This window comes from Juglans microcarpa x Juglans regia, chromosome 3S (genome assembly GCF_004785595.1).
Source record: "Juglans microcarpa x Juglans regia isolate MS1-56 chromosome 3S, Jm3101_v1.0, whole genome shotgun sequence".
Classification (NCBI taxonomy): domain Eukaryota; kingdom Viridiplantae; phylum Streptophyta; class Magnoliopsida; order Fagales; family Juglandaceae; genus Juglans; species Juglans microcarpa x Juglans regia.
In genome coordinates, this window is record NC_054599.1 from 13,190,909 (window position 1) to 13,262,997 (window position 72,089).

General features: G+C 37.1%; 1 protein-coding gene across 1 annotated transcript; it reads right to left on the minus strand.

Moving 5' to 3' along the window:
• Positions 1 to 22,069: 22,069 nt before the first annotated feature.
• LOC121257567 lies at positions 22,070 to 55,013 on the minus strand. The gene is made up of 24 exons (XM_041158619.1): positions 54,710 to 55,013; positions 53,241 to 53,847; positions 53,007 to 53,131; positions 52,825 to 52,919; positions 52,507 to 52,746; positions 51,897 to 51,987; positions 45,095 to 45,146; positions 42,098 to 42,249; positions 40,730 to 40,800; positions 40,402 to 40,596; positions 40,272 to 40,310; positions 39,283 to 39,390; positions 37,119 to 37,208; positions 36,860 to 36,935; positions 36,063 to 36,159; positions 35,913 to 35,982; positions 35,647 to 35,823; positions 35,427 to 35,549; positions 31,831 to 31,914; positions 26,650 to 26,834; positions 26,192 to 26,330; positions 26,055 to 26,114; positions 23,997 to 24,068; positions 22,070 to 22,479 (listed from the first exon to the last, which is right to left on the minus strand). The coding sequence occupies exons 2-24, from the start codon at positions 53,822 to 53,824 to the stop codon at positions 22,366 to 22,368; spliced, it is 3,039 nt and encodes a 1,012-aa protein (XP_041014553.1). The 5' UTR covers positions 53,825 to 53,847; positions 54,710 to 55,013; the 3' UTR covers positions 22,070 to 22,365.
• Positions 55,014 to 72,089: the final 17,076 nt, after the last annotated feature.

Here is a 72,089-nt window from a genome sequence, read left to right on the forward strand (position 1 = left end):
AGTAACAGGAGAATATGTATCAAAATAATCGATATCCTCTCTTTGTGTAAAACCCTTTGCAACTAGCATATCTTTAAATTTATCAATAGTACCATCAAGTCTCAATTTCTTTTTAAAAATCTACTTACATCCAATGGTTTTACATCCAGGAGGAAGATCACATAAGTTTCAAGTGCCATTAGTCTTAAGAGATTCCATTTCATTATTTACTGCTTCTTTCCAAAAAGTAGAATCAATGGAAAGTATGGTATCCTTAAAAGTCAACGGGTCTTCCTCTATAGAATAAGTATAAAAATATGTCCAAAATCCTTTTCCTTCCTAACTCTTTTTCCTCTTCCAACTTCATTTCTAATCCAAATGCACTATCAGGATTAGATATAATGGTAGGTTGACTACTGGTGGAAGGAAAACTTACTATAGGTAAAGATCTTTTTAACATATTTTTTAAAAGAAATAGATCTTCAAAGAATGTTGCATCCCTAGACTCCATGATGGTGTTGGGATCAATACCTTGGACTTCTGAGTTGATAATCAAAAACCTATATGCAGAACTATGTCTAGCATACCCAATGAATGCTACATCTACTATGTTGGGACATAATTTCCTTTTCTTAATTTTTGGAACATTAACCTTTTCAAGACAACCCCAAACTCTGAAAAAATTAATATTGAGTATTCTACCCTTCCAGAGTTCATATAGTGTCTTATCAGATCCCTTAAATAGTACTCTATTCAAGATAAAATAAGATGCAAGTATTGCTTCCCCCCACCATTACTCAGGTAGGCCGGAACTAGAGAGCATGCATTTGACCATATCTACCAAAGTTCTATTTTTCCTTTCAGAAACACCATTGGATTGAGAAGAATATAGAGCGGTTTTCTCATATATAATATCATTCTCCTCACAGTATTGAACTAATTGATTAGAGGAGTATTCACATTCTCTATCAGACCTGATAATTTTAATCTTTTTCTCCAATTGGTTTTCAACTTCCGTTATATAGATGACAAATTTACTAAATGATTCATCTTTTGTTTTCATCAAGTAAACATAAAAAAATTTGGACATATTATCTATAAAAGTAATGAACTATTTATTACCACCTTTAGAGGAGACACCATTTAAATAATAACCATCACTATGAATTAATTCAAGTAGCAATGAGTTTCTTATAACAAATTCAAATGGCTTTCTAGACTATTTTGATTGAACATAAATTAAACATTTTTCATCCAAATCATCAGAAACTTTAGGAATAATCTCTAAATCCATCATTCTTTTAACATTATGATAATTAACATGGTCTAATCTAGCATGCCATATTGAATAGGAACATGTAGAAAATGCAAATTTATTATTAGAATCAAATTTGTCTTCTACATTATTTTTAATATTTATTACAAGCAAACCACCACTCACATAATATTTTCCCCACGAATGACCCATATTTATTTACAATAACTTTATTGGATTGAAATAATAATGTGTAACTTGCCTCACTAAGTAAAAGATCCACTGATTAGGTTTCTCCTCGCCTCTGGTACGTAAAATACTTCTTCTAAAGGAAGAGTATTTCTAGACGTTAATTTGAGTTTAATTTTTCCTACTCCAAATACTTGTGCAGAGGTGGAGTTACCAATCGTCACTTTCATGCCGCTTGTGTCCTAATATGTTGAAAAAATATTGCGGTTAGAAGTAACATGTACATTGGCTCTTATGTCTACTATCCAATCAATAGCACTATAAGCAAGATAAACTTGGAGACTTATGGTTACATACCATTCATCGGCTCCAACAAAGTCGGTCCCAGAAAGCACCATATGAGCCTATGGGTTAGGCGATCTTGGTTGTTCATTACCTTGATATTTCCTCTTCTTATAGCGACAAATTTTGGCCAAGTGACCTGGTTTGTTACAGTTAAAACAAATGGGTCTTTTATCATCTTTGTTAATATAGGACTTTAGTTTCAAATTATTCCTATAATTATTTTTACCCTTATTGAAATTGGATTTATGATGTATTGGGTTCTTATGTGTTTTATGGCCTTCTACAATATTTGCTTTAAGCTGAAAATCAAAAACCAATGGTGGGATGGGATCATTTTCCAAGTGTTGTTCTTGGATCCTAATGGCAGAGATCAAGATTTTCATAGGCATATCTTTAATCTTATGTTTAAGAGATAAGCCAAAATTCTTCCATGAAGGAGACAACTTGTCTATTGTACAAGCAACTTGGAGAGACTCGGTAATACCCACTCCCCTTTAGCCCAATTCATGGTAAAGGATAGTTAACTCTTGGGCTTGCTCTACCACAAATTTGGAATCATCCATCTTGAAACCAAGAAATTGGCTTGTAGTTTACTTATTCATTTTGGATCTTTGGTAGATTTAATGTGTAGATAAAGATCAAAAAAGTGTATCACTTAAATGATTTAAAATCCTGCATCTACACAAATTATCTTTTTCTGCATATGTTTGCAATCCAATAGTACATGCAGGCTCATGTAAATCATCAGAAGGAGGATCATTTTCAATAACAAAATATAATCCAAGTATTGTAAGAAAGATTTTCATATTTTCTTGCCTACGCTTAAAATTGACTCCTCCAAATTTCTTAGGTGCAATTGGTTCGTTTGAAGTCATGATGGCAACCAAACAATTAAAACACACATCTAGTTTAACAAAGATGATCTATTCTAAGATTGTTGGAAAATATTTTGAAACGTTTTGTAAACTAGAGAATATGTAAAATAACAAGAACAAGTTAGAAAGAGAAAACCCAGTGTTGAGGCACGTTGTGATAGACCCTTTTCTTAGAGTAGATTTTGCTACCTCTAAATTTAAACATGCACTAGGCTTCTTGACAGTCTACTCTCAAGATACAACAACGTCGGTTCCCGTTAGTCTCCTCGTCAGTGCACACAAAAGGAGATCTTCGAACCCGATATAAAATAGCCAAAGCCCAAAGAAAGAAAGACAAAAAACAGAGGAAGTGTTTCTCTAATTTTTGTAGAGAATTTGGAGATATTGAATTTGTGGGTGGGGTTCCCTATTTATAGAGAATGAAATGGCACTTGTGAAAAGTCATAATTAGAATGAAATGACACTTGTGAAAAGTCACAACTTATTTAAATGAAATGGTACTTATGAAAAGTCATATCATATAAATGAAATGATACATGTGAAAAATCAAATTACATAAATGAAATGGTCATTGTAAAAAGTTACAACTTATATAAATGAAATGGTATTTGTGGAAAGCCACAACTAAAATGAATGAACACTTTTGAGAAGTCATATTAGAGAATACATTGAAAAGGTTTCTAATTCACCAAAGGACATAACCCTTTGTTTGGTTGGAAAGTGGTTAAGGCTCATATCTCTAAGAGGCATACATTGGTTCAAGTATCAAGACACATTTTTATTTAAATCTAGACAACCGAACTGATACATTGAACAAAGGTAATGGTTCACGTTATTTTTACTCTATATCAAATATTTAAATCATTTATAAGTTTAAAAATCAACATGGGCTGCCATATTAGTCTCTCGATATGCATGCGAAACTGACCAAGTAGCATATGATTCAAGCATGAGTATCTTCTATAAGACTGCCACCCAAACGAGTGAGTTACTTTTGGAGTTTCAAATATAAGATAATGATGGGTAGGTAGGAAACGTGTGAAGGACTACATAGACTTTTCAAAACAAGGACATCGACAACCAACGGGCAAGCTTTTGAACCCAAAGGGACTCTTCAACGTGTGCTGGGAAACTTTTCAAATAATATATTAGAGTTTTGAAGGGAGGACGGAGAGGGCAGTTTTTATTTCTGGGTTTTCGTTTTGCTTGGGAGTTTTTGTTGTTTTCGTTCAAATGGACAGCTAAATCCTTAAGCAAGGCTAGGGATGAGTTTGTACAATTGAGAATATTTTCAGTTTATTTTTTATTCATGTGATTGTTTTTTACTGATGCAAACTCTTGTTTATCATTATTTAGTTATCAATGGTATTTTCTCATCTCTGAATTATCTTGGAATTGATTCCCTTCATAAATTCAGTCATACTTTTTCTATGGACCATGATTATGTTTGATTTATTGTCTTCACTAATTTAATTCTCTGCTGCAATATTACTCATTGGGTATATTGTCGTCTTTGGATTTTTTTAATAAGGATGATAATTCATAGGATTTAAAAGTAGTGAATGATTTTTTAAAGAGTTATCTCTAGGTTAGTGTGATTTTTAGTTTCTATATCTTCCAACTGAGGACTTTGGAATTGAATTCCCAGTTGTGTAATTCAATGAATCAAGAATGAACAAAAATATCTAATTTGAGCAAGGAATTCTTGGTGCTTTGCTGTTAGTAAATTTGAGTAATCTTCTTCTTCTTCTTCTTCTTCTTTTTTATCATTGTAGTTTTAGTTGTTAAATTGCATTTAAAACTAGTTCTTTCTTATTGATTTTTTTTTTTCCAAGAGATAGGGTCACATGTCGAGAGTGACCCTCTACCACATTTATTTAAAAGCTCTCACTTATGGCGAAAGAATACTGTGGTTACAAAGGAGGACCCAATAAAGAGATCAACAAAGACAAACCTTGTTATCAAAGAATGACATCAATACAGAACCAGAAAAATACCACTAAAACCTGAACTTAGATGCACATACCAGAAAAATACCAGGAGAATACCAGAAAATACCATGCAAAGGGACCATACCCAGTTCCAAATCATTACAGCACAAGAATTCAAAACTACAACCCTTACCTTAGAGGCACATAAGGAAAAGAACCTTTATCAAGGCACAACATACCTTTAAGTCGACGAGGAAGAAAGCTATGAGCCCACAGATCCATGCACAGGTTATGAGCACCTTCTTTAGCTAAATAATCAGCCACCATATTACATTCTCTAAAAACATGGCAAATACGAGCATTAACACTTCAAAGAAGATCAAGAACCTCTTTCCAAAAGTCTCATAAATACCAATGAGTACATTCCCCATGTTGAATCCATGAAGCTACCATCAAAGAATCTGTCTCAACTATAATCCCTAACAAACCCAATTCCTTACAAAGTCTGAGACCATCCCTTAAAGCCCAAAACTCAACAACAACATTAGTCTGACGCTGATAGTGATTTGAAAAACCTGTATATAAATCACCTCGATGATCACGAATCACACCACCCCCTCCAGACAAGCCAGGATTTCCCAATGAACAACAATCTATATTCAGCTTCCAATAACCATGAATTGGGCATTGCCAAGCAAAATCTCTAGCTTTAATATATCTCGCCGAAATGATAGGACATTTAATACTCCGCAGCATGTCATGGGCTCTTGAAGAACCAGCCCTGATCTTCATCAGCACCAAGAAAAAATTTTTGAATTAAAATAGCCGGCACAATAGTCTCCCAAGAGACTTTTCGATTTTCCATAGAAATCTTACAACGAAACACCCATAAGCCCCAAATAATCAGTCACGGAATAATGCCATGCACTATCCCCATCTAAGTTGAAATGCTGGCTTTCGACCACCATAGAAAAGCACGATCAGAAATACTTTGCCCACTTCTATATCTAACCTCTAACCTTTTAGAGAAAAATCCCCAAAGTTTTTCCGTCAAAAAACCATAACCAAATAAATGCTCTTCTATTTCAATAGCACCTCTATTCACACAGCAATAACAATGAGATGCTAGGGAAATACCAAGTCTGTTAATAAATGCTCTTTCTTATTGACATTAAATATTTTCCTTTAGTTTTCTTGTTCTTTCTGTGCTTCTTTAATCTGTTTGCCTAAGGAATCAACACACCAAAGTTGTGCTGCAACTATCGCATTATTCTTTGGATGTAATCAGATATAATTTAAGTTTAGTCTTTAGCTTCACTTATATTGGATGTGTGAGCACAAAAGTGATTTTTAAATTCATGATTCTGTTCGAGTTAGACTATGTTTATAATTGAATTGTATTGAGATGCTTGAGGTGAATATATGAAGTTTGGATGGATTGTTTAAGTGTTGGGATGAGATGATAAAATTGTAGTGGAGTTGAAAAGCATGGTAATGATGTTGGTCTAGTTGGATAGACTCGTCGTATATTAAATGTATTGAGTATGGATGAAATTTGTAAGAACAAGTGAATGCTTAAATGGATTATATATTGATCTTAAGTGATAATGGGGTATGACACATGTATATGTTTGCTAGATTGTATATGTATTTTGGATCGTGTTATATATTTGTAGGTGGAGGAAGTGAATGACTTGAGTTGATGTTGGATTGGATTCTACATGTATGAAGGATGGGTATTTTAATTGTAGTTTGCACCCAATGGTAAAGTGGGACTAATTTGTAAAGCTTGTGGAGTGATGCTTTGGAGATTAATGTAAAGCATAGGAGCACACTTTATTAGCTAAAAATGAAGTTGGGTTTTTAGGTTTATAGTTTAGGCTTAACATTTATGAAGATGGTTCTGTTTCAAGGATTAAATGGTGACTTGTACAAGTGAAATGAAAGGAAAGTATGGAGGATGGACTTGGATAATAGAATATGTCTAAGTGATGGGAGTTTAGTAAATGGCAGTTTTATGCAAGTTCTAAATTTAAGTTTCATGTGTAAATGAAAAGAAAATGATGTAAAATTATGTATGCATGTGGGTTGTCATCTAACGCATACACGAATGGATTGCATGAAATGTAAAATAGTTTCTATAGAAAAGGAATGAAATGCTTTTATGAACATTCTTTTATGCAATGAAAGAAAAAGGAAATGTTTTCTTAAAAAGAAATGATGCTTCATGAATCTATGTTATTACATTAATGTTTATGGTATATTTACATACTAGCGGTCCTCTTTGGCAGCCCTTTTTTATGCATCCAAAGAATAGTTATATTCATGTGAATGAATGTATATATATTATGTATTGTATGTATGTTCCATGAAATAAAATGATGAAATTTATGTCTTATGTTATAAATGATGTTTTATAAAATGAAATGGACTGATGAATGGAAGGAATGAGTGAAAGGAAAGGAAAGGAAATGACTAAAAAAAATGAATGTTTTAATGTATGAAACTACATAAGGTCATAACTAAATGAATGAGTGATGGCACCAATGGACTGGACAGATTGCAATGCTGAGTAAGTACCATTGGTAGTGCACACAGTGCTACCCCCTCACTAAGGGATTTCCAACCTATGGCCACGGGCGAAATCAGATCTAAAAGATTGCTAACCCTAATATAAGTGGCGTAATAGTATGTACCGGCCAGAGACAAAGTGATAAGAATAATAGTATACAGGAAATGTTTTGATTTTTATGAAGGAATGTACAGGATAAGAAATGTTTGAAGAATGAAATTTTTTTTTTAAAAAAAAATCACACATTGTAATGTTTTCAAATAAAAGAAAATATCTTATGAGTGTGTATGAATGAGAAATACATGAATGAAACTATGATAGTATATTTTTACCATATGAAGTGATACTTACTAAATATTCGACTCATTTTATTTTTATGTATGCCCACCCAGGAATAAAATGAGGATGAAGCGTCAAGACAAACACAGCCTAAAGAAAAGGTGACAAAAGCCTAGGCATTTTAAGTATCGTATAACTCATATTTTGTAAAAAGAATTGTATTTCAATTAAATGAATTCAGCGTTGTGACCAACCGTTTTCTCTCGATTGGTCACAAGTCTCGTTTTGCATGTTAAATCTTGAAGTCGTATTTTTAAAGTTAACACATGATTTTTAAAATAAGCAGAGTGTTTTAAAGTCCTCGAAATATTTTAAATGTTCGAAATTATTTTAAATGGGGTATTTATGTGTTATTGAACCAAGCATAATTTTTAAGTCTCTTTATATTTTTAGAAGCCTAAAAAATAATATACTGGTAGAAAATCATTTTATTTAAACGATTTTATTTGTTTAAGAATATTATGCAATATGCATTATTTTAATTTATGTTAAAAACTCTATTTATTAGATGTTATTTCTATTAAAAATATATAGCAAACTTCATCATTTTATTTAATGATGAAAGATTATTATTTTTATAGTTTAAAGTTGATTTTAAATTAATGGTATTGTATTTCTATTTTATTTTCCTATTTTAGTTAGTTTATTTATGTGTATAAATTTCATACCGTTGGATCAGTTTTGGAGACCACGAGATGAAGAGTTGGGACTAAAAGCCCAAAACTCTAATGTTTCTCCCCATTTCCTTTTTCCTCTCTCTCTCTCTCTCTCTCTCTCTCTCTCTCTCCCACCAACCACACCAACAGCATCCTTCCCCTTCCCTCTCTTCTCCCTCTTGGCCTCCCAGCGCTGCTGCAGCCACCTGCCGTCGCCGAGCACCACCACCGAGCCCCCACCTCCGATCACCTCGCCCACGCCTCTCTCTCCCTCCCTCCTTCTCACCGAATCACCTCACCCTGAGCCCATTTGTAATGCCCCATACCTGGGTGGGTTGGAGAATTACTACCTATCATTTATAAACATGTCTCCCAACACATCTAAAAAAAAATCTCCAAAATTTTCATAAGCAAAATCAATCTCATGCCTTCTAAATAAACACCTTAAAAACTCCGCAAAGTCATTATTGCACTAATAATAAACCAAGGGGTCCACAATCTCCCGATAGTCATAACATGCCAAACTAATAATTCCATAAGTCCTACTAAACCAAAACATAATTAAATCTAAATGACATCACATCTAAAACACATCAGAATTCCTTCTTTTATCATCCTCTCCACAGCTTAATCATGCTCAGCATTCCTTATCCATGTCTCTGATACCAAATGTAATGCCCCATACCCGGGTGGGTTGGAGAATTACTACCTGTAACTTATAAACATGTCTCCCAACACATCTAAAAAAAATCTCCAAAATCTTCATAAGCAAAATCAATCTCAAGTCTTCTAAATAAACATCTTAAAAACTCCGTAAAGTCATTATTGCAATAATAATAAACCAAAGGGTCCACAATCTCCCAGTAATCATAACATGTCAAACTGATAATTCCATAAGTCCTACTAAATCAAAACAAAATTAAATCTAAAAGACATCAAATCTAAAAGGCATCAGAATTCCTTCTTTTAACATTCTTTCCTCAGCTTAATCATCATGCTCACCAATCCTAATCCAGGTCCTCAGTTGGACTCTCCACATTATCTTAAAATATTATAAAGATAAGGGGTGAGTCATCAACAACTCAGTAAGAAGAAGATATATGCTAGCGTACAAACATGAGCATTTACAGAGTACAATATGCAGAACCAAAACATTTTTCAGAGTTATCATTTAGAACAAAACTTGTTTTCAAAAGTAACAGAGCTATGGTTCTAAGACAAGTAAAACCCATAGTACTTTGGCATAACATAAACTGAGTATCATCATCACATCAAAACACAACATCTTACAAAGCAGAGACCATGTTTCACCCCCGTGGTAGGGTTGTGCTAACCCCGGTGGCCAAACCAGGCAGAGACAGAGGTGAAATCTTTCCTTTATTCTTCTCGGAGCCCCGAGTGTGCACACAAGAAAGACCACAATAAAACTACTTTGTTTCCAAAGTAGGTGCACTCAGAGATAGAGAAGTTGGTACCAACCCAAATAGAGCAGAGCAGAGCAAAACAGAGACAGGTTCAGATACAAAATCAGTACACCATGCCAAAGGTTTTCAGATGCCATATTAAAATAAAACAAACTACCAAAATATAATCAGATCATTCTCATATACTGAAAACAAAAGTCGGAGCATCTTTCTAAATCAATGCACAATTTTTGTTTTCAAATTCTCAATATCGCTCTATTTCAAATTTCAGAGCCAATATGACAAAATTCAGCTCATGTCTACATAATGCATGTCAGAAAGTATTTTCCTTTTTTCATACAAATTTCATGAGTAGTGCAAATAAGCGACCGAGGTTAGTTTTTCCCAAGTTCTTATTTCATAACAAAATATGCAAAGTTTTTAGAAAGTCAACCTCAGTCTTAATAACTTGTATAAAACCTACCATAGGAACCTCGCTTACCTGACTCCTGCAGCGTATTATCTATGCCTTGAATTCGACCTCTATTAATCTCGTCACCTATTGATAGAAAACAAATTTACACTAAGTTTTAAAAGGCCATTGACACAACTTCGATCCAAGATAATTAAAACTCATGATTCCAACCCTTATTTCAGCAAAATAACCCAACTCAAATAGCCAAATAATAATCTGGACAGCCCACACTTCAACCCAAAATACCATATACCAACTTCAATATTGACCAATACATCCACCGAACCAAAGTCAAACACACCTCGTCACATGCAACCAGCCATAAAAACAGTCTTGACTGCCAATATCAACTCAGAACGCAACTTATAACCCACAAGGAAATCACCTCAATTCAATAGCCTATATTAAAAACTCAAAATAGCCATCAACAACCCCGATCGGTTACAAAACTCCTCCCACACAGCCACATCAAACTCAACAGCCACCCTTTATAATTCTTCTTCAAAAACAACTCACCAACAGTTTACATAACCCTAAAGTTCAGTTATAAAACAGTAGAAATTTTGCAACGATCACAACAATATAAGCCACTAATTTACACCATGTAAAATGTAAACGGACACTCGAGTTACCTTACCTTCATTCGACAGGGCTCGGAGTCAACACCTCGGCACTAAGGTTAACCACTTTGCAGATGGGAGAGAACAAGAAAGAAACGAGAGTGGGTGAGCGTCTAAAGGGGAGATCAGTGAGGGAAAAATCACAGTGGCACCACCTGAAATCTCAAAGCAGAAACGCAGAAGACAGAGGAAGTAAGAGAAAGGGCGTCGACTTGAGAGAGAAACCGGTTGTAAGGGAAAAGAAAATAGAGAAACAGTCGAGCATGAAACGCGGACTCACCAAAATAGAAAACAAACGAAGGGAAGAGAAGAATCGGGGGAGGATGGGTACTGGGTGAGAGAGAGACGGCTGGAAGAGAAACAACATAAAACGAAAAAGAGAAAGAGGGGGAGAAACAATCGGGAAGGTAACTGATGTAAAAGAGATGCTCACCAAAACAGCACCGCATCTAGTTCTATAAGAAAGGCTGGGCCTTGTTCACAGTACTGGGCCTCACATCACTGGGTCTTGCACCATCGCTACCGTCTAAGCCACCTATGACCTCCTCCTCCTCTCCTCTCCTCCGTCGACTGCTCTTTTCCCTTAGCCCAAAGCCCCTCAGCCTCTCCCTCCCTCACACGATCTCTCTTTCTCTCGGGATCCTAGATCCGCCATCGTAGGACCATCGGGACACCACCTCGCCACCTCCATGACACCACCAGCCCCACCGAAGCCTCCCCTACTCCTCCACACCTAGCCTAGCAACCCAGCCCCTTCCCATGCCCCTCTCTCTCTCAACTATTTTCCTCTCTGCCATGGCCTCTCCTGCCACCATGCATCGCCTCTAGTAGTCACCACGAGACCATCGTATGCCACCCCAAAGTCCCCAACAACCCAGCCTCGAAACCACCTTAGATCATGCCTCCCAACCCTTCCAGCCACCATATATGACCCACATGGTCGTAGCCACCATCACAACCACCCTCAGCCACCCATGGCACCCCTTCCACACCTCGAACAACCACAACAACCCTCCTTAACCACCAAATCCTAGATCCGATACCTCCAAATTAGTCTCGTTTCAAGGTTATGGTAGTGACCACGAAGGAGCGGTCACTACCCAAGCTAGTGGCTTCTAACGCATGGGACCACGCTAGACAACAAGTGACATGATGCCTCAATTCCAGTGCATGGCTAATCTCTCTCCCTTCTCTCGATAGTTAATTTATTATGAAGTTGATTATGGTTAAGGACTGTGATGTTGGTATTTGTGAAGTTCGCTATATTGTGATATGTGAACAAAGTAGTTTGTGGCAATGCTGTAATTGAAGTGATGGGAGTGCATGTGAAGTGTGTGGAAGTTGTGTAGTGTGAAGTGATGGGTTGCAACGTAGTGTGGAGCATGATGTAAGTGTTGGGAATTGTGAACAGAATCATGGAATACTGGTGATGTGATTGTGCAATTGGAAGTGATGGGCATCACTGTGTAATGGTTTTGTGGCTGTGAGTAGTGTGATGTAGTGGTGGAGTTGTGTAATAGTGACTTGGTGGAGATATGATGGGATGTTACGAAGTGACGGGATTAAGTGTGGAGCTATGTGCAGGAAGAGGGAGGTGATGGTGCCGTAGTGAAGTGGCGGGATGCCATGTGACGTGATGGGATCACAATGTAGCTTGGAAGTGATCGTGAGCTACGCGATATGACAGGACGTGTAGTTGTGAACGAGGTTATGTCGGGTAAATGTTGGGCTAAGCTGCGTAGTTATGGACGGGTTGCATGAAGGGTCATGCTAGTTAGGTTTATGTTGAAGGTTGGTATCAGAGTACGAAGCTTCTTTACTCAAGCGGGCAGTCAATGGATTATATGTTGATTTTAGGTAATAAAAAGGGGTAAGGTGCATGTGTAATCGGGTTGGACACATGCTAGACGGATTTACCATATGTAATGGATAATCTATCTTAAGTATGGGTACATGATGTTTAAGCCTCAAAATTGGCTTAAAGTTGTGTAGTATGTTGGGAATGACGATGAAGTGTTGGGTAGTGTGTGTGAATGAAGGAATGGATGTGTGTATTGATTAAGGTTGAGATGCATGACGTGGTCGATTCAAGTTATGCATCGGGATGGAATGATTTGGTAGGAAGAGTAAGATGAAAGTGTTAGCGTGTCTTAACTTTAAAGTGGATCATGGAGGTTCACATTAAAGGATAAGCACTTGGAGTAGCATGATGTGTTTGGAAAGGTGACCTCAAGTGGGTCCCAAACTAAGAGTATGAGAAAGAAGAAAGGTGATAAAGGAAAACATAAAAGATGGAGTAAGAAGATAGAGTGTGTCTTAAGTGAAAGAAGTCCAAGTGAAGTGTAGTTTGCATCTTCTATGTTTAGTTACTTATGCACTAGAGATGAATGACATTAAGGTTATGTGTGCATATAGGTTGACATCTGACACACACGTGAATGGATTACATGAAATGAGTATGGCATATAGTCCAAGTAAGTATTATGTTCACACTCTTATGAGCTTTCTAAATGATATGAAATGAAATGAAAATGAAATGTTTATTTTTATGATGTTTTATGAATGAAATGAATTTTATAAAAGTATGCTATGTATGAATATTCAAAGGTATAATAACTTTCCTTGGCAACCCCTATTTATGCACCCCAAGTAATAGTTGCATGCATGTGAATGGATGTTATATGTAGTATGTATTGCATGTATGTATCGTGACAATTTATTTTCATGTTATGCTCAAAATTTATTTCATGACACGTGCTTTTGCAATATGCTTCATGTAAAAATGACATTTTTATGTTATATCCTAAAATGGTGAAAACCTCACATGTTATATAAGCAAGTAATCAAATACTCAATAATGTATCATATGATATTATATGCTCAAAATGACATTTATAATATAAATGTGGTGTTTATACAAGAATTATAAAAAAAAAATTATCTAAGAGTAAGTTAGAAGCTCACTTACAAACTTTTTGGATTATTAGGAAATGGTGTGGTTGAAATAAGAGATATTCTAAGTTAGTAATCATATAACTAAAGGAGATTTTCAGATTCAAAAGGGTTCAAAACAATATTTACAAACTACCTCTATATGTTTCAAAATTTTCACTTAGGTCCTAAACTTTCCCTATTTGCATTTTGACCCCAAATTTCACCAAATTCCACAAACCTCATATTTTCCATATTCTAAATCCATATATGATCTTAGAATTGTAAGATTCAAGCAGCAACTATGCTAACTCCATCCAACTTGTGGCATGCATTGAGATCATATGTGATTTTAAGTCTATAACTTCTATGAATGCATGTGTGACTGAATTGCATCATATAGTAAACAATAAATCTGGTCCAAAGGACAAGTTAATAACTTAAATTCAGGTCACATGAGTTTACATCTCATTCATGCATTGAATAACACCAAAACACTACAAACTAAATATATTAACAAGATGAAAATAGGTTTCTAAAGGTTTATAAGACAAACATTAGAAAAATAAATCATGACATCAAAAGAAAGCCTTCATGCAAGTGAAATAGAATATGCTAGATAATCAATCCAAGATATTAAATTATAAACTTATCATGACATGTTGTTATCCTCAAATATAAACCTTCAATCAATTAATCAAGATGTTAGCTAAGCTTAGGATATCATATCAAGACATATAATGGCTAATATTTAATACCAAAACAATTTACACATGCAAGACTCCAAATCTAAACAATATGTGCATTCCCATGTTCATCCTTATAATAACACATTCAAAATCTTCCTTTTCATACCATAAATCAAATCTTAACATGTTAATCTATCGCCTAACAAAAAGATAAGATAGGATCACTCACCAAACCGTGGCTTATAGTGCTCCCATGATTAACTCACTCCAAGGACTTCACTCTCACTACTCGGTTTCACTTCTTTCTCATGCTGAGTGTTTTGCTCTCAAGAATACTAAAGAGAAACTTGAAGAGGGTGTGTGAGTAAGTGAGGGGTGAAGGTGGGTTTTTGAGTAGTTCATCATCATCATCATTATTATCATCGATGAACTTCTCAAAATAGGGTTTTTCTTCCTTTCATTAGTTCAATATCCAAAAAAAGAAAGCATTGGAATCAATAACATTTTTCACGAAATTAACTTTTAAACAACCACTTTATAAACATATTTTATAAAGTAATAGTACTAATATAAAATTTGAGCTCTTGGTAGCCACTTGACTTCTCATACTTCTCATGTGCGGCATAAAATTAGAAAACATCCTCCCAGTTAAAACTAAAAACTAAAGTTAAATCTAAAAAGAAAGTAATTTCAATGAATTAAGAAAAAAAATCAACTGCCCAATGCGTATGGGGCCAGGAGAGTTTGGTTGGCAGGACAAGTTTGTTTGACTTGTTGCCCAACCCTACAAAAGAACAACATAGATGCTACTCATCATTGAATTCATAAATAGTCTCTAATCATTTAATATTATATTATGGGATGATTGTAAAAGGGATGATGAGTAACATTACTCTTTATCCTATAAAGAAGACAATCTCTTTATCATCATCACTTCAACATTCTTTTATGTGATATTCAATTATAGGCCAACAAATAAAACATAAGAAATAGTTTCCAATCATTTTAATATCATATCATGGGATGATGTAAGAATGGTGGTAAAATAGATGATTAATAGCATTAAAAGCCTTATTGAGGCTCCTTTAACCGTTTAATTGCCCTAGGTGGTGGAGGTCAATTTTCTTCACTCTGGTGGGGAAACTGTGAGAGTTTCTGTTTACTAAGGTACCCAGAGGGTGGAGTTATGGACGGGTTGGAGGACATTTGGGAGAAGTTGAAGCTGGTCGATGAGGAGTATGAGCCCATAGAAATTTCTTTGAGTGATAATGAAGAACAAAAGAATTTGGGGGAGAAGAGCCTGCTGGGAAAGGTCTTTGCAAAACGTAAAATAGGAAAAGAGGTCATCAGAAACACCATGGAGAAGATATGGAAGGTATGTACACCTTCGACCTTTCGAGAGCTGGGCAACAATTGTTTTGTTATTAGCTTTGCAAATCGGAGAGATAAGTCGAAGGTGTTGAGGGGGTGTCCGTGGCTGTTTAACAACCATCTGTTTGTGTTAATGCCATATCAAAGGAAATCTCAAATCCTTTCGATGGATTTCTTTAAAAAGAGTTTCAGGATTCAAATGTTCAACCTACTGTTGGATTGTATGAATCGTATAATGGGTGAGAAGTTGGGGGAGTCCATGGGGAGAGTAACAGAGGTGGAAGTTCAAGAGGGGGATGTAGCATGGGGGAACTATCTGAGATGAAGGTAGTATTGGATATCAAAAGGAGTTTAGGAAGAGGGAGAACAATTAATCTACAGGAGAAGAAGATGTGGATCCCTTTTCAATATGAAAAGTTACCGAGGATCTGTCTGAAATGTGGATGTATTGTGCATGGGACAAAGGGGTGTTTGAACGATAAAGGGGGTCAGGTCAATATGGACCTTGGTTAAGAGCAAAAATGATGGGGAGGGGTCGAATAGAGAAGGTGAGAGGAGAGGTGGAGGAGGAGAAAGAGGAGAGTTTGATTCCTGAAAATAGTGAGGAGAGTGAGGGGGCACAAGCTGTTGGGCTTGAGAAAATTCAAAGTGAGATGGAGATGGTGTTAGATGAGGGTAGAGAGTGGAGTCATAACTTGGGGAGGGAGGAAAGAATAAGGGGAACTAGGGGAATTGATTCACATGATGTTGTTTATACCCCAATAGCTAGAGACAACCTACTAAGCTATGAGGGATCTACTGAGGAAATTTTGTTGGTACAAGAAACAAAAGGAAATGAAGGAGGGCATGTGGTAAGGGGGAAAGGAAGGAGAAGGAGTTGGAAAAGGAGAGCTAGAGGGGATGGGGCTAGAGGTGTCCATAGACCAATCCTCTAAAAAAGAATGTATGAAGGAAGAGAGGGTAGTGACCTCAATAAGGGGAGTAAAAAAAGATGAAGAGGGTAGAAAGTATGGAATTGGTTCACATTGAAATTATGGCAGAGGCTGCTAGTCAGTCCCGCCAATTATTAAGAATTGCCTAAGTTGGAACTGTCGAGGGTTGGGCAACCCTCGGACAGTTCATGATCTTTGCAGTCTTGTAAAGGTAAATAAGCCCAGTATTGTGTTTCTGATGGAGTAATGATTAAGGCAGGGAGGGTGGAGGTTTTAAAAAGAAGGTTGGAGATGGAGGGATGTCTAGTAGTGGAGTCTGTTGGGAAAAGAGGTGGATTAGCATTATTTTGGGGCAGAGGCATTAATCTGGAAATAGTACACTATTCTTAATGGCATATAAGCAGTATAATTAGGGGTGAATGAGGTAAAAATAACTGGAACTTCACTGGTTTCTATGGGCATTCTGACGCCTCGAAGACGAAGATGTCATGAGAGTTATTAGCTTCTTTGGAGCCTAAGAAAGATGAGGCATGGTGTATTGGAGGGACCTTTAATGAGATATTAAATACAAGAGGAGAAAAGAGGGGGTAAACTGAGAGATGAAAAAGGAATGTGACAATTCAAAGAGGTGTTAAAAAAAAAAAAAAACTCACTGATTTAGGGTATGTAGGCTGCCCTTTTACATGGAGTAATAAGCATGGGGACCACACCTTCACTAAGGAAAGATTAGATAGATTTGTAGCCAATCATGAATGGAGGGATATGTTTAAAAGGGTGAAGGTGAAGAACTTAACTGCTATCTGCTCTGATTACAAACCCATTTGCTTGAGGTAAGGGAAACACCTTTTGTGGCTGGAAGGAGGGAGAGAAGATTATTTTTTGAAGCTTCATGGGTGATGAGGAGTGTGAGGAGGTGGTGAGGAGGGGATGGATTACACAGGGTTCTAATTGTGATCCCATGAGTAAGGTGCAAGGCCTTCTAACAAAATGCACTGAGAAATTAAAAGAGTGGGCCAGAGACAAGGAAAATGATAGAGGGAAGGAAATAGAAAGATTATCTGAGGAAATAAAGCTTTTGCAAGGTAAGGAGGGGCCAGGCAATGTTGAGATGATTAAGGGCTCCAAAAACAGATGGGGACTTTATTAGCTCAAGAGGATTTGAAATGGAGACAAATGGCCAAAAAAAAAATTGGTATAAACTTGGTGATAAAAAAACCAAGTTTTTTCATGCTTGTGCCTTTCAGAGAAGGAAGAGAAATCAGATCAAACAGGTGGTGGATACTAATAATGGTAGGCTATGGGAGGAGCAGGAGGAAATTGAAGGGGCCTTTTATAATCACTATCAACAAGTATACCAATCAACATCTCCATCGAGTGAGGCCATTGAATCTTGTTTGTGTGCAATGAAGAGTTGTATTGCAGCTGAGATGAATGAAGGTTTGCAAAGAGAATTTACTAGAGAATAAGTGGAAGTAGTTGTGCAGCAAATTGGGCCCTTGAAATCCCCGGTCCAGAAGGATTTGGGGCTTCATTTTATCAAACCTATTGGAAGGTAGTAAGGGAGGAGGTGATAGAGATTGTGTTCGGTTTTTTTAAAGGGGATGGAAACCAGCTGTCATTGAACCATACTCATGGTTTTGATTCCTAATATAAAGGAGCTAAGAAATATGTTAGGGACTTCAAGCCTATTAGTCTTTGCAATATTTTGTATAAAATCATTGCAAAGGCACTAGCCAATAGACTCAAGGGAGTGCTTAATCATGTGATATCTTTGAATCAGAGTGCATTTATACCTGGGAGGCTGCTTACAGATAACATAATTGCAGCTTATGAGATCCTCCACTCCATGAAGTTGAAGAAAAGGGGAGATAAGGGGAGTATGGCCTTAAAACTCGATACTTCAAAAGCATATGATAAAGTTGAGTGGGGATTCTTAAGGGCAGTAATGGTTAAAATGAGATTTGGTGAGAGATGGGTGGGTCTTATCATGCATTGTGTACAATTAGTTTCCTATGCCATAGTGGTGAATGGAAAACGTAGCAATCCCTTTGTTCCAACTCGAAGGTTAAGGCAAGGAGACCCCTTATCTCCCTACCTTTTCTTTTGTGTGCGGAGGGATTGAGTACCCATATAAACCAAGTTGAAAGCAAGGGGGAATTAAGAGGAGTTTCAGTAGCCAGAGGTGGGATACAGGTAACAAATCTGCTCTTTGTAGATGACTATTTGGTGTTTGGGCAAGCCTCTTGGCAGGAATGGTTGAAGATAAAAGAGTTGCTTGAGATCTATAAGAAAGCTTCTGGACAATGTTTAAGTAGGCAGAAAACATCTTTATTTTTCAGCTCAAATATTAAGGATGATATAAGGAGACGGATTACGCTTGATGTGGGAGTAGGGATCCAAAATAGTTGTGAGAAATATTTGGGTTAGCCTTTGATGGTGGAAAATCTCAATATAATACATTCAGAGGTATAAAGGATAGGGTGTGGAGCAAACTAAGCAATTGGAAAAACCATTTCCTTTCACCTTCTGGAAAAGAAGTATTTCTGAAGGTAGTGGTGCAATCCGTCCCAACTTATCACATGAATGTTTTTAAACTCCCTATGAAATTGTGTAAAGGAATAGCTGCTCTAATGGCTAAATTTTGGTAGGGCTTCTAGCAAAATGAAGGAAGAATCCAATGGAAGAGCTAGGCTAAGATGGGGATTACAAAATCAGTGGGGGATTGGGTTTTAGAGAGCTTCAAAGCTTTAATACTGCCCTACTTGTAAAGCAATGCTGGAGAGTATTGAGTATGCCATACTCAATTGCTGCTAGGGTACGAAAAGATAAGTATTTTAGACATACTGACCTGCTGAAAGCTAAATTAGGGTGTGGGCCTTCAAAAATATGGAGGAGTCTATGGGGATCTCTTGGTTTACTGAAGGAGGGATTGGTTTGGAGGGTGGGGAATGGAGAGCAGGTGAAGATATAGGAGGATAAGTGGATACCAAGACCCACTCAATTTTCTATTCAATTACCTTGAAAGAACTTGGGTGCAGAGGCAAAAGTAAAAGATCTCTTACTTAATGGAAGGTGGAATTCCAGGCTGGTACACGACACTCTCTTACAAGAGGAAGCTGATATTGTTTGTGGTATACCTGTGTGTCAAGCTAATGCACCTGACAAGAGAATTTGGGCCATTACAAAGGATGGTTTATATAGTGTAAAAAGTGGTTACCACTTAGAAAGGTCCAGAAGAGGCAGAAAGAAAGGGAGCTCTTTAGAATCTAAATTGGAGAAAGAGGTTTGGAATAAAATTTGGAAGCTTAACACTCCTGAAGTAGTGAAAATGTTCATATGGAAAGCATTTGTGAATAGCTTACCTACCAGGTTGAATCTAAACAGGCGAAAAGTAATGGAGAACCCTTTATGTCCTATGTGTGGAAGGGACTATGAGTCTGTGTGCCATTGTGGAGTTGTATTGCAGCAGCTGATGTTTGGGCAGACAAAAAGAGCCTAGTTCAAAAATGGCATCGAATGGAGAGAAATTTTATGGACCTGTGGTTGTTGCTAATAAAAAAATTAACAAGGCAAGAACTAGACTTAGTGGCAACTGTGATGAGGAATATGTGGTGGAGGAGAAATGCTTTTGTCTTTGAAGCTAAATTTAAGGGGCCTTCTGAGTTATTCCTACAAGCTCAAGAAACTCTAAAAGTGTTTGCGAATGCAAGAGAAGAGCCAGATGGGGGTATAAGAGGAGAGGAAATGTAGAAGAAAGATGTAAAGTGGAGGAAACCAGAGGGGGGTTTTGTGAAGGCGAATTGGGATGCTAGCTTGGATTCTGAGAAGAAAAGAAGGGGTTAGGGATTGTGGTGAGGGATGAAGATGGGGAGGTATTGTTGTCTCTTTGCAGTTCTGATGCAGGTTTGTACACTCCAGCTGTTGCATAGTTACAAGCTCTATGGAGAGCCTTAAAGCTATGCGCTGAGTTGGATTTGGACTAAGGTCATCTTCGAAGGTGATGCTATGGGAATTATTCTTGCTGTAAATGGGAAGAGTTGCTGCTAGGAGTGGCATGGACAGCTAACTGAAGACATAAAGCTGATTTTATACAATAGAGTGAATTGGTCAATCCAGTATACGAATAGAGATAGCAATAGAGTTGCTCATACTTTAGCAAAAATGGGTTTAAATGTAGTAGATGAGGTTGTTTGGATGGAAGGGGGGCCTTCAGGCATTTACTCCTTTGTATTGCATGATAAGATCTGTAAGGTTCCAATTATGAGGTAAAACAGAATGAGTTTCTGTTTCAAAAAAAAAAAAAAAAGATGATTAATAGCATTACTTGCATTTCATTTTATTGTGAGTTCGACTCCTCAAAAGTTTTGGAGGTCATTCTTCTCCATATATGCATGTGTATTTCTTTATTTATCATAACTTCTTCGCATCCTCTACCTTTGCGGGACTAGATTTATTTAGATCCCCCAACTCCAGACTCATAACTTTTCACATTTCCTACTAAAAGTAGAAACATTCTTTTCTAGACGACGGTCATAATCCTTTGCCATTGGATTCAACTTTGAATTTGAACTTCGAACTTGATTCCAAGAATGGCCTAGCTCCTACTCCATTCCATGTCCTTCGAATTGGAGTAGGTATTCGCAGTCCACTAATGAGTTTGTTTTGTTGGGTTTGGGTTCGAAATTGCATCTACTTTTGTAGCCGGCAATCTTACTTTTTTTCTTCAATTTCGTTTATTTTTTGTTAATATCTTTTAACAATTTTCATAATTCCTTTTTATTGTTTATGTGTATTCTAGAAAACTAAGTTGTTACTTAAAATTTAGTTTTAAATTTTTTGTTAACCTTATGTTTTTTAATGTTAAATGTTTACTAATTTTTGTCTTTTTCTCTACTTGTTTTGTTGATTTTCTAAAACTTATAAGAAACTTATTTTAATCTCAAGTGTTAAAAGTTGTTTTCAATGTTTTCTAAGTTTTTTAAGTAGATGTTTGGGAAATGAGATAAAAAAAAATCTATTAATAATAACCAATTAGCTTGTAAATAGTAATGAAATAATTTATGAATGGTAGTAAAATAGTTCAAGTTAAAATGTTTATCTAGGTTTAAAGAAATAAGATAGAAAAAATTGAATAAAAAAAATCATAAAATTAAAATATTATTTTCTAATATTATTTTTATTTTAAAATTTGAAAATATAGAATGGTTTTGTTTGTTAGTATAGGAAAATAGTAATGATTATATGAAAATGTTGCAAAATTTGAAATTGAAATGTATTTTTGTTTCGGTGACGTTTGAAAAGGAAACTTCGAGAAATTTTCAAATAAAATGAGTATATATTCCCACACAAGCCTTAAGTGTTTTTATTTTTAAGTCCTAATAGAGGGACTAATTTAAAATTTGAACATTAACCATGGATGTTTGTTCGAAACTTTTAAAATCAACTTTTATCTCTAAATCAACTCTTATCTCTGAATCCAAACCAAACCGGTAATTACACCAAACAAATACGGGGTAAACTTCAAAATTGTTAATTAGCTTTTTGTAAAATAACTGAAAAAAAAAATGCCCAAGGTTTGCAATATTTTACAGGGCACAACTGGAACCGAAATATTTCGGGAAAGAAAAAAAAAAAATCAATATGGCAGCTTTACTACATTACATTACATTACAAGGCAAAGCCTTCTCCCTCGTCTACTCAAAAAGACGAAAACGTGAGATTTCCTCTTAGGCATACATTTACACCACAATTAGGTGCCCTTTTCCAAATTTCCCAAGAATAAATTAATGGTAAATCTCTAAAATTACTCTCCGAAACCAAATGGTGATTTCCGCCTACTTCCGCCTTCCCCATACTGCTCATTCCATTTCCTCAGCTCATTCATGCTTGCAGCATCATAGGCAACCGATGGCCCAACCTATATACAGCACAATGAGACATCCCGTTATGTTAATGCCTTCTACAGAAAACATATTCATGCTGAAATAAATCATACAGATGAACTCAAATAAAAATGAGGAAAAGAAATTGGTGGGATATTCCATCTGAAAGGCTCGGTTAGTTTTTGGAATATTCATGGCCAAAAAGAAACAAGAAAAAACAAACAATAACACTTCTTAATCCTAAACACAGCAAACAGAAAGTAAAGTTCCCAAACAAAGAGAATTTACTTGCAGTGCCGATCTAACTACAAGAAAATATCCACTCAAAAAGAGCATACAAAGAAGGGTGTTTGATTGAGTAATATAAGCAATATGAGCCCAAGAAAAAAAAAATAGACACAATAAGACAGCTTTTGCCTCAACAGCCACCATATACATTTTTGACACAATGTGATCCACACTTTTGGAATGTTCGTAGGATAAAGTGACTGCCTTCAGAGCTTAAAAAAAGTCCTTCAGAACCCACAAGCAAGATGGCAGAATCATAATGAGATCATGGTAGAGGCAGTCCTAATGTCCGAGAATATGTTATTTTTCTCAGATTTCTTCATAAAAGCATAGAACTTTTCATCCATACACTACCAACTAGCTTAAACTATTCTCAATCCTGTTCACAATCAGCAGAAATTTCAAACTATAACAGGACCATAGAACAAAAGCAATGAAAAGATGGCCTGCACTTTTTTAGTTGACTTGCACATAACAGTGGTTGGGACTCATCTTCCATCACATAACCCAGAGATCAGCTTCCTTTTGGAAGGAGCCAGGTAACAGTTTGATCAATTGTGATAATTAGAGAACCCTCAAGTAGGCCGTAGTTGTGAAACTTCTACTCAGAAGGGAAGGGGCAACAAGATCATCTAAAGGTAAACTAGAGGACCAAGTTCCAAAGCGTGCAAAAGGTACTCATTGCAGCTTTGAAAAAGGCTGTGAGTGCTGCAGCGTATATGAAGATGATGATGGGGAAAATACTTTTTCCGCTAGTTAACCCAATTAAAGCTGAAGAAGCTTATTGAAAGGTTACCGAATGGCTGTTAGTCTTAAATCATTTACATTGCATTTCTATATTATCGTTTATGGCTGAATTATCTTGAAGCATTCCATCTGGTCCAGAACTATTGACCTGCCAAAGAAGAAAATAATCGCACCCCACTTTGAGAGTGTAACCTCTTAGTACCTGCTTTCGTATTTGCCTCAATAAGTACCTCCAATTCCTAACCAGCCATTTCAGAAACTCAATGATTTGATATCCATGTTATTGTAAATCTTTTCCAACTTCATATACATAAATGTGAACTTCATAATTTCCTTTTCTTTGATAGGAAAACTTGCATGCACTTTGAAATGTAAGAGCAAAACGCATGCCATGATGAATAAACTTTTCGATAGGTTACCATGATGAATAAATAATCTTATGCAATAAAGCCGACAACTTATCAATATAATAAAAAATAAATAAATAACGTCAACTTCTAAATTTTAAATTTCCAACCTTCGTCTTTGACTGGATAAAATCATCCAAACTAAGTGGCCTTAAGACTGGACCTACACCACTTTTGTCTCCCTGTAAAATAATTAAAACGAATGCAAAAAGCAGATAAAAGGAAATTATTTAAGATTTTAAAAATATCAGAAGTTGAATGATTAAACAATAAGGTTAAGACCTGCATATACAAGTTTACTAGGAATGGCAAAATAAAAGGAAAGCAGTTTAATTAGAGCATGAACATATGCTAGAGAACCCATCCTCAGTGGAGGCTTATTGGAGCCAGATAATGATTTTTCAGAAAATTTTACAGGTTTCTCTATTCACGAATTTGATTGTCTGTATTCAGAAAATTTTAAAATAAGTTTTGTTCTCTCTCCAACAGACATTTTGTTGATGCATTCCTAATTTGCAAGATTCATCCTAGCATACAGTGTTGAGGTGTGACTTGTCCCACACATACTTAGGTTGAATCTTAAACACGAATTACTAAAATAGTCCTTGTGGTTTGCCTTTCAAATATATTGATCCCTATACTCTAGTTTTGAACTTCTAACTTCCTGTAATTTCGCTTTTGATCAAATCAATCATTCAGTAAACATTCTCTTAATTTTTATTTTTTTTTATTGGCACTAGGTGTCCGGGAACAGCGTCCCGACTAATCCCGGGGGCAGGGCTGCACAGGCCCTCTGGCAATAATTTTCCTGCAAGTATACCTTGGGTAATTCAAAGGAAAGATCCCCCAATCCGATGGTCCCTAGAGATTGTTCGCACCGAAAGGGATTTGAACCTTGGACCTAGGGAGAGCATACCCCCAAGCCCAAGGCCTTTACCACTTAAGCCAACCCTAAGGGTTAAAGTTCTGTTAACTGACTATTAAAAGTGTTGAGGCGGCATGCCACATCACATGCCCCATGTCATGAAAAACAAAATAAAAATAGAAGAAAAATCTAAAAAAAAACCTATATTAAATTAAAATTTAAAACAAAATCAAATAAAAAATTAAAAACAATTTAAATTAAAAAATTAAAACTCAAAATTGGTCAGAGAACTGGTGGCCATCCTCAGTAGGGTGGCAATGCGGCCACCCCAAATCTCTCTTGGGGGTGGTTGCGACCAATAGGGGTGCTACCTGCCCGTCTCCCCAGCCCTCCCCTTCCCTGCCTAGGCGGGGTGGCTATTTTTATACTTGTGCATCCCTGCCCTCATCTTTACCTCAAAATTACTAGATAGGCAGGTGGTTTGCATACCCCATCTGTCCAGGGGCCTTCAACCAAACCAATTTTTTAACACAATCCAACCAAACCTAAGTTCAAATCTGTGCCCTGTATGTGCTCCTCAAGAGACCTAATAGAGACTCACAGGCATGAGGAATGGTGACTGGTGAGTACACTGAAGAGAGGAAGAAACGAAGGAGGTAGACGCTGAAAAATGAGGAGAGAGAGAGAGAGAGGACAAGTGTCCACTAAAGAGAAAATGAGGGTAAAATGTAGGGTTTTTATTTCTTATATACTTAACATATAGCGTGCAGGTGGGTTTTAGCTGCCGTCGGCTCACTTTCTCATACTTATTTACAAAATCCAAATCCGCCGGCCTGTTGCCCAAAGGGACGGGCAGATCTGGGTGACCCACTGCCCACCCCTAGCAGCCACCCACTTGCAGATCTGGGAGTGGTGGCCCCCAGTTCTCTTTGGCATATAGTCTTGATTGTTTTAGAATTTTTTTTGGTTTAAATTGTTTTTAATTTTGTATTAGTTTTTATTTTAACTTTTATGTTTTTTCTTTATTTTTAAGTATTTTTGTTTCTTATATTTTATACTTTTATTTTTCATGATAGATGGCGTGTAATGTGACATGCCACATCAGCACTTTAAAAGGTTAATTAAGAGAATGTTGACGGAAAGACAGATTTTATCAAAATTAAAACCACGAGTTAAAAGGTTTAAAATTAGTGTATAGGTATTAATCTATCCAAAAGGCAAACTATAGTGACCCTTTTAGAATTTGACCCTAAAAACTAACTCCAGATTATATAGGTATTAATCTATCCAAAAGGCACCGTACCTCTTTTTCTTCCTCCAAAAGTTCTTGAACAGGTCTATATGCTGCAGCAATACACAGATTCTGAGCCAAAAAAAAAAAAAAGGGTATGAGACATCCATTTTTTTGAATCTAAAAGAAATTTAACATCTGTGCATTACCTTCAAATCGCTACCAGAGTATCCCTCAGTTGCATAGGCAAGTTTGTCAAACTGAAATTCAGGTTCTAGATGCTCTTGTGAAAGAAATATTCTCAAAATCTTCAACCGATTTTTAGCATCTGGTAAGTCCACGTATATCCTACATGGCACAGAAATATTAATCAACTAGAAAACAATGTTGATTCTGTTTTGGTGCAGATTAATATAAACTTTTACTTTCAAGTAATAGATTTTATTCATACTACTAGAAGAGTAGGCATAATCCAAGAATGCAGGAAGCATACAGGAACGAAACCCATAATTTTCACTAACACCAGGGTCTTTGGCACTAATATATCAGCAAATAAAGCATGTAGTCAGATGCAGAGTGTAGGAAGGTTTTGGCCAATAAATGAAAAACAAACACCAGCCTATAATAGTCCTTCAATCCCAATAAACATTCTTACAAAGCAATTTACCTTCTCGGTAGGCGACGAATTACGGCATCATCAAGATCAAAAGGTCGATTTGTGGCGCCTAGAATGAGGATTCTTTGGCTGTCTTTGGACCTCAATCCATCCCAAGCTGCCATGAACTCGTTTCTCATTCTTCTAGTTGCCTCATGCTCAAATGCACCACCACGAGCACCAAGCAGACTGTCAACCTACAGCACAAAACCAAATATATAAACAAAGAAAATTGCAGAGATGAGCAAAGACAAGCTATAACAATTATAAGGAGCCAACTTTGTGTGATTATGACAATTATGTATCACCAAGACAAAAAAAATATATATATATTCTTTTACTTTCTGTGACAAAACAAAAAAAAAAAAACTTGAAATCATAGATGATAGAACCTCACCAAAACTGACTCATTTTTCTCCTTATGATGTCAAACCCCCCACAACAACGTCCTTTGAGCCTACCTCTAGCTAAAAAACCTCGGACACACGATCCCACCAGCTAAAATTGTGTATCAAATAATCCAGGAAACTCTAGTGCGGTATAGAGCATCGGATTCTGAGTCTATAGCTTATCCCAGGTCAGCCCTTTTACCACTAAGCTGCACTCTGATGGGTAAAAAGCTGACTCGACACTTTTTGAAAAAGAAATTAATTTGGACAACTGTCGAGGGCATGGGCATCTACGTCGACAGGAGCAATGGAAGACTTTTCAGAGCTGATATTTAATTTGAATCTAGTGGATCCTCCTTTGGTAAAGGGGGCCTATACTTGGTCCAACAGTCGAGGGTGGTCAAGGTTGGATAGATTTCTAGTCTCTTCTTCTTGGGAGACGCACTTTCCAGATCTATGTCAGAAAAGGCTGCCACGTGTATGTTCAGATCATTTCCCAATTTTGCTAAATTGTGGTGGTATTCATGGGGGTAGGCGTTCTTTCAAATTTGAGAATATGTGGCAGGAAGTTGAAGGATTTGTGGAGAAGTTAAGGGCTTGATGGGATGATTATTCTTTTGATGGTACCCCTAGCTTCATAGTGTCGGGCAAACTTAAAGCCCTTAAGTCCGATTTAAAGAAGGTATTTAGACACACGGAAGTGCAGAAAAATATTCTTTGGGAGGAGTTGCATGCATTGGAGGAAGGGGAAGTTAATGAGGACTCTTTGTTAAGGATGAATGTGGCGGTGACCGAAATTGAGAAAGTTTTGTTTATGGAAGAAATATCTTGGAGGAAAAAATCAAGGGCACTTTGGTTGAAGGAGGGAGATAAATGCACTAAGTTCTTTCACAAGGTGGTTAATTCACATAGGTGCAACAATGCAATTGAAGTCCTCCATTCCAGCCCAAATGTGTTACATTCTCCCGAAGAGATCTAAGATCATATAGTGCAGTATTATGAAGATCTCCTTGCTAAAAAAGTAGAATGGTGCCCCAAACTTTATGGTTTAAGTTTTGACCAGCTAGATTCGGATTTAGCAAGTTGGTTGGAGAGGCTGTTTGATGAAGAGGAGGTGCATCTATTGGTGAGAGGTATGTGCAAAGATAAAGCCCCGGGCCCCGATGATTTTTCTATGGCTTTCTTCCAAGAGTGTTGTGATATAGTGAAGGAGGAAGTGATGTAGATTTTCCATGCTTTTCATTCTAGTCTTAAGTTTGAGAAGTTATTAAATGCCACTTTCATTACTCTTATCCCGAAGATGGTTGGTGCCTATGAATTGAAAGATTTCCAACCTATTAGTTTGGTGGCCCGATCTATAAAATCATATCAAAGGTGTTAGCTAATCGTATGAGCTTGGTGATGGACAAACTCATTTCCAAACCTCAAAATGCTTTCGTTCGGGGCTGGCAAATCTTGGATTCAGTTTTGATAGCGAACGAGTGTTTGGACAGCCGGTTAAGAGAAGGCATCTCGGGGGTCCTTTGCAAGCTAGACATGGAAAAGGCTGTTGGGACTTTCTTTTTTATATGCTTAGAAGATGTGGTTTTGGGGATAGGTGGTGTGAATGGGTTAAACATTGTGTTTCAACTGCTTGGTTTTCGGTTTTAGTCAATGGAAAATCACGTGGTTTTTTTTCAGACTTCAAGGGGTTTGAGACAAGTGGACCCACTATCCCCTTTTCTTTTTGTTATAGTAATGGAGGCATTGATCCGCATGGTGGAGGCTGCCCTAAGGAGGGGATTTCTTGCTGGTTTTTCGGTGGGCAGCAATAGTAGTGGGATTTCTCACTTACTATATGCGGATGATACGCTTATTATTTGTGATGCTATTAGTGGTCAGATTCAAGCTCTAAGGCAGTGTTGTGCTTTGAAGCTATTTCGGGACTCAATGTGAACTTGGGGAAGTCAGAGTTGGTTTCGGTGGGGGATGAGGAATATAGCCTTTAGCGGAGTTATTGGGCTGTAAAATTGCCTCTTCCTATGAAATATTTAGGACTTCCTTTGGGCATCATTCAAAGCAAAGAGTATTTGGTGTGGTAGAGAAGATTGAGAAAAGATTATCGGGTTGGAAGCGGTTACATCTATTAAAAGAAGGGGGATTAACCCTCATCAAAAGCACCCTTTTCAACCTTCCCACTTACTTTCTCTCTCCCCATTACCGGTGAGTGTGGCAAACCGGATAGAAAAGTTGTTTAGAGCTTTCTTGTGGGGTGGCATGGGGGAGGAAATCAAATTTCACCTTGTGAGTTGGCAAAGGGTGAGCTGTCTGATTGCGAATGGTGGGTTAGGGGTGCGAAATTTGTGTGTTTTTAACAAGGCACTATTAGAGAAGTGGTTGTGGAGGTACCAAATGGAAGGGAACTCGTTGTGGAGAGAGCTTATTGATCACATATATGGTAGTGCGTGGGGGGGATGGCGTTCTAAGGAGGGTAGGGGGTCTTATGGAGTAAGCCTATGGAAATTTATAAGAAAGAGGTGGAACACTTTTGAAAAACATCTTAAGTTTGGGGTGGGTGATGGAGCACGAACCCGCTTTTGGTTCGATGTATGGAGTGGGAAGAGACCCCTTTGCACTGTTTTCTGTTGTATTTAACTTGGCTGGAAATCAGCAAGCTGCAGTTTCAGAAGTGCTTTGTCGTGCAAATGGGACGGTAACTTGAAATGTCACTTTTACTAGAACCGCTCAGGATTGGAAACTTGAAGAGCTTGCAGATTTTTATAGCTATTTGTATTCAGCAAAGTTAGGAGGCAATGGGGGCGACCGTCTGTTGTGGATTCACACGGGGAGAAAAAAGTTCACTGTTAAATCTTTTTACAAGGTTTTGGCAGTCCAACAGCCCACATTCTTTTCATGGAAGAGCATCTGGAAGGCCTTAGTGCCGTCTAAAGTCGCTTTCTTTACTTGGACAGCTGCACTTGGGAAGATTTTGACGGTTGATAATCTAAGAAAGCGAGGTATGGTTGTCATGGAGTGGTGCTACATGTGTAAAAGGAATGGAGAATCGATAGATCATTTGCTTTTACATTGTGAGGTGGCTGGGAAGTTATGGGCTGGTATACTTAGTAGAACCAGGCTGAGTTGGGTAATGCCTAAGAGTGTGGTGGATCTACTAGCATACTAGAACTGGTATCACAATAACGCTCAACTGGCAGCAATGTGGATGATGATTCCTTTGTACTTAATGTGGTGTTTATGGTTGGAAAGGAACGATAGATGCTTTAACAAGAAGGAGCGTGTGCAGTAGGGGAAATCTGGAATTTATTTGTAGTCTCTCTTTTACAGTGGTTTTCTGCTATTGTATTGAAGGGTGGGAATGTTCATGAATTTTTATCTTCTTTTCAGCTTACTAGAATATAATTAGATGTCTCACTTTATATACTTCTTGTGTACTTGGGCATTGCCTAGTTTCATTCTATTTAATAAAGATTCTTACATATAAAAAAAAAAAAAAAATCAATCTGGACAAACCCTAACGGGAAATGGTAAAAGTGGAAGAATATGCAGCAACTGGAAAGCATTTCATAGGTTACTTTAATCTGCCTAAAGTTGTTAGAGACAGTTATCAACATTCTTCCCTCCATTCTCCCTTGTTTTTTCTTGGTTGATGATAACTATTATTCTAACTTTTCCAAAAGCTATAATATGAAATAAGTAATTTTGAAACTTCAAAAAACTTAAATCTTGTGTATTTTCTAGACAAGGGTGTAAATTTAAACCGGAAAACCGGACCGGACCGGACCGGTTGGTCCGGTTTTGAACTGGTCTGGTCCGAAACCGGTTCCTATATTATGAAAACCGGCCAGAACGGGTCCGGTTTCAGTTCCGTAGTTTCCGGAACCGGACCGGACCGGTTAGAAAAAATATATATATAAAAATTAATTTTATATATTATACAAAATATTTATATATATAAGTTTTATATATAATATATAATTATATATTAAATTTTTATATATAATATATAATTATATATCATATATGAAATAATTTCATATTATAATTTATAAATTATAACATAAAATATTAATCTTAAATATGAACATTTGTAATTTGTTTGATCATATGTTATTAATATAATTATCTATAAGATAATGTTATTATAATTTATAAAATAAAAGTTTAATCTTAAAGATGAAAATTTAATTGATCATATGCTTTAAACATAATATATATATTAAATTATTAATAACATTTTATCATAAGAAGTAACACTTTATTATATGTTTTTTATATTTTAAAAAAACCGAAAAACCTGACCGGAAACCGGTAAAACCAGATGTACCGGTTTAGGAGGGTAACCGGGGCGTAATCGGTTTTGAAAAATGAAAAACCGATACATACCTGTTCGGTCCTAGATTTTGTACAAAACCGGACCGGACCGGTTACACCCCTACTTCTAGATATCAAAATGCTAATATTGACACTCTTTTAAAGGATTTTTGTTGTTTTAATAATGTTCAAGGTATATATTAACTTAGTTGCACAGTATATTTTTTATTAAATAAATTTAGTTATTCCTGCGCATCACACAGGTTTACGACTAAAATGTTTGAAAAGCTAAGTCATTTGGAAGTTTGTCATACCCTCCCACCCAAGTTTTTCATTGAGGGATAATACAGTTAGAAAAGGCTATTCATATGCTAGTCATTGAGATCTACAGTCAGAGTAAACCACATGTGCATTAAAGAAGAACTACACAAAATGTTTATGTTTAGAATCCAACCTCATCATTTATTGCATGTTTTCCATAATGAAAACTCACCTCATCAACAAATATAATGACAGGAGCGAGCTTGCTAGCAAAGGAGAAGAGAGCCTTGGTAAGCTTTTCCGCGTCTCCAAACCACTGTATTGGTAATAGTAAAAATATGAGTATTTTTTGTGCATAACAGAAACATCAGAAGCCCCAAAGAAACACCATTTTGTTTCTTGCTGGCTTGGTATCAAGCACCCGTGGAATTAGAACCAGCAGACTCCCAGCCACCACCCGAAAACTGACAGGGTGCAAGTGCCATATATGCTACAGTCCATTGGTAAAATATAACCATTTGACAAGTTGACATATCAGGGGAGGTAATACAATAGTGAATAATACTGCAGACCAAGATGATGGAAAATTGGGTGCATCCTTGCACAATTGGTTGTTGATGAAAGTATAATGAAACTAAAAACTTCTTGAGATTGAAATGGTTGTCGCAGGTGGATATATATCTGGTGGCGAGGGTTCCGTGTGAATGGCCAAAACTTTGTAGCCAAAATTTAAATGATATGAATATTTGAATTAAAGGAGCTGAAGTGCCAAGTCTCGGAGGTGTACATTGCAGAAGCGAGTATTTTTGTGACATAAATTTCAGGTTTCTGGTTTTTGTATTAAAGTCTTAAAAACTTTGATTGGGAGCTGTCCAGATTTGATTCTAGGAAACAAATTTAATGCAAGTCTCATTCAAGGCTCAGATAAGGCATAAATTCCTCTTATTAAAAATTGTGTTGGTTTAAAGAGTTAAATGGTTACTCTTAGTGTAGGGCTCAACGTATTGTATTGGTCTTGAATTAGGTTCCAAGTGACAGTTGGTAAAGGAGCATCATGGTCATTACATTGACTAGCAAACAAGTGGCTCTTGAATGGGTTTGTGTGTTAAAAATTAGTTGAGAAATTGTGCACTTTGGACTTGTATTTTCAACTTGTATAAACTTTGGCTCTGTACACATTTCCATGTTATTTTGATATTAAATGTGGGCCTTTGAGAAAATTTTGTATACGGAATATGTTGGAATAGATGGAGAAATGCTTATGCGTATATTTGGGGTTTATGAATTTTTGGAACTCGTGCGCATGCTATTTATTCTTGAGCCCGTGATATAAATAAATTTGTGACCTGTTTGAGGCCCATCATGGCATGATATCTTTGTGGTATATCAATGCTCTCATGGCACGATATCTTTGTGGTATGTGGTGATTTCCCTCTTTATCATGTGGCCTTGAATAATGTGTTTGGTTGAAACACATTGTTTTCGTTAAAATTTTGTATTGCTTATATCTACTCTTATGAGAAAAGAACCAGTTGTGAGATTTTCTTGACATTAGAGCATTGGCATTCGCCTAGCCAGAGCCAAAGTAAAAATTTGGCTAAAACTAGATGTTTTAACTAAAGTCAAGCCATTAAAGTATAACCTCACATTAGACTAGGTAAAAATAAGCCAAAATAATAATATACTATTATTTTTTTAATAATAATTTTTCTTTACATATTTTGCCACTACACTAAGCATATGTTAATTAATAATTTAGAAGTTATTAAATTATTAATTTACATATGGTTAGTGTTAACATTAGAATGCAAACAATCAAAAGTTTGGAAATTAAATCTGTTAATTAAGAATTTAGAAATTTTTAAATTATTAATTAACATATGGTTAGTGTTAACATTAGAATGCAAACAATCAAAAGTTTGGAAATTAAATCTGTTAATTAATAATTTAGAAAGAAACTATTAAATTATTAATTAAAAAGTTTGGAAATTAAATATGGGTTTGATCTGTGAACAATGACTAGCCTAGTTTGGACTTCCCTTTCCATTTACTATAGCTTAGAGTTTCACCTCAAGGATTTTAGCTAGTTCAATGCAGCTCATTTAAGTAGAACTAAGCTATATTTTAGACTTCACTGGCATTTGGCTAGTCCAACGCCAGTGCTCTTAGCAAGCCCAAGCCTCCATCTACCTTTTTCAGCAGAGAGTCAAACTTCTCCTTCCAACCAATAATCTCCGCCTGTATATGCCAGAGTGACCATTCAGCTTCTCCAAGTCTCTGCAACACCTCGGAGGGCCAATCAACAGCTCCGCCATCAATTTGATTCCGTCAGGACTCTACTATTGAACCTTCCTTCCTATTTCTTCCTTCCAACACATTCTCCTCCTTCCTCTGATATCCATTACCTCTCTTCCGGTGATAACCAGAATGCCCAGGCACTGGCTTCAACAATGCCGACACATAAGAAGCTTCACCAGAGAAGGTGCACCTCTGTGAGAAGTGGTTGTAAGTACCTCTTTACCTCTGGGATCCAGTGAAGCAACGCCATTATTAAAAACAACTATGTTGTCTTGAGTAGAAACAAAGGAAGGTGAACTGACCATCTCTCTCATATTCCTCACAAAGCCAGCCCATCCACTCCTTTTCCGCCCTTCAGGAATCACTAATATACCCTTTCCCGTAACAGTACCATACTCGATCAACTACACAAACCTACCATACGAATTCTATCCTCTTTGAACCATGAAAAATCTGTTTCCTTCCCTTCTAGTCTGCTAAGAATGCATTTTTCCCGAAGTCCTCAGGCAATCCTCCACCACCTTGGCCATCCAAACAACCATCCCTCCAGAAAGATAAAGAGACTTCATTATCTTCCTGCTCTTTTCAGGGATACAAAAAAAGTTGCCCCCTTTTCTTATGAACAGAAACAACTTTGCTTCTATCCAAAAACTCCAATCCATCTTCAACTAACTAAGGAAAAATAAGCAATCCCCAAAAATAAATTGCTAAAAGAAAAAAGAGAGGGTAAGAGGGCTCACAAACATAATAGAAACTGATATAAGGTTAACGATTATTCCCAGCAAGAAGCGCCGGGAATAGAAGACGAAAAGGCATAGCAGAGAGAGAGAGAGAGAGACCCAATTACGAGCATTTCTATCAGAGTAGTAGAAACTTGTTTCTCTTGAGGTTATAGCTATCAAGTTCAAAGACTTCGGATTGGACTTGGCTATAGCTGATTGAGGTTGAAGGCCTTGTGGCTGGATGATCATCGGCTTGCATTTTGTGATGTTACAATGATAACTTTTGCTAGTACAAAATGTTTCAGTTGTAATTGTATTTTTAGTTTGATTAATTTTTTGGACTATACATTGTGTAAATATTCAAATTTCAGTTGCTCTGACCAAACCTTGGAAATGTTTTGAGGTGTTTTTATTTCTTGTGTTGGGAGATTGCTTGGAAAATCTTGTCTTTGAAATTTTGTAAACAGGGAGGAACTCTAAATCATGAATGGATCTGTCTGTTTTGAACTTTTGGGTTTGAGGCGTCGTCCAATATCACATGGCTGGCCTTACTAGGTGGTTTTGATGCTTTTATGTAATGACTCAAAGGAAGCCTGAGCCACATCAAGGTTTATACTCCAAAAGGACTAGGTTGAAATTGGAGCCACTTAATATTATAAATTGCAAGAACTTCCTCCTAATCAATATGGGATTCACCACTCTTATCATATTAAATCCCGGGTATTAAAAACATAACACAATAAGAGATCTGGCTAATTGTTTGATCCTAAAAGATTATAACGGATTGAACAACTTATTTTCTGCATACCTTTGATGTAAGAGTCGAACCCGTTATGCTGATAAAGTTTGCCCCAGCTTCTGTGGCAAGAGCCTTGGCAAGAAGGGTTTTCCCTGTTCCAGGTGGCCCAAAAAGTAATATTCCTTTGCAAGGCTGGGAAAGCATTCAGAAAATCATATAATGAAAATGCACACCACAAAACTCATTCAGCCTTGATCAAAATGCATACAAGGCATAAAAAAATCAATACCCGCAACAAGTTTCCATGAGAGAAAAGCTCAGGCCTCCTCATTGGAAGAATGACAAGTTCATTTAGTGCCTTCTTCACATCTTCCAACGCACCTATATCATCAAACTTGACACCAATTTCACCCGGGGGAACCACTGCCGAAATAAAATTGCTCTCATATTCATTTTTTGCAATGTTCTGCCATAATTTTTGTGTTAGAGATGTACATGATATAACAAGGCTTTATTATCAGTATTCAAATACTCATTGTAAATGATGAAACATGCCTTCAAACTTTGTGAGGGCTTTCGAGATATAGCTTCTTGTTCCCTCAACCTCAAGATTGCAATTTCAAGGCTTCACACACCAAAGCACAACAGGCAACTTCAAGGGTTTGCAAAACCTTAATGATTTATAGCAATGGAAAGAAAGCATACCTTTCACGTGGTAAAAGCAATCTTCCCCCTTTTATCAATGGAAGCTCACAGTAAGACAAGTAATGATTTTTAGCCCAGCCAACAACTTTCTCAGCTTCTGCAGACAAAGTTTAAAATGATGATTTTCGGAAAAATTGGCTCTCAGTTGACAAGACATAAGAAGACATAAGTGACCATCCTGCATGTGAAATAAGCAAGCTTCCAACTCATAATGTAAACATTTATTTCTTATACTATCTTCTAGGGCCGTACAAGCAGGACTGAAACTGACTAGACCGACCAAAACTGGCTGGAAATTGACAGATCTGGCTGAAACCATGACAGAAGCAGTCAGTCTGAGGTCCAGCTTGGTTGGAAACCGACATTGGTCAGATATTTCGCGTTTCTCCACCTCTGTATTTGGTTGCAGCCTCTCTGGTCTCTCCCCGCCGCAGTGTTGCAGCCATTGTTCATCTCCCATTGAACTGACTGCTGTCACCTCCGAAGTCCATTATATGTCACCTTCTCTCTCTCCCTCATCACCTGTTTTGCTGTTTTCGGTAAGTGCCCAAACCAATGAACTGACCGAATCGACCGCAGATCAGCCAGTTTTAGGCTTAAAAAAATGAGTTCCCGAACCACCTTGTCAGTTTTTCACCCCTACTATCTGATTGGCCCATACCAACCTGTTTTTTTTTATTTTTTTTTACTTGAGCACCCTCGTGGTTGGTGCAAACGGAGAAGATATTTGCACATAGGCATATACAATTTAGTTTTTCAACAAATAGAAATGACAAAAGATATGTTAGTTTTCTTACTCCTTTTGGTCAATATCACATCATCTGTATTTACATGCAATAGGTCCATGCATGACAGCTCATTTTCTTCAAGAACCTGCATACGCAACGTCAGCAGTCAATATCATAGGTCAATTAGGTTAAATAACACCAACAACTTATGCACTATGAACTTGAACTGTTTAGAAGTGAAACAGAGTCCATCAAACAACAAGTAAATATTTATCCAAATCCAAAATGCCATCTTTCCTTCAACACAACTTTAGAACCAGCTCCATACCTTATTTAATTCATTCAAATTGCTCCGTGTTATCACAATCCTCCGGTCTTCTTCAACCTGTTTATTGAAGGTTCTAAGGAGATCCTCCTCCTGCAAAAACAAGGAAAAATAGTAAGGTAATCATTATGAATCACAAAAATAAATTTGTAGAACAAGTTAAAATGAAATGTATTTTATACGTATCAGTTAGAATGAAAAGTTACAGCGACAAATGAGAGTTGAGAAGTTTTTAATGACATGAAATCTCACCAAGGCAGGAGGGGCATTCAAATTCACCCCTGGAGAGAGAACCATACACAACCCCACCCTCAAAAACCATGTGACAGATAAAAAATTTAGTTGAGAAGTTTTAGATATATAAGCATAAAGAGAGTCCTGAACAACAATATCCAATCCCATCCATACAATGTATATTAAACAAAAGCAACCAAATATTTTTACAGTTTCTGGACAAAACCGGACTAATCAAGTGATTTCGATGTTTTTTCTTTCTCAAGAAACATCAATGTCCTGCAACTCATGTTTCTTTTTTCAAAAAGTATATATATATATATAGAAGGAGAGAGAGGACTTTAAGTACACAAATGGTGTACCAACGTTCCCCCAGTCCTAAAATTAAATGTCAATACATAAAATTCCAAACATAAAGAAAAATAGCAATAATGAAAGGCATACCACCTTTTGACATCCAATGAACTCTAAACCTCAAAATCAAATATATTGACATGTTAAGACGAAGCTCAACCAATGCTTTAAATTCCATTCCAGTGATCATTCCAGTTTAAGTACTGGAACAGAATATTTCAGTACTGGTGCATTCTGGCATACCGTTCTCGGATTAGCTATATATATATAAACTGAAAATTAAACAAAGAAACACATGTATATGATACACACTTAAATATTTATGTATTTCTTTTATTAATTATCAGTTTATACATATATATGGAATAACTGAAGATTTCTAAAATGAATATACATTTAAAACATTAAAAACAAGTATAGATATTGGTATCAAAAGATAATATTAAAAAATTACCAACTTGCGTTGAGACACAAAAAAAAAAAAAAAAAAAAAAAACAAAGAAAAAATAAAGAGCCAAGAAAGTATAAAAATAATGAAATTTAAAATAAAATAAAAAACAGAGAAAATGGGGGCAAATATTTAAAGTTACAAAAAAATTTATATTATATAAATCCCTTTTAGATTTTAAAATTACACGAATGTCATCTAAACTTGAAATCTACAAAAATGCCATCCAAACACAAGAAAATTACAAACTTGTCATTAAAACAATCTGGAATGGAATGCAGTCCGGAATTGGCCGGAATGGACAAGAATGGGCCGGAATTTGGAACAAAACAGAATGAAAATGTATAGCGTACCAGGCACTACACAGAACAGAAAATTCCGGCTGTTCCGGCCGGAACGGAACTCAAAACTATGAGCTCAACTCCATAAAATGTCCCCTACTCCTTTCACACCAACTTCCCAGGTTGAAGATCTTTTCCCCAAAAAAAGAACTAATAGAAGATAACATTATACATTCAAGGAAACTAGTAAATCTAAGAACATACAATGGGGTACAGTAAGCTATACCTAAAATTAGCAAGTATCAAACGGGAACTAAATGCTTTGATTACCTCCAAGATTCCCTCCAAAATGTTTTCTTTTACCCAATTCTAATTTGGTTACAAATTGCTTAAGAATTACCAGCCAACATATTGTTTAATTTCATTGGAAGCTCAACTCGGAGAAACAATGAATTTCAGGTCTCCGCCACTTGTTGCAAATTTATCACATAATTCATATCGAGTCACTTCAGAAGTTAATACCGTCAAGCCACAACATGTAGAGTTCAGCCTAGGCAAACACATGGACACCTGGCATTTTTTAGGCCACCGCAATACTTTTTTGATTTTAAGTTCCATCGAAAAGTGTGAGACCACGTGTTCCAAGCAACAACCAACAAAAAAAAAAAAAAAAAAAAAAAACTAGGTCATATTTATTAGCATGTAGAACCCAACAGTAATATAATGCATAGAAAGACCAATGAAAAGGCAAGCAAGATATGAGCAACAAAACATCATTAAAATACGTCTCATGGGTATTACAATGATTATTTCATTTTCAAGTATGCCCAAGAATAAGTCAAACATTTACCTTGGGGGGATATATGCTCAAAACATTTTCAAAGAGCTTATATATTTCGTTGTTATCCGATCTCTTTGTTGCCTTCAGACCCTCAGTGAGATGCTTTAAAGGGAGCGGCTGAAAAGTCAACAGTAATAAACGATGCAAGTAGTCCACAGTAATAAACAAAATCCCTAACATGGATTTTAAAGAGAAAGTGGTACCAATAAACCGTATAATATCAGAAATAAAGCAAACATGGGTGTCTGCACAATGGAAATTTCCATGTCACACAGCTATATATTCCATCAACATAATATGCTACCACCTAGTACTTGTGATTAATCTATTAAGCATTGGCTATGAGAAAACGAACTAAATCTACCACTCAATTTTGAATGTATACATATAGAAGTAGCGGAATGTTTTTTAAAAAAAATTATTTGGGGGCATAATGCCAAGGCCTAACAAATGGAAACATATTAGGCTAGCATTTGGAGACACAGAATTAATCGTGGCTACCACCTACCATGCAAAGGTTTCATCATAATCTGCTCTATATGCTTGACTAAAGCCTTAGCTACTAGCCTGACCTTCAATTTTCCTATAAAGCTTGCTAGAAATCGATGAAGGAAAGATGCATGGATAATATAATCTAGGCAGTAGGTATAATTTTCTTATAACTTCCAAAATGACTCGTGAGGGGGAATTGTTGGCATCATAATCTGCACCCAAAAAGGCGTTTCATGTCAGATGCCCAAGAGTGCACTTGTTTGTAATATTGAAACTGCTACTCTTTAATAGAAGTGTTTAGCAAATACAATGTAAGGGCAAATTCACATTCTTCAAATGTATTCAACCTCTGATTCCAGAAGCTTGCATGTGCAGTACATGATAAACCATTTATCAAGGTAATAAAAGCGGTAAGGTAACTGACAGTAGAACATGAAAAGTCGACAATCTATCAATTTAGAGAGTTTGTGTCAATTGCAGGTGCTCTTGAGCATAGCAATCATTACCAGTTTAGCAAGGCGTCCGAAATTTGGAAGTATCATCGTCTGCCAACCATCATATAAAGATGAAGTAAGATTATGAACAGGTTTAAAAGCCAAAAATTAAAATTGGGAGGCTTAAAATCATAAAGCTTACAAATTTCTCCTTCTCCTTTGACCCTGATTCAACTTTGTTCTGCCCACATATTAGAAAAACTGGACCTGATAACAAGTCAAACATTTCCTGCACCTTATGGACAAACTCCTTACGATTTGACTTGGGAACTGCCCTAGACAACCATTCAGAAGAGTCTGGAAAATAGACAATGAGTGGTTGCATGGATCTCAAAACCTAAAAACAATTCAAAAGTGAACATCACATGTTTAGGGAGCATTGCTTGAAGCATTATCACATTTGATTGCATTTTGTTCTATCATTGTTCACATCAGAAAAAAAATATGTCAAACTTATCTTCACTTTATACCTCGCATAAAGCATCTATTGCAACATAGCAATCTTCTGTCTGAGTGTCAAGATCATGCTCTATCTCCTTAACTGTAAATAAATCAAACTTTTCACTTTCATTGGAAACAAATGAACAAATACACATGCTAAGACTGACAGATAAATCAGGAAGTTAACATCTCTAAGGTATTGCTGCAGCTATTTTTCTTTTCTTTTTTTTCCTTACAAAACCAGCATTAGAAAACCCTACTTCTTGGCCAATTTTTCCCTTTTTCAAAACAAACTGAGAATGATATGATATACATCATATTCATCAATCCTAGGCAGATAAGCAAAACTCAAATAGAAAAATAGTTCGAATGATACTTAGCATGAAAAAGGAACACTAGCAAATTACTTAACCCTTTGCAAGTAAAAGCATGAAGTCTCTGCAAATTAACAGCTACAACAGCCAATTGGGTGAAAAACAGGCTCACATATAACTTCAGAATAGCAGTTCCAAAGACAAGATTTAAAAAAAAAAAAAATGGAAGAAATATCAGAGATTCAATCACAATTGATGCTAACAGATTGACAGCTATTTGATGGTATCTCATGTCAAAGCTTTCCATCTTCCATAGAACAAGAACCAATCTAGCAAGAAAACTTATGAACATACACTGAGAAAAGCAAGCCTCTCATACATCAGACGACTAGATAAGAAAGCTACAACTCACATGAAACAACATATTGCAAAATAACAGAACAATTGATTTACATGAACCTTTGTACTGATGGAAGGACAAGTTGACAACAGGGATTAAACTGGTCAAAGTAATGGTGTAGGCAATGATATCAAAAGCCACAACTATTTGATGGGCTCCAGGAGAATAATAAGTGCTTAGGCATATGTCGGTTGCATAGATTCTATTTTTTTTAAGTAAATGATTTACTAAAAATAATAGAGAAACTCATTGTAAAGCACATGTAAAGATCTCTCAAAGAATTACAATAGATAATTCATACAATTAAGGGGAAGAAACAGAGAGAGAGAGAATCGCAAGTTACATTGCCTGCAGCAGGCATGGAGATAAGTTTTGTCGAATAGTTGCAAACTAGTTATTTTTTCATAAGTTCACTAAATTCAATCAGTTAACTTTTTCCATTACCAATCAATAAGTCACCAAAACTGAAAAGTTTTTTTTCCAAAAGAACAGCTTTAAATCATAGGCACATTACATACAAAGACACAAAGATGACACGCATTCAAACATATCAAAACTGCAACTTTTTTTTTCTTTTTTGACAAGTACATGTCAAAACTGCAACTTCATCCACATTGAATTGAAAGATATTTCCACCAAAAAAAATATCCAAGTGTTAGGCTTTTATTCAATTAGAAAAGTACCATCTATCCAATAAATTGGGGGTTTTGAAGGTTCTTCTTTGAGTTTCTCCCCCTCTTCGTCATTAGTATTTTTTTCACTCATATCCAAAATGACAGCAACTCGATCTCCATTCACCTCATATACCTCTCCATGTTGACCATTTGATAAAGGCCTGCAAAGATGCCAAACTTTGATCAATGACTCTAAGATATTTGATATTATGTGACAGGAATAGAAATATTTGAATATCAATTATTCTGCTAACTAAAATGAACAGCCCATATTTATGATGATACCAGAAAAAGGAGTATAAAAAATAAAGCAAAGCCTGAATATAACTAGGTTTCATAATAACATATTTGCAAGCATGAGCGTAGACCTATCCCCACTGCTATTCTGTTTTTTTTACTTTTGAAATTTCTTTTTTTATCGTAAGAATTAGCAAGAGCCTAAGTATACAGAACATATACAAGAGAAAAGCCAAAGTGTGCTAGTTTAGTGATATAAGGGATTCATGAAAAGTCATGCCATAAAAATCAATTACAATCGATGAATGGAGTTAAAGTATTGAAAAACAAATTTCTAAGCTCATCCATTGACCACTCTTGATATTCAAAATTTCTTTCATTCCTCTCCCTCCAAATACACTACCATAAATATATTGGAACCATCTTCCATATCGATGCAATATGAGAGTTGCCCCAAATGCCTCTCCAAGAAGCTAGGAGGTCGATTACCCTTCTCGGCATCACCCAAGCTAATCCCATCCGAGCAAAGACTTCATTGCACAATGTCATGGCAATCTCACAATAAAGTAGTAGATGGTTGATGAACTCACCACTCTTTTTACACATACAACACCAATTCATAATTATGATTCGATGTTTCCTCAAGTTGTCTAGAGTGAAGATCTTCCCCAAGGAAGCCACCCATACAAAACATGTTGCCTTTAGGTAGTACCTTTGCCTTCCAAATACTCTTCCATGGCAATGGATTTGTATTGTGCGTTGTCATGGCTTCGCAGGCTTGGTAGAAAGAGCGGACTGTGAATTTCCCTTTCTTAGAGGGGCACCAGAAAAATCTTGTCTCCGACTCCCCCCTACAAACAGGTGGAGTACACTAGGCCATAGAACTCCAAAAACAACTGGTGGATAATAACTGTGATGTTCATTTTTCTCGTGGTGGTTGCCTTATGCAGGATCAGGTGTCGGGGAAGGTGATCGCGAAGGGGCCTAAAGTGGGACGTTTGTTTCCTTTACAATTTTCTATTCCTAATGTTGTTTCTCTAGCTTGTACGGCTACTGCCAATAACAGTGAAGTTTGGCAAAAGAAATTGAGTCACCCTAATTCTATTGTCTTGACTCATCTTATGAAACATGGTTTTTTGGGTAATAAAAATTTGTTTTCTTCTTCTGGTATATCTTTTGATTGTGCTACTTGTCGACTTTACCTTTTCCTACACATGGTAGCCGTGCTTCTATATGTTTTGAGATTGTGCACACTGATGTTTACTATTAACCATAGTTGTAATCACTCTGCTCATCGCCTACATGACTATGACAAAGAGGAGTGGGGACAAAGGATCCTCTTCCCTTAGCCCACGGGAGCTGTTAAAAAAACCAACTAGGCTACCATTCACCAAACTGAGAACCTCACCGTCGATATGCACCACCTAATCCATGAGAACCAACTCTTCCCAAAACCACACCTCCCAAACAAGTGCAACAAGAAATCCCATTTAACATGATCGTAGGCATATCAAACTTGCATAAGAGACCCAGATTGCTAGATTTTAATCTACTATCTAGGCACTCATTGGCAATGAGTATTGAGTCCAATATTTGTCTTCCCCGTACGAATGCATTTTGGTGTTTCGTAATGATCCGCCCCAAAACTTCTCCTAGGAGATTTTCCAGCACATTGGAAATATCTTATACACCCCATTCACAAGGCTAACAGGCCGATAATCCTTAACGCCTAATGCCCCAGTCTTCTTGAGAATAAGTGCAATAAAATTGGCGTTGAGACTTTTCTCAAATTTCCTAGTCGAAAAAAATTCATGAAATACCTTCATTAAGGGGTTGTTTGGATTGAAAAATCCTCTCAACTCATTTCATCTAATCATTACAATTTTTTCAAACTACCACACAAAATACAATAAACAATTCAACTTTTTCAAATCCCAAAACAAAAATAATACTAAAAAATAATATTCTAACAATATTTTATTCAACTTTCATCACATCCCAACAAGATTAGAAGAAACCCATAGAAAATCCATCTAGACTAATTGTTTTGTCTTTGACCATCTTCCTCACCACTTTGTGAACCTCGGTCTCCTCAAACAGCCTCTTGAACCGAGAGAAATTCTACTGCTCAATGGACTCAAATGCTAGCCATCAATCTTTGGCATCCACCCCATTGGCTCAATAAGCAACTGTTCAAAATAACCAGCGACATGTTCTTGAATCACAAGAATCTCCATGCAAACATCTCCGTCAATATTCATCATCTCATGGCATTAGTTCTCCTATGGGAATTGGTCATTCTAAGAAAAAACTTCATGCTTCGATCACCTTCTTTCAACCACAAAGCTCTAGAATTTTGCCGCCAAGATATTTCCTCCAAAGTTAAGGTATTTTTATACGATCAATTTAGTCATAAAGGAAATATCTAACGTACATATCACCGCGACTCTTTGATCAACATATAGAAGAAATGCAAAGAATATTCCGAAGTCAACTCCAGTTTTCAATTTTATGTTAACATATTAAACCTTAATGCCTCGTTTGGTTACACGGATGAGATGAGATAAGATGAAATGAAAGTTGAATAAAATATTGTTCAAATATTATTTTTTAATATTATTTTTGTTTTAGGTTTTGAAAAAGTTGAATTGTTTATTGTATTTTGTGTGGGAGTTTAGAAAAGTTGTAATGATTAGATAAGATGGTTTGTGTAACCAAACAAGGCCTAAATGCATGTAATAAGAAAAAAGGAAATAATCAATTTATGACCTGTTATCCGCTGCAATGCACACAGAAGGCCCAATGTATTTTACTCGATCACCTAGAAAAAGATGGAGCAAGAAAGTAATTAGAAGCAATTAAGAAAAAGGCCAATAAATTAAAATTATTAATATTTTGTTATTAGCAAGTTAAGCTTTATTGAAATAAAAGGATGTAATCCGAGTACACAGAAAGAATGCAGGATATACACCTAAGCAAAAATAAAAAAGAAAAAAGAAATAAAAAAATTCGTTAAGCTTTATTGAAATAAAAGGATGTAATCTGAGTACACAGAAAGAATGCAGGATATATACCTAAGCAAAAATAAAAAGGAAAAAAGAAATAAAACAATTCTTGATAACTAGACATAGAAGAACAAGATTGGGAAACCATCCAAAAGAAAAGAGTTCTAAAGAAAACGTCCTTGACTTCTGACATTGTATTCTCGCAATCCTTGAAAATCCAATCATTCCTCTCTCCAAATGCACCACATAACACAATACCATAAATATTCCATTTCAAAGATAAGCACACCATCAATAGTGATTCTATACTAGATCATTCCAATACAACCACTTATAGCGATATCAAAAGTATAAGCTCCATGTTCTCTGCAACCCAACACATATAAACACCTTTGCATAACCAAGTACACATGAGAGAAAAACTATGTATTACTTAAAACAGCAAACCAAGAGGGAAAATTATGTCTCAAGGGATTGAAAACGTCCCCCAAGGGACAAAGATGAGTATTCCTATTGTACTAAAATATATAGGTAGCACAATGAAAATAATATATGACCTGGGAAAATTTTCATATGGAAAGACATGAGTAAAAATTGTGGATGGTAAGTAGACTTATTTTTCTTGGAAGTAAATCCCTATAACTGAAACAGTGAAGCGGTTGTATTTATCCAAGAGAGGGCACATCACACTGATTGAGAATACTCACTCCAAGTTTCCCACTTACTACCTGTCTCTCTTCCCCATTCATATCAGTGAAGCCCATCACCTTAAGAAACTTCAACGGGATTTCTTGTAAAGGAGGTCAGTGCTGAAGTCAAGTAGAACCTCTTTTTTTTTTATAAGTAAAGTGGCTAGGATTCACAGTCCGATTTCTTCAAGAGGTTTCGAGGCTAAAAACATGAGACGGTCCAAAGCATTGAAACAGCACTCATGGTTTGATCAGCACAAGCAACATCTAGAAGAGTGATCGTGCTGTGGGTAGGAGACGTGGAGAGAACTCTAGAGATCAATTCGAAATAGAAGAGTATATTGGATGGATTTCTATAGCGTTGAGGTGATTTCCAAATGGGTCAGGTGCACTATCAAGTTTCTTGGGCTTTTTTTATGTAAGTATAATCAGGTTTCTTACTCTTAAACCGATGCCATTCTCGGAAACCTAGTGCCAATCAAAAAAAAAAAGTTTCTTACGCTTGAACCTGGTTTTTCCAGAACCCCAAATCATGGGCCAGCATCTCATGTCCATAATAGGGCCAAAAATATGGATCTTACAGAAATGCATTGGCCCGTGGGCCCAGTAAAAATATTCTCATCCAACCCGAGGAACTAAGGCTGGGGTATTATAAACTACCCCCTTAAAAACATCCATCCTCAAAGCTTGCTCATGTTTTCACTCACCTCTATGCATACTTGTCCTTCATATCCTTTTCATGTTTCCACACAGTTTCATTCTTTGTGTGATTGCTCAACATACTTCAATTCATGGGGAAATCTAGGGCGTGCTTTCATCATACCATATTGTGATCATATTACCTTGCATACTAATCCATTACCATGTAGTCGTTCGTGCTCTTCGTGTCTACCGTTGTTTGACCCAGGTTCCTAAATTGTTCCTCATTTCTAATGATTCCCATGTTTTGAATAAATAGAACGATTCTGTTCGAGTTAGGACGTTTTACCAATGGTCCCATCATTGGATGTCTCGACGTAACTTGAAGTGTGTAAAAACACAAGTTGGGACCATCATCTTCTGTCCACCATTCCTTGTTGAAGGTGCACATAACTACAAGCAATTCCTAACCAAATGTCCCATTTTCCCACACTTCGAGCAAGTGTTGGTTCCCATCAAGCACTTCCCCATGTGCGTCTTGCTACAAGTCTGGCAACGGGACATTGTTCAGTAGTATTTTTGTTTTTTTTTTAGTATTGTCCAGTAGTATTTTTGTTAAGGCCTATTGTCCTAAAATGGCCTCTGTCCGTTGCAGGGAGTCCTCCATCATCACCCTATTTACCAATTTAACAAAATCTCTTATCTTCGAGGCAATCAATCCATCTCAAATCCTCATGTTCAGTCTCTTCTCAAACTTTTGAGCCTTCAATGACTCATCCAGAAGCAGATAGGGGGAAAAGCATAACAACTTGATATACTCACTCAGTACAGAGTATCACGCCTAGAGCCATTAAAGCTAGATTAAATATTTTTTCCAAATCAAAAGCAAAGCTACAAAGTTTCAAAACCCTAGTTCTCTCTGTAGCATACGGATCCAAATTTAGGGCTTAAAACTAGTATTTTATTTATTTATTTATTTTTATTGTTTTATATTTTTATTATCATTTTAGAAAATGTGCTAACAGATAGATTAAATTAGTGGTTCCTTCCCTATCCAAAACCTTCGTATACTTTATCCATTAAGTTCCCGTGTTAGACTCGGTTTCCAGTTTGAGATTAACTCCAACTCAAACTCTTCAAATCCTCTCAGAATCTGTATCCTCGTAAGAATAGGCTCCTAAAGTTTAGGCAATTTCGAATTATAAACAATCTCCTAAAGATGTACTTTGTTTCCCTCCGTCGCCTATAAGAAACCCACAAGGCCTCCGAAGTGTACACACAAAAATCCCTAGAGAAAAGACTCTTTCACGTAGAGAAAGAAACTCACCCGCAAGCACCACGCAGCATCCCTCCCAGCAACCAACAGCCATCTCGAAAGACCACCTGCCACACCACCACAGAAAATGCCAGCCAACCTATTTTCGTCGCACCCACTCCCTCAAGTAAGCCTTGCCGCCGCGCGCCACCTTCCTCCCTCTCAATATTTTAAGTTTTCATTTTTCTCTCTCTAAACTCTCTCTCTCTCTCTCTCTCGGTGTCGCACCATCGGGACTCCCTCAGTTGCGCCGCCGGTCACTTCCAGTCACCCAGAGTCGCTGCGCAACAGTTTACTTTTCCCCTCGGTTAGTTGCCTTCTGTAGCACGATGCTCCTCTCAGGAGCTTTCCTTTCTCAGCCCTTAGGGCTTTTACGTTACTGATGTTAGAGTGGGCCACGAGCCTTAAGCCTTTTGGCCACGAGCCTTATAAACTCGAAGAGGACCTATTTCTACACGGGCCATGTTTTAAGTTGGACCCAATCTTACAGAAACTGGTATAATATTTAAAAAGACTGTTTTCTAATGCGGGTCTACAATTTATTAAAACTGTTTTCTAATGTGGGTCTACAGTATTATTAAACCTGGGTTGCAAAATCATTACATTGTTATTTTATAAAATACATAATATGTAGATATTTTCTACTATTTTATATTTAAAGGACTAGATATGATATTATTGTTTTAGTAGCCATAAAATATTGAGATTAATCAATGAATTCAGTATATAGTTAGATATTTTATTAGATTTAAAGTTTATGATATGTGCTCAAGTGGGAAAGATAGTAGGACACTTTTTCCTAGAAGATTAGTAACGTCGTGTACCTCGTATAGGTAACGCGCTATCACTTGGAAGTCAAGAAGCAACGCTAAGAGGTAAATAGTATGATCATATGAATGCATGCGTACTGTGAATATTATTGTTATGTATGAAAATGTGATGCTACGCTATAAGACAAGTCAAGGTTAGATTCCTTTCACAATCTTTGATAAAATATGAGATTATGCTTGAATGAATGAATTTGTTATTTGATTGATTGAATGTTACTAAAATCATATGAAAGCCATGAGATGTTCATGTAGTAATTCAAGTCAAATATGCCATGTAATAGAATAGTCAAATTATGCAAGCCATGTTCATATGATAATTAGATCATGTATGACATGTTCATGTAGCACGTAGATCATGTATGCCATGTTCATGTAGCACGTAAATCATGTATGCCATGTTCATGTAATACTTAGATCATGTATGCCATGGAATGTCATAAAATGTTCAGTTCTAGTCATGTTATGCTATGTCATGTTATGTTATGCCATGTACAAGAATATGCCATGTTAAGAAAGTTCATGAAGCCTAGTAAATTCTCATGCATTAAGAAAGATAAGAAATTTTAATACAGTACCACGGACTCAAGCATGGTTAACCACAAGTTAAGTGAAATACGGACCCAAGCGTGTTTCACTCCATGTTATTCAGTTAAGTGAAACACGGACTCAAGCGTGTTTCACTCCATGTTACTCAAGTAAAGTGAAACACGGACCCAAGCGTGTTTCACTTCATGTTACTCAGTTAAGTGAAACACGGACCCAAGCGTGTTTCACTTCATGTTACTCAGTTAAGTGAAACATGAACCTAAGCGTGTTTCACTCCATGTTATGCCAGTTAAGTGAAACACGGACTTAAGCGTGTTTCACTCCATGTTAAACAAGATAAACAAGTTATTATACATTCACGTTACATATTATGTATGCTTCAGCTCATGATGATGGATAGATATGTGCTATGTAAATATATGACGATATATGTATATATGTTGTTAAGAGTCTTCAAAAACTAAATCCATGCTAGGCCAGATTATGTTTTACAGTATAATGTGCTATTTACTGAGTATTCGACTCATTCTTGTTTGTCTTCTTGTTTCTTTCATGTCTAATTGTTACAGATGATGTTTATGACGATGCAGAGCTGGATGGCCAGGAGTAGATTTAGTACAAAGGATTAGGAAGGAATAGATGATAATTCACACAAGAATAAGACGTCTTTTACGTCATTCCTAGGATTAATTTATGTTCTTTTACTTTACGTTCAGTTTTTGAGACGATTATGTTCAAATCAGTTTTTAATATTTTATCGCTTTTAAATAAATGAGGTATATTCAAGATATGAATCTCTTTACCGGGCATTATGTTATGAATGTTAGTAACATCTCTATCCTATGGGAACGGGGTGTTACACTCTCTCAGTGTAATGCCCCTCCCAATCCTTCATGCACTGGAACTATTATCCAAAGAATGAAGTAAAATCCTTCCCAGGTTCGTCGCTCCTTCCACAGCCGTTCTCCTTATTTTCCATCAACAATTCAAGGAGAAGTGCTGGAAATATCCACCAAACCTGCTAGCAGCCCATAGACTAGTAACTCATAACTTGCAGCCCTCACCAGCATTCTCTTCTTTTGCTGCCGCCATTACAAGGTAAGTGAGATGAGAATTTTTAGTTCAATTCAAGTAGAATAATCACTGGTCTTCCTCCCAGCAATTTGATTCACCCGTTAACCTTAGGTTTTCCACTCCTTTTAAACCCAACAACATTCTTCTGTAGGCTGCAACGAGTATTAGTGATCTCACTAGTGACAAGCTCGAACCCAAAACTAATTACTATAAACTGTTGCTGTCCAGGTTCAGGTCAAAATATTGGGCAAGTGTTTTCAATAGTTCTTTCTAGATTTCGATAGAATAAACATAAGAAAAGGACTTCATGCTTTCCTAATCCCATGCCCTAAAACTTGTAACGGCAGAGTACTGCTACTGTCAAAGTTAAAGGGCCTGCCCTTTTCATCTAATTCCGAACTCACGGTTGAGTTGTGCTTAGGTATGAGTTTTGATAAATCCTATAACAGATATTAGTTTCACTATTGTGTTTACCTATCAAAATAAACTATTTTGAGAAATTATTACACGGACCCATTGGCATGTGTCTATAAGGAAGTTAAATTTAATGTCTGGTCTTCTATACCTATTACCAGCTTAAGGAAGGAAAGATGAAACTGAATTCTCCCCTTATGAAATAAATATGGCTTAAAAATCATGATTACATGAATTCCCAGACATTTGGCATCATAATAGCATGTAGCACGATTATTTGAGTGTGTTGCATGTCATATTAGAGGCCAATAGGATGATTAGGTTGCTGCAGAAAATTCCTGCAGCACGGCAGTCACAAGAGAGGTAGATGTAGGGCCGTTCCCGAGATAATATGTTGCGGCAAATTGACACCTATATAGGCTATCTTTCAGTTGTCCTAGATCTACTCAGCCCTAGGCCAAAGCACAATGTTTACATTGAATTGGACCTCAAATAAGCCTAAAAGTAATATTCCTCAAATATACATAAAGTAACATTCATACATGCATTGCGTCCACTTTCTACCCACTAAAAAGAGATGCAAAATCTTACTCAAATTGAAACTGCCATTATCCCTCTTTCCATATAATAAGTTTCCCACTTTTCTTTTTATTTTGTGGGTAATGACAATAAACAGATTGAAGGGGAAAGACAATAACATAGAAACATGTTAGAATATATCATGTCAAACACAAGATACAAATGTCTCAGTTTGAACTTTGAAGAGAGATTTAGTGAAGCAATCAATGTTAATCAAGGTCTTCGTACTGAATCTGGCATCCATGCTCAAAGTGTTGATTTGCAACTCAACAAGCATGGTAAGATACCTTATATTTCTCCCCCATATATGGAGCAACATATTTTTTTTTTTTTTTATTGGCACCAGGTGTCTAGAAGCAGTGTCCCGACTAATCCCGTATGGAGCAACATATTTAAAGGATACCATGCCATATATAACAAAGAAACGCATCACAACCATAGAAATATATTATGAAGATCATAGGTAGTTTGAATAATTACCTTTCTTTAGTGGTCGTTTGGATTTATTAGCAGATTCAACCGCCTCGGACTTTGTGGACTCAGTGCAACTCTCAGATTCTCCAGAGGCCCCCTGCCACATATGTAATTCCATAATGACAAGTAGATCATAGTATGTGATCCCTATTGATTTTACTATAAGATTCTCTACATGCCATTACAATTGTTTCAAGAACATGTTAAAGCATCTTAAAGACTTCCACCTAAAACAAAACAACAATGAAATGAATATATGATAGCATTGCTTTGAACCAAATGATTGAGGCATTAGGAGTGCAAGTCAAATATGATATGAATCAAACATTCACCACAATTTTCACGCACGGTCCTTTTTACTACTAAAAACAACCAACTACCATCAACATTCAAAAACCACTCCTCCAATGCCACCAATTACAAAATCTTCCATTCCTTTTTCAGCTCTTAAAACCTTATAAGGGTAAAAATTGTACTGAAAACCATAGATAAATGAACATTGTAGAATGATGTGATGCACCTAGTATTTCAAACTATATTATGTCATGTTGCATTTTAAACTAGGCAAATATGACCAATGAACAATGTCAAACCCCAATACCCCAAAATCCAATACCTTTCCAAAATCTTCAAGGTTGCATGGAATAAGCTTCTTGAGAGCCGCTTCTGCAGTTGCTTGCACATCATCTTCATCATTATCACTACCATCTACATTCGCCTCAGCACTGCTAGACCACTCTTCTTCATTGCTCGCATCATTCTCATCGTCAACCTCCGATTCTGAAGTAGCCTCCTCCCCGGATTCTGCATCATTATCATCTGATTCACATTCTGATGTAAAATCATCACCAAAATCCTGCTCCAATATTGACAGAAAAATTATTATAAAAATCCTTGACTAAAATAAATAATCAAAAATTGTCAACACTCTTACGTAAGGAGCAAGAACACTGCTGTCAAGCACCAGTAGGGGAACTTGTAGATCCCGTGCAAGTGCTCTCACTAATCTCTCACGGTACAGTTCAGTGCCTGTAGAATTATTACTTCCATCCTCTTAATAAGCACAAGCAAAGATAGGTAGTTGTCTTGAAAATTTGGACAGGGTCAGTGACCAACCTGGAATGCTTTGAAGCAATATTCTCCCACTTGAAGTCGTCAACCGAGCACCATAAGACGCAGTGAACTTCTTATGTTTCAAATGAGAGGCAGCACATTCCACCAAAATATTTTTGGTGTGCTCACTATACGAGCAGAAAAAGAAAATTCAAGAAAACTTTAAATTACTGAAAAGTATCATAAACTAAAGATTCAAAGTAATAATGACTAGAGATATGAGCAAGTAGTAAATACTGAATATGGTAAGGGAATGTCTCCCAAGATACTGATATATTTTCCCAAGGAACAATCCTCTGTAAAAACTCAGTTTTGAACTTCTCGCGTCTGGTTGAAAAAGGCGATTCCCTCATCTTACTCTCAATAGCAAGCTTCTCATTGGCCAGCCACTCTTTCTGATCTTGCTCCCCAAGCCAAGCATGCGCATCAGAACGCCTCACATCTTCATTAACATTTTGTTGCTGAGTCTTTCCCTTATCAGAGCTACTCCCATCTTCGATGGGTGTATGCTTATCCTGACTCGCATTCCTTCCATCACCTTCAGAACTATAGACACGTAGCTGGCTACTCTTTGAATATAAACTAAGCCTCGCATGCAGACCACTGTAAGTACTACAACCACCAATACCCCTGGATGTAATAGAGTCTAAAACATGTCTTCTGATCAAACCATTATGTGAAGAGTGGCTTCTCTTCACGAGTGTACGACTCAAGAATTGAGAAGAAGCATGCTCTGGGCAGTTTGGCCAACTCAAACCTTTGGATTGCTGAAACTCAGAACCCCATCTCCGATATCTACACTTTATTCGCCTCACATACATCGCTACCTTTTATTTTCAGCTTGCTGCATGGCATCATAAACTGCCATTAGTTAACACCTGAAATTATGATTGAAAATGCCAAAACCGCTCCCAGTACTCCAATGGGTTTGAGTGAAAATGGGTTGCTCAAATCTGATTGGTTCAACTCTGTTTATCGCAATGTGGATAGCAAAAAGAAAAAACAAGAGTTCTCACATAAACGAAGAATCAAGATATTGGCATCAATTTCATGAATTTTTTCTGTTTATCCTCAAAAATCCATTTTCTAAATTTTGTATATCACTAACAAATTTAATCTTCAGACAAATTTAATCACAAGACCCGACCATATGTTTTCTATTTACTTTCTATTTTCCTTTAAAGTGCTCTTTGATGAAGGAAACAACGACAGATGTTACACATACAAGCAGCAATCAGCGTGCTCTAAAATGATTTTATAAATTTCCAATATTGTTCCCAAGAGTAGCTTTCAGCATAATCAGTTTGATAACCTAAGCATTAATAAAAGAAAAATTATATTCTCAAGCCGGTGCGCAGAACTCACGTGTGATTAGGCATAATTTGATTTGAAAAATAAATTTTAAAATTTGAATCTTACAAATCAAATCTTACCATTTAATTGATGTAGATAATGTGTTCTAGACACTGGATTGAGAATATAATAACTTTTAATAAAAAAAGTTTAAAATCTTTATCACTTCTTCATTCGTCAGATTTATCGTCCTTAAGATTTATGAAGGTCTAAAAACTTCGACTTCTTTCTTTGCTCCCATCAATTTTTGAGCAATAACGAATGTGGAAATAGACAAAAGCATAAGAACTCAACCCATTTTCAGATAAATCACAGTCCACTGAATGTTAGAGATACAGAGAGAGCGATAATACCTTATTTGATAGCTTTGAAAACCTAGATTGGGTCCACGGCCATAAAGAGAAATAGAGCGGTAAAAGAGGAAGGAGAGCTAAAGGAGGTGCGGAAGGACCGTTTAGCAAGGAAGAGAGATCAGATGTGGGTTTCCGTGAGTTAAGTGCAAGCGCCGGGCACGGACAATGGGAGCTGAAACTGTGCGTATGCGGGCGTGCGCAACTTCTACGTTTACTCGCATCATGCGTAGTGTAGCAGTAGGTTCGACATGTCGCGTAGAACGATGGGCAGGGTCTCTGTGGTTACCCTTGGTCCACTTCTAAGGCCCGAAAGGCAAAATATGTTCGGCTCGCCTTGAAAAGGCCTACCATTGCTTTGCCGAAGTTGATTAGGTCCGATCTCAACTCAATTCATTTCATTTCATCTCATCTTATTATTATAATTTTTTTAAATTTTTATATAAAATATAATAAATAATTTAACTTTTTCAAATCTCAAAACAATAATAATATTAAAAAAATAATATTTTAACTATATTTTATTCAACTTTCATTTAAAACCATCACATCTCATCTCACTATCCAAATCACACCTAACCAAAACTTTTTTATAATTAACTTCAAATTAAGGGAAAATGAACTTGTAACTCTCTACCCTTAAATGAAGTGGCATATTTATATTGATTGATTGTGAAATGAGTAATAAGAGAATTGGTAGAGTTTAAGGTCTCATTTAGATAATGAAATCTCATTCTATCATCTCATCTTATTTTATCTCAATATCCAAACACCACAAATACAAATATTTTTAATTTCAAATTTTTAACTTTTTCATCTAATCATTACTTAATCATTGTAACTTTCCTAAAATTTCAAAAAAAATATAAAACAATTCAACTTTTAATAATCACAAAATAAAAATTATATTAAAAAATTATATTCTACTAATATTTTAGCTTTGTAATATTTTTATTCCACTTTTTTCTCTCTCATTTCCCAAAATTCCATAAAACATTTTAACTCAAACTATTTATAACTCATATCATCTCAACTCAAATATCTCACTATTACTCACAAATCATCTCAACTCATCATCCAAACCAACCTAAGGGATTATTTGGGGAAAGTATCTCATTTCATATCATCTCAAAATTTCTCATAATTTTCTTTTCAACCATCACTTAAACACAAACACTATTTAATTTCAAATTTTCAAATTTTTCATCTAATCATTATTTAATCTATTAACGTCATGTTTTGTGCATCTTTTGGCCAAGTTCAAACAACTCGGGTCTTCAAAGTTAGGCTGGGAAGAAGAAGAAGAAGGCTGGGAGAAGGCGGTCTTGGGGCTAGGGAGCCTTTGATGCCTAAGTCAGTAGTGTATTTTGGAAGTTTACAAATAATAAGAGAGTTTTCTTGAACCTAAGGATCGCTATTTATACCGAGAGTCTGGGGGACAAATCATACCTGCCCTAGTGGGGCCCATGTCCTTTATACTGTTCCTTTTATCAGAATCATTTATTGCGGCATGCATTTATGACAACATCATTAATGTGGTGTATAGCTTGAATCATGGTGTCATTAACTCAGTGTGGTTTCCTGATTTGCTTTACTCTACAGGTGACCTTGGTAGCCCGTCGATGTTATCTTGTCAGGGATCAAGGGTTCTCCTTACTTCCTGCTCGCTCACTTAGCAGGTACTCATGGGATGGACGTCATTTGAAGGAGTTCCAGGGTGGCAAGTCCCATCCCCCATGTCGTCTGCTTCCACATGGAAGTCGCGTCAAGGGGTGTCTCCCCGTAGGTCTAGGTCTCTCAAGGGTTAGCTCGGCCGACCTCTATGTGGGCTAGCTGATGGACCTGTTTGTGTTGGACTAGGTTGTATCTTATTTTCTTAGTTGCTCCTCCTAGGCCCACTACTCGGGCCACAAGAGGGGTAATTACCCTGCCAATTCCTATCGGACTCGTCCAGTGAGAATTCTTCTTCTTCTTTTTTTCTTTTTTTTCGATCAGCTTAGGGATTCTGATGTAGAGAGTAAAGGGCCATGTTCTAGTCCCCGCCGGGGGGGGATCCAATGATTTCAATCCACCCCACCAGCATCGAAGCCGCTCTCGACAACCCTGCCAGCTGATAATTCCTTATTTGCATGGTTTTTGTTCATCTTTATTAGCCAGTTGTCTCATTGGTGCTTTAGTGATGTCATTGATGAGGCCGATGTCTTTCTACTTTTTCCTTAACCCAGCTTCCTTCCTTTTATCATTGGTCTCTCAGATGCACTTTACCCTGCCTATTCCTTTAGCTTTTTCCCTTGCACCACCGTGCTCTATTTTGACATGTAATTGGGCAGCTTGGAATGTGAGGCGACATTCTAGTTGCTTGATGCTTTGTCGTTGTAGATAGTGTTCATCTCGGGTAGCCAAAAGTCTAGGCCTGCACTTCATTGAGAAGAGGTCGGGATGTCTTAAGCCGAACCCACCCCCTTAATTTCCCGAGGAGGTAACTTCTTTGGACGGCTGTGGGGCTGGTCTGCTCTTTATAGCGATGGGGATTGGGGTAAAAGTTTGGGCAACCGGGAGGCTGGGCCTGCTCTCCTCTGCGGGAGGGACGAGGTGGCCTTTGCAGCAACTTCCCTTTGTAGCCCCGCAATGAGGTAGGTTGTTCGGGCAGTTTGGGATTGAACCCGCTCCAGCCTGTTGATATCGTGTAGTTTGATATTCAGCTAGAGAATAAGAAATTTATCATAACCTTTCATTTTGTCTTCACAGGAGTAAGACTTAGCAAACCTGGGTTGTTTGGCTTATGACGCGATGTGCTTGCCGCTTTTTACCATGTTGTTGATGTCCTCATTCCTCGGTGTAGCATTTGGGCGGTCAAAGGACTCGGCCCGCACTCCATCAAAAAGAGGTCGGGATGTCTCAAGCCAACTCACCCTTTAAATCCCTCGAGGAGGTAATATTTTCGAACAACCGTGGGGCTGGTCCGTTCTTTTACTACAATGGGAGTCGGGATAAGTAGTCAGGTAGTCGAAAGGCTGGACCCACTCTCTTCTGTGAGAAGGGTGAGATGGACTCTTGCACACTTCGCCCTTACTACCCCATAGGGAGGTAGTCTGTTCAGGCAGTTTGGGACTAAACCCGCTCCCACTCTTTGACATCACGCAATTTTTCATTTAGCTGGGCTACTTGGCCTGTGAGGTGACGCTCCTGTTGCTCGACATTCTATTGTTGGAGATTTTTTTTAGTCGGGTAGTTGAAGGACTAGGCCTGCACTCTGATGAATGTATGAAAGTGCACTTTAAATACCTTATTATTAAACTAAAATGTTAAAAAGTGAATAGAAATCATAAAAATTAATGTGTATTCTTGAATTGAGTTTCCATTTACTTTAGGATACTCCTAAACAAATTTTTATGTTTAATTTCATGATTTATAAAAGAGCAAGTCAAAGCCCAATCAAATTCAAAAGAGGACTTTCAAGGGGGCAAGATGTTGAAAAATCTAAGAATTTTCAATGAGTGCAAGACTCTTCAAATAAGAATAGTGATGGGGTTTGAGAGTAATTCAGATCAGAGTTCAAAACGCGCTAAAAGATAGCATAGATATGTCTTAGTGTTTTGATCATAACTTTTTACTCACACATCCTACTGATGCTATTTTTGATGCGTTGGAAAGCTATCTTAAAGGGCAACAAATTTATATCTAATAAGGATTTCTAAATTCAAACTCCTGAAGTGCATATGTGGTTGCCAAGAGGACTCTTAAAATTTAGGCGAGTTTTAATGCGGGAATATGAAGACATTAGGATTTATTTCCTACCCTATATAAGCATATCATTAGCACGAAATTAAGAGTTTTGGAAAAGAGGAGGCACAGATCTAGAGAAGAGAAAAATACTATTTTTGTTTTTTAGTTCTTTTATGGAGAACTAAATCATGGGGTAAAGCTTAGGGCAAAATTTAATTGGTGAAAATACTTTGACTATATTTCAATTCATAGATTAAGTTTTATTATTAAAGATTCTATGATTCAATTCTCTATTTATTTTGGATATTATAAGTTTGAGACAATTATATTAAATCTTGCTATGGCTTGATTTTGTTGAGCTATAGGATTATGAATATATGATTGTGACTTAAACATGCTTTTCATGCCATTGATGTGGTCTTTTGTTGCATTTTTGTTTGTGAACATAGTATCATCTTTATATCTGATATTCGTTTTTATATATGAAAACCGTGGTTTGTAAAGAGAGAATAGATTCTAGAACCAAATTTGAGAAAGTAGATGAATATAATGTCATATCTTCCAATTAGGAATTTGGTTCTATAATTCTTAATTATGTATATCGTTTGGATTGAAAAAGTTAGAGTATTGAATTCGATTGATGGAAGCCCAAAGATTTACTTGCCTTCTTATTCATACCCTGATCTCATTTTAATTACGTGTTTTAGGTAGAATTTTCAAATGCTTGTCATATTATAATTTGATCCTTCCTTTAAGCTTGCATCGTGTTATGTTTCTTCCAACTTCCTGTAAATTGATACCCTAAACTATACTATAACACCGCGTACTAGTTTAGGCGTGATCACACTCCATCAAGGAGGGTCGGAATGCCTCAAGTCAAACCCGCCCCTTTGATTCTCCAAGAAGCTAACTTCTTCGGACGGACTTGGAACTGGTCCGCTCTTTCACTGCGATGGGAGTCGAGGTAAGTATTCGAGCAATGGAAGGTTGGACCTGCTCTCCTCTACATGAGGGTCAGAGAGGCCTCTGACACAACTTGCCCCTGCTACCCCACTGGTAGGTAGTCTGTTTGGACAGTTTGGATTTGAATCTGCTTCTGATCGTTGACATCGCAGGGAATGTAAGATTTGGGTCAGGGTGGCACTGAACCCAATCTTTGCTCGCAACAAAGCTCGGAGTAAGTCTTCAGGCAGTAGAGGGGCTGGACCCACACTCTTCCGCAGGAGGGGTAGAGCAGCCTCTAGTGTGACTCGCCTCTTTTAATCCAGAGGGGAGGTAAAGTTTTCGAGTAGCTTGCAATTGGACCCACTCCTGCCTATTGACGCTTACGAGGAAGGTAAGTCTTCGTCTTCGAGCAACTGACTGACCTGCACTCCACTGCGGAAGAGATAAAGCAGCCTTAGGCATTACACTCATCCCTTTTGGTATCCCGTGAGGGAGGTAATTTTTTCGGACAGCGATGTGGCTGGTCCGCTCTTCTCTGCCATAGAAGTCGAGGTAAGTTCTTTGGGCTGCCGAAGGGACAGGACCCGCTCTCCATCGGGGGGGGGGGGGGGGAGGAACGACCCTCAACCTAGTTCTCCCCTTTGGTCCCATTGGAGGTACGTTGTTCGGGCGGTTTTGAAACTAGACCCACTCTCGTCCGTTGACATCACATAAAAGGTAGGCATTGATTGAAGATGATTTTGTCGTTGTAGATTACGTTAGCTAGAGATCGTTTCGTCGATGACGCCAAAATTCGAAGTAGGTGAGATGCTTTGTCCTGAAAAATCATGTTCTTCATTAAATAACAAAAATTTACAGTGTTCAAGTAGCAAATTAAAACATAATGGGAGATGGAGCCTTCAACCGGGGAGCTTTCACCTCCTCTACCTTCATCTTTGGGACCATGCACCCCTCCACTCCCCCTCGAGCCCGATACGGCGAGTCGTAGACTAAGGCCTACTAGGGCTCCTTAGGAGGTGCATGTCCTATTCTTTCCTGGAGGTGATGTTCACGGGGGCTCTGCCATCTTTTTGCTTTAGCTCTTAGGCAAAACACTCCTACGCTAGAACCTGCTCTTCTCGGATTTCTCCCACTCCATGGGAAGTCAGGAACTTCATCATGAAGTGATAGGTTGACATCACCGCCTTCAAGTTGTTGAGGGTGAGCCTACCGATGATGGCGTTGTAGGACAACAGGGCCTTCACCACTAGAAAGTTTACCATGATTGAGGCTATGTAGGGAGGTGAAGTTGGTGACCAGCATGGTCACCACTAGTGCATCATCGTGGGTGTACAGGACTCCTTCTTCATTAGCCTCCCCAAAGGAGGCAATTGGGACCGGCTCGCCCCTTTGGTGCTTGGTGGGGCGGTACTTTGCCTAGTACACTTTGTGGTACCGAGCCCACCTAGCGTGTACTCTGCTCGAGAAGGTTGTGCCCCAACCGGGGAATCCTCCAGCTATAGTCTTGATTTCCTCAAGTGGGGGCCCTCCTCATGGTGGCAAGCGGGGGTGATCTTGTTGTGGTCCCCATGCCGGCGATAGTCATCGCGGGCTCTCTTCCCTTATGCAACCATTGGCCCAATCCATGCTCTTCTCCCTTCATCTCCCCCTCCTTTCCCATTCCAGTCTTCGGGTGGGTGGGTAATGTTGCCTTGTCCACTTCGCATGTTTTCTCCTCTCCTTGTTGGGAGAAGCAGTCATTGGTATTGTGCAAGGTGGACTTGTGGTACGTGTAGTTGCGGCTGATAATGATAATGCCTAGGTCATCATCTTTGAGGGTGGCAGGGGAGTTAGCCCTGTGGATGGTAAGGGTTGGTAGGTCGAAATGAGGTCCCGGGCTCCTTGTCGGGGCTTCTTCCCTTCTCTTATAGTGGAGCTCTTCTCCGTCTTCTCACGGGCCTTAGCCTTGGTTGGAGCCTTTGCCTTCTTTTCCACTCGCTCCAGCTCTTTCTTCCTCGGCTCTGTTAATGCGTTGATGAAATTGTCAGCCTGGTCCATTAACTCTATCAGTGTGACAAGAGTCCTTCTTGCCAGCTCGGCCATGAACCGGGATCGTGGCCAAACCCCTCTCAGAAGTGTCGTCAATGTTATCTTTTCATCTTGGTCGTCAGTCGTCATGCACTCCTTGTTGAACCAGGACAAGTATGCCTTTAGACTTCCTTTATCCCCTTGCTTAATGGTGAGGAGGTACGCCACTAGGCATCACCTTCTTCAACTTGACATAAACTGGGTCAAAAATAGCCAAGCCAACTCACCAAAACTATCTACAGAACTGGGCGTCAAAGACCCAAACCATACTCGTGCTGACCCCTTTAGGGTCAACGAAAAAGCCCTACATGCCACCTCTCCCATGAAGCCATGCAATGTCAGGTTTTCAGGTGCTCAAGGAGGTCCCTCCCCCCATCGTACATCTCCATGGTGGGGACCCTAAACTTCGATGACAAGGGTACAACAATCACTTATTCCGTGTAGAGTAGACAAGTGCTTGTGAGCAGTTGGTCCAGTGACGATGACGTGCCCACTTTCTTTGCGATCTCTTCGTACTTCCCCTTGAGATTACGGAGCTCGTCCTGCATGTTCATCCTCTCCTCCTCCACGTTTGCTCTGGCTCCCACATTTTGGGACTCCACATGTTCGTTGTTGTTGGGCTCAGCTCATTTTGTTCTCATTGAGGTTTCTTGAGCTCCTCATTCTCCTTGCAAAGTTTCTCCACCTCGCTGGTTAGCTTTGTCACCCAGTCGTCCATAGCTTTCAATATTGCCTGCATAGCAACTTCCTCTTGTCCTCGAGTTGTCTGAGAGTGGGTTGTCGCAGGCATACAAAGTACACTCAAGATCTACAAGGATTCCACAGACGACGCCACAGTTAACATTGTATTTCATACGCCTTTGGACCAGATTCTAGTAACTCGGGTCTTCAAAGCTGGACTTGCTAAAATGAAGAAGAAGAAGGTTGTGAAAGGGTGGCCTTAAGGCTAGGGAGTCTCTAATGCCTAAGTCAGTACTGTATTTGGAAAGTTTGCAAATAATGAGAAAGTCAAGAGAGTTTCCTCATACCTGGGATCGCTATTTATACTGAGTGTCTAGGGAAACAGATCGTGTCTACCCCAGTGGGGCCCAGGTCCTTTCTACTGTTCCTTTTGTCAAAATCATTTAATACGGCATGCCTCTACAACAACATCATTAATGTGACATGTAGCCTGGGTGGTGGTGCCATTAACGTGGCGTGATTTCTTGATTTGCTTTACTCTACAGGTGACCTTGGTAGCCCGTTGATGTAATCCTGTTAGGGGAAAAAAGGGTTCTCCTTACTTCCTGCTCGCTCACTTGGGCAGGTACTCACAGGTTGGACACCGTTGGAGGGAGTTCCAGGGTGGCAAGTCCCATCCCCCATGCCATCTGCTCCCACATGGAGGTCACGTCAAGGGGTGTCTCCCCGTAGGTCTAAGTCTCTCAAGGGTTGGCTCAGTTGACCCATGTGTGGGCTAGGTCGATGGGCCTATTTGTGCTGGACTGGGCCTTCTTACCTTATTCTATTAGTTGCTCCTCCCAGGCCAACTACTCGGGCCATAAAAGGGGGGGGGGGGGGGGACCATTTACATAATCATTACAACTTTTTCAAATTTCTAAATAAAATACAAAAAATAATACTACTTTTTTAATTTCAAAACAAAAATAATATTAAAAAATTCTATTATAATAATATTTTAATTTAATATTTTTTATTCAACTTTTTCTCTCTCATTTCTCAAAACTCAATAAAACACTTAACTCAAACAATTTCACTATTATTCAGAAACTATTTTACTACTATTAACAAAATTATCATCTCATCTCATTCTCCAAGCATCCCCTAATGTATCATTATCTTACTTTGCTCCAATGAAAATCTCTTTTAACGATTTTCGTGTTGAATTTATCTATAATATAGACCAAGTACAATCCTGTCTTTGATACTTCAATCTGATTTAAAACCTATTGAAAAATGAATAGATAATATTTAAATAAATATTGAGCTTACCTAAACCACCTTGGGCGGAGTGAATCTCCACAGGTGGTGGCCGCCATCCCTATAGACGACTGAATTGATTAGTCTTAAGCCACTTCTTGAGGTAGTTGTCACCACTTTGACCGATGGCCAGTGTGGAGATTGAAGATGATCTTAAAAGTAACTAGAGTAAAAAACTTACGAGTTTAAAATTTATATTCTAGTTTTTTAGTTTAAGATTTTAAATATATATCGGTGTAGTTTAATTTTTTCTAAAACTATAGTTGGAGGGTGTAATTGGTTTTACAGCAAGACCTAACAGTAGATGCACTCTTTCAGGTTAGACTCTATTTGTTTTTTTCACCATTTTCCCTTGTTTAGATGCATTTAGAAAATTTGATCAATATAAAATGATTTTGGCCAGTGAAAAATTCAAACTTTCTTCTTCTAAAACTGGCTTAAGCAAAAAAACAAAAGTTTTAAAACTATCTTTCAATCTTGCTAGATAGCTCTCCACTTTCAAATAACACTTCATTCTTCTTCTTCCTAATTGCCTCTCTCTCTCTCTCTCTCTTCTTTGGCCCCGTTTAGATTCATAAAATGTTTCTTCTTATTTTATCATTGCATCTTTTTCAAATTTCTACACAAAGTATAATAAACAATTCAATTTTTTCCAAATCTCAATTCAACTTTTTCAAATTCCAAATCAATAATAATATTAAAAAATAATATTCTAACTGTAACACCCAGCCTAAAAAGCTCCTTAGGCCTTGACCTTAGTGGCCTTAATCCTAGTTAATTAAGAGTTGAGCTATTTGAGAATAAGAACAAGTTTGGATATTTGAGTTGGTGAGAGGACCGTATACTTTGAGTTTTGTAGAATTATTAGAAGATTTTAGTACAATATTGATTTTTTTAGGAAAAAGAAAAATTTTGAAGTTTGATTGGTTAGTAATATTATTTTGGAGAATTTTTAGTACTTTATTAATTTTGAAAATAAGAAGCCAAGAGGCCCATAAGGGAATAACACATGACATATTGGATGGTTGCCACATTAATGGGTTAAGCAATTTGGATTATATATTTGATAGAATTCGAGAAGGCTCAAAGAGTAGTTTACTAAGGATTCAAGCTTTTTGGGTATAAAGGTTTAGGAGAGCTAATAAGACTTTAGGTCTCTGATGCACTAAGGATGTGATGGGTTAAGATTAAGAAGTTAAAAAGCCTTAAGGCCCAACTTGGGAGATATTAAGCTTTAAACTTTTCTTGGAGGACCCTAGAAACTAGGTTCAACAAAAAAGACATAAGGTCATTGGGTCTAACTTAGTAAGAGTGAAGGTATTAGGCCCAACTTATTAAGCATGAAGGATTAAAGAAGCAAGCCCATAAGTGATCCTATTAAGCCCTTTAGAACCTTAGGACATTTATGGGTCAATCCTTAGAAGCCCTAAAACAAGCCTCATAAGAGTTCAAGATATGGTAGGACAACCTTGGCCCAAGTATGAGGAAGGCATAAGGCCTTAGGGCCAAGTTTGACATAGATTTAACCCATGGCCCAATTAGGTCAAGGCAAGCCTTTCAAGCCCCATCTTTGTGAGTTTTGAGATCTCTTTTAATCCCTCAAAATCTGGAAATAAGGCCTCCATTCATTAAAACCCAAAAACTCTTGGACCATTAAATCACACTAATGGGAACCAAAGTGAGCCTAGACTTAAAGATCATTTGCAAATTCCAAATAAGTCAATTTCAAGATCAAAAGCTAAGAAGATCAAGGAGGCAATGCAAGGATTGAAGCAATCTACTTGGGATGAGTTTAGCAAGAGCCTAACATTCAAGATGGGCTTGAAGGAAGCAATCTATTTCCTTTCTTTTCTTTTCCGTTTCTTTGCTTTCTTTTCTTTTTTTTTTTCTTTTTTTTCACTAATTCAATCACAAACAGCAATAATCAATTGTGAAAATCAAGCAATTGAATTCAAGCACACAAGAATTGACAACGAAATAGAAGAGAATCAATGGAACGACACTCCAAGCAATTGACAAACTTAGAGATGAAAGAAACCATAGAATTTTGAAACCTTAGGTGATGCAAATTTCAGTCAAACCAAAAATCCTAAGAATTTTGGCAGCCTACTTTTGCAACCATAGAACAATGAAGCCCTAGAATCAAAATTAAAGGTGCTAGAATTAAAAGATAGAATCAGACCTGATTGGAAACCTTGTTCTGAATACCAAATGATATGAACCTGTAGAAAATTGAATCCCTTGAACCCATAATCAATTTGAAAACTCCCCAAGAAAGCCAAAATCAAGTCAAATGATGGAGAACCTAGACCCGATGAGAACTCGTTTCAAGAACCTAGATTATATTAAAATCTAGACCCGTTGAGAACAAGTCTCAAGAACCCAGATTACAAAGGAGGAACGCAAATGTTGTAATTTACTTTTGATAAGTTCAAGAGTTCAATCAAGAACAAGAGGAGTAAAACTCAACTCACAATGAATAAATTCATCAAATTTCATAAACTTCTTAAAATAAGGCAACAAAGAATATTTAAACCAAAACCTAATTAAAACCCTAGCCAAAATAAAGCCCTAACTTCTAAAAATACCCCTAAGTGAATAGTGTCGTGGTTACAGTACTTTTGAAACCCTAGTTCGCTACAATACTTCTTAAAACCCTAGTTCAACAAAATAATAAATTTTTCAACATGCCCTTGAATAGACCCCCTTAGGTCCTTCTCATAATTAAACCCAATAATTCTAAACTAATAAAATAAGTCATTTAAATGAATTAAACAAGTTGAAACCCTTCAAGAGTCCAAATCCTTTAAGTCTTGTCGTTACCCTCTTCCGTAGCTTATCAAATGAATCAAAGCTGGATCTTCATCCTTCAAGCCCATCTTGAATATTGGGTTATTGCTAAACTCGTTACAAGTAGATTGCATCAATCCTTGCATTGCCTCCTTGAACTTCTTGCCTCTTGACCTTGTAATTAGCCCATCTGGTATTCAGAGCTAGGTTTCCAATCAGGTCTGATTCTATCTTTTAATTTCTTGCATCCTTAAATTTAATTCTAGGGCTACATTATTCTAGGTTTGCAAAAAAAAAAAAAAAAAAATTTGCAGAAACAAAAAGTAGGCTGCCGAAATTCTTAAGATTTTGGGTTTGGCTGAAATTTGCATCACCTAGGATTTCACAATTATAGGGTTTAATGCATCTCTAAGTTTGTCAATTGCTTGGAGTGTCGTTCTATTGATTCTCTTCTATTTCGTTGTCAATTTTTGTGTGCTTGAATTCAATTGCTTGTTTTTCACAATTAAGTATTGCTGTTTGTGATTGAATTAGAGAAAAGAAAAGAAAAAAAAAAAGGAAAAGAAAAGAAAAGAAAATTCGAAAAAAAAAAAAGAAGAAGGAGAAGAAGAAGATAAGAAAAGGTAGCATATTCAAAGGTTGCTACATAGTTAGAACAAAGAGAAAGAAAAACATTTGTTGATTGAACTTTATCATCAAAGGGGCAGAGTATATCTTTCTAGTTGGTATCTTATTTTATAATTACTCTTTCTCTCGTATCAATTCCTTGAGTCTCGTTTCATTTTATTCCTTCCTTGTTTCTTAGATCTATGTTACTGGTTAGAATAATACAAGGTTTTATTGTCTTGATTTAGTTCAACTAGTTCTTAAAGAACTTGAGCTGGAAAACTATTGAGATAAAAGGCAAGAGAGTGTGAGACTATTTTCAGGAAAAAAACAAATAAAGAGTGAAACATGAGTGGAGTGCTATTATTTTAGTGTAAACACGTAAGGGAGTGTGTGAGTTTTTCCACTAACATTCTTTTGTGCAGCACTTTACAATGTCTTACTGGAGTGACTCTTCACCAAAGGGGATAGTAGATAACTCATCCATTGTGTTGCAATCCATGCAACAACAGTTTGAGCAGTTGAACTTGGTGTTGGGTGAAGTGAGGGATATAATGGATCATCAAGAAGTGGTAATTAGAAATCTACAAGGTAGGAGAGATAAGAGGCGAAATGAGTCTAGTGTTGAAAATGGGTATGAGAAAGAAGTGTATGGTGATTCTCTTGTAACTAGGCGTGCACTCAATACACAAATTAAGATGGATGATATAGAACAACAGAGCAAGAACATTTTTCATACTAGATGCCAGATCAACAATAAGGTATGTAGTATGATTATTGATCTGAGGAGTTTTATTAATTTGGCTAGTATTACTTTAGTTGAGAAATTGAATTTACCTACCTTGAAACACCCTAGACCATACAAGTTGCAGTGGTTGAGTGATTGTGGGGAGGCTAGAGTAAATAAACAAGTGCTAGTTTCTTTTTCAATTGTGAAATACCAGGATATGATCCTTTGTGATGTAGTGCCTATGCATGCTGGTCATATTTTGTTGGGGAAGCCATGGCAGTATGATAGGAAGGTGATTCATGATGGGTTAAGGAACATATACAGTTTTGAAAATGATGAAAAAATAATCAAACTTGCTCCTTTAATTCCAACACAAGTTCATGGGGATCAATTGAAACTGAAAAGTGAGATTGCTCAAAAAAGATAGAGTGAAAATGAGAGTGATCAAAAAAGAAAAAGTAAAAGTGAGATTGAGCTAAAAAGCGAGAGTGAATGTGAGGTTGAGAAAAAAAAAGAAATAGTAAGGCCGAAAAGGAGAGAGAGAGAAAAATGAGAGAGAAAAAAGATGAGGCTGAGGCTGAGACCTCAAGAGAAAGAGAGAATGAGTTGAAAAACAATTGTCAGGTCAAGAGTTCAAAGAACGATGAAGGAAAAGAGAGTGATAGAAAAAAAAGAATGAAAAACAAAAAGAGAGTGGAAGGGAAAAAGAGAGTGAAAAAAAAAAGTGTGGAAAGAAGAAAGTGAGTGAAGAAAGTGAGAGAAAAACAAAGAGAAAAGTGAGTTTTTATACTAAGGCGAGTCTTAATACTAATGAACTTGACGTATCTTTGCCTAATGTTATTGTCTCTTTGTTGCAGAGATATGAGGTCGTGTTTCCTAGCGGTGTGTTTAGTGGATTGCTACCTACTAAGAAGATAGAGTACTACATTGATTTTGTGCCAGGTGCGATAATTTCTAACTGACATTTCTTTCAAGAACATGAGTCCTTGACATACATGAAGGGATAAGGTAAGTTGCTGGCTAGAATGCATGCTAAGTGCGAGGACTGTATTGATACTTTTCCTCATGTACTCAAATACACACAAGGTATGAAAATTTTTGTGGTTGATGCTTTAGCAATATGGTATGTCTTTGTCTTCATTTTAGATGCAAAATTGTCGAGACTTGAATATAACAAGGAATTGCATTCTAATGATGAGGGCTTTACTAGTATGTATGGAACATGTGAGAAAGTATCGTTTGGTAAGTTCTATAAACTAGATTGGTACTTGTTTAGAGAGAATATATTTTGTATGCCTACTAGTTTTATGCATAAGTTGCTTGTATGTGATAGAAATCGTGGTTTGTTGGGTAACCTTAGGGTAATGAAGACTTATGTTGTGTTGCATGAACTTTTGTGGGAATATCATTTGCCATTCAATGACATGTTGCATGAACGTTTGTGTAAGTATCATTTGCCATTCATTGATGTGTTGCATGAACGCTTGTGGGAGTATCATTTACATTCATTGACGTATTGCATAAACATTTGTGGAAGTATCATTTGTCATTGATTAACATGTTGCATAAACGTTTGTAGGAGTATTGCTTGTCATTCATTGAGTTTGCATACAACTGGAGTAATCATTTTGGGGTAATGAAAGTTTTAGGTGTGTTTCACGTACATTTGTGGAATTATCATTTACCATTCATTGAAAGATTACATGATGTTTGCGGGAGTATCATTTGCCCTTATTAGAGTGTGCATATAATAAAACCTTGCATACAACTATTTCTTATTCTCTGTTTAACATTGTTTATGGTTTTAATCCACTTACTCTTTTAGATTTGAAGGTTTTGCTTGTTGATAACAGGAATAGCTTGGATGAACCTTATCAAATACTAGAGAAAATTAAAGAAAATGCATATAAAGTGAATCTTCCAGGTAAGTATTATGTTTCTACTATTTTCAATGTTACTAACCTTTTTTCCTTTGATCCAGGTGGAGATTCGAGGTCGAATTATTTTGAGGAGAGAGGGAATGATGAGAACCAAAGTAAGCCTAGACTTAAAGATCATTTGCAAATTCTAGATAAGCCAATTTCAAGATCAAGAGCTAAGAAGATTAATGAATCAATGCAAGGATTGATGCAATCTACTTGAGGCGAGTCTAGCAAGAGTCGAATATTCAATATGTGTTTGAGAGAAGGAGATCTAGTGATCATACACATGGTAGAAACTATGGAACAGTGCAACATAAATTAGGGCCTATTATTATGTTTATGTGATTGAAGGCCATTGACTTTTTTATTTCATTAATGAGGCTTATTTTATTAGTTATAGGAATTAGTCTAGAATAATTGGGTTTAAGGATGTTTGGCCCACATATGTCTTATTTCTTATGAACTAGGATTTTTTGGAAAGGTCTTGTATTATAGCCAAGGGCTTATTTGGAAAGTTTTTATTTTATTGAACTAGGGTTAGGGTTTGATTAGGTTTTGCTTTAAATACTCTTTGTTGCCTCATTTTAAGAAGTTTATGAAATTTGATGAATTTATTCATTGTGAGTTGAGTTTTACTCCTCTTGTTCTTATTGAACTTTTGAACTTATTAATTGAACTTTTGAACTTATCAAAGGTAAATCACAACCTTTGTGGCGTTCCTCCTTTGTAATCTGGGTTCTTGAGACGGGTTCTTTAACGGGTCTAGATTTTAATATAATCTAGGTTCTTGAAACGAGTTCTCATCGGGTCTAGATTCTCCATCCATTGACTTGATTTTGGCTTTCTTGGATACATTTTCAAATTGACTGTGGGTTCAAGGGATTTCATTCCCGCGGGTTCATATCACATACTCATGGCCCTTTTAAGCCCACAAGGCCTAAAGCCTTTTATTGTTCTATTTCACTCTTCAATTTGAAAGCCCAATACACCATACTATGGGTTTCCTTAAGTCCATATCATTCCCTAAGTACCCAAATAAAGTTTTAAAATTCGGTTAAGACCATTAATCAACTTACCCAAGATTAGTGATCTTTAAACCTTGTTTTGAAACTTAATTTCTTACGTAATCTTTTTTAGCCTTTTGATGTGAAATTATCTTACTTTATTACTCAATTAAATTGCTCTTAGATCATACTAAAACCCTAAATAAACCTCCACATATGTTTTTAGAGGAAATGACAAATCAAATCCCAAAACTACATCTATTGGCACATATATATGCCCGTTGAGTGCATGGACTATTTTGCCCTTAGATCCAATATTTTTGTGCCTTTTTCTCAGGGGTAATATGGTTCTTAAACACCTCTTATAACCCCTTTAAAAATATTCTCATCCACAAGGAACTAAGGCTGGGGTATTATAAACTCCCCCCTTAAAACTTGCTCATGTTTTCACTCACCTCTATGCATACTTGTCCTTCATATCCTTTTCATATTTCCACACTATTTCATTCTTTGTGTGATTGCTCAACATACTTCAATTCATGTGGAAATCTACGACGTGCTTTCATCATACCATATTGCTCAACATACTTTAAACCCAAACTAAGCTTTGGACAAAATTGGTTTCAAGAACCAAGTCCTTAACCAAAACCGAATTACACCAAGAGACTAGTTGAATGAGAACCGGTTGGGTTGAGTTTCGACCAACCACCTACCATGGTTGAGCCACCACCCTATGCCACCTCCAACACCACCCAATCCCCAAGAGGTCCCATGGCCATCATGAGCATTTGACCAAGCTTCACCACCATAGAAGGCACAAAAAATCGAAAGCATCCAAGAACTTTTCACTTAGCAACCACCTCCCTTGCATCACATTCTTGAGCTGCACCTCCATGATTCACTTGGTAGCCAACCATCCATCTTCTACCACCTGAAAAATGCTTCAAGAAATTACCTTACCTTTGCACAATTCAGCCTTGAAGAAGAGTCAAGGAGAGGAGTCAAAGTGATGATCAAATCTGCCCAAAGAAACCACTTGAACCCGTCAGCCCCTTTGGGTGGTTTTGACGGTCTTTCTCATCTCTCATCTACCCCATGACTTGACCACCCTCCATAGGAGCAATGTAGCCACTGTAGGGAAGAAATCATGATGGTTTCAGGTCACTATTCTCCCTGCACAAGGTGACACAAGCTGATGAAGGCAAGTCTGGAAATTTCAGCCCTTCACCGCCACCCACCTCAACCAATCCCCTTGAACCAAGGCCAACATCCCCTCCCTTTTGGCTGCCTGTAAAAGGCCCCTTACCCCCTAATTTCCTCCATACCTCATCTCCAGTCTCTCCCTTGAGCATAGAGAGCAATCTTCCCCTTAGTTTTGAGAGAGCCCAAAAGTGAGTGAGTTTGAGTGTTCTTGGGAGTTCCTGAGTGTTTTTGAGCTAGGAGCTTGAATGAGCTACGAAAATTGTAAGTTTTCTTTCCCTTGATCTTAGTTTACATGTCAAGCCTTGTTTTCAACTGTTGGAGTGAATTTTGGTTGAATTTAGAAAAGGTTACCAAGCTTAATGCAAAATCGGGTTCATTATGGATAATTTAAGTGTTAAATTGTTTTAAAT

Coding starts and splice junctions, on each gene's coding strand:
- LOC121257567 (XM_041158619.1), bottom strand. CDS start 53,824: ATGTATGTGAGGCGAATAAAGTGTAGATATCGGAGATGGGGTTCTGAG. Junction 51,988..52,506: donor ACCTTGAAGATTTTGGAAAG/GTATTGGATTTT, acceptor CATATGTGGCAG/GGGGCCTCTGGAGAATCTGA. Junction 22,480..23,996: donor TTATCCAGTCAAAGACGAAG/GTTGGAAATTTA, acceptor TGCTGTATATAG/GTTGGGCCATCGGTTGCCTA.